Source organism: Dermacentor silvarum, chromosome 7, assembly GCF_013339745.2.
Source record: "Dermacentor silvarum isolate Dsil-2018 chromosome 7, BIME_Dsil_1.4, whole genome shotgun sequence".
NCBI classification, from domain to species: Eukaryota; Metazoa; Arthropoda; class Arachnida; order Ixodida; family Ixodidae; genus Dermacentor; species Dermacentor silvarum.
This window is the reverse complement of record NC_051160.1, coordinates 8,850,540-8,922,628: the sequence shown is the minus strand read 5'-3', so window position 1 is coordinate 8,922,628 and position 72,089 is coordinate 8,850,540. Positions and strand designations below refer to the sequence as shown.

Here is a 72,089-nt window from a genome sequence, read left to right as displayed (position 1 = left end):
GATATTGACAAGGAAGGCTTATCATTTACCAGTCATGTCTGACACTCGGAACGCACACGTGCACGCGGTGCGATAGCGCCAGCCGCAACAAGATTCCATCGCTATATATGGTGGCGCTGACTGAAAGGCGTAGTTTCGCCTAGAGACATCCAAATCATATCGGAGTTGGACACGTTTCCTCACACTAGTGCACCGACGATACGCTGCGCTGACTGTGCCAAAAGCCACGCTTTCCGCTGTTCGCGTTTCTTTTCATCGCCATAGTACAGTTTGCACTGTCGTCATTACTACGCCGTCACATTTTCTCGTATTCAAATAAAATAGAGGCAGAACAGAAACAAAATAAAACCGACAAATCCCATGCCCTGTGGGAATCGATGGTATGTGAAGCGCCTACCTAGTTAACGAAACGACTATGATAACACCAAGACATAGGCGGCACTTTCATAACCTACATGACACACATGTCATGACATTGATGTCCTAAGTCCTCAGGAGTACCTTTAGCTACACCTAAGAGACCTCAAGGCGAAAACCTTACTCATGCCCATGACTATGACTTCGACCATCAACCTTTAGCCTTTTCCTTCACTTAGTACCGCATCCGAACCCATTCCATTGGTTTTTGAATGCTAATCAATTTTAGGCTGAGTCGGTCTCATTTTTGCTGAGTCATGGTCATGACTATGACTTCTACTACAATCCTTTAGTGTTTCCTTCACTTGGTGCTCACGTCAGAAACCATTTCAGTGGTTTTTGAGTATTAATCTTTTTTCCCTCCGTCATTCTCATTTTTGCTGTGTCATGGTCATGACTACGACTTCTACCAAAATTCTTTAGTGTTTCCTTCACTTAGTGTCCACTTCCGAGCCCATTCCAGTGGTTTTAGCATGTTAATCTTTTTTAGCTGAGTCATTGTCATTTGTGCTGAGTCATGCTCATGACTATGGCTTCTACCATCATCCTTTAATGTTTCCTTCACTTAGTCCCCACGTCCTGGACCCATTTCAGTGGTTTTTGAGTGGTAATCTTTTTCGCTGAGTCATTGTCATTTTTGCTCAGTCATGGTCATGACTATATGACTTCTACCATCATCCTTTAGCGATTCCTTCACTTAGTACCTACGTCTGAACCCATTTCAGTGGTTTTTGAGTGTTAATCTTTTTTTCGCTGAGTCATTGTCATTTGTGCTGAGTCATGCTCATGACTATGGCCTCTACCATTACCCTTTAATGTTTCCTCCACTTAGCACCCACATCCGAACCCATTCCAGTGGTTTTTGCGTGTTAATCTTTTTTCGCTGAGTCATTCTCATTTTTGCTGAGTAATGGTCATGACTATAATTTCTGCCACAATCCTTTGTGTTTCCTTCACTTAGTGCCCACGTCCGAACCCATTCCAGTGGTTCTTGAGTGTTAATTTTTTTACGCTGAGTCATTGTCATTTTTGTTGAGTCATGCTCATGACTATGGCTTTACCATCATCCTTTAGCAATTCCTTCACTTAGTACCTACGTCTGAACCCATTTCAGTGGTTTTTGAGTGTTAATCTTTTTTCGCTGAGTCATTGTCATTTGAGCCGAGTCATGCTCATGACTATGGCTTCTACCATTACCCTTTAATGTTTCCTCCACTTAGCACCCACATCCGAACCCATTCCAGTGGTTTTTGCGTGTTAATCTTTTTTCGCTGAGTCATTCTCATTTTTGCTGAGTAATGGTCATGATTATAATTACTGCAACAATTCTTTGTGTTTCCTTCACTTAGTGCCCACGTCCGAACCCATTCCAGTGGTTCTTGAGTGTTAATTTTTTACGCTGAGTCATTGTCATTTTTGTTGAGTCATACTCATGACTATGGCTTCTACCATCATCCTTTAGCAATTCCTTCACTTCGTACCTACGTCTGAACCCATTTCGGTGGTTTTTGAGTGTTAATATTTTTTCGCTGAGACATTGTCATTTTTGCTGAGTAATGGTCATGACTATATGACTTCCTTTAGCGATTCCTTCACTTAGTACCTACGTCTGAACCCATTTCAGTGGTTTTTGAGTGTTAATCTTTTTTCGCTGAGTCATTGTCATTTGTGCTGAGTCATGCTCATGACTATGGCCTCTACCACTACCCTTTAATGTTTCCTCCACTTAGCACCCACATCCGAACCCATTCCCGTGGTTTTTGCGTGTTAATCTTTTTTTGCTGAGTCATTCTCATTTTTGCTGAGTAATGGTCATGACTCTAATTTCTGCCACAATCCTTCGTGTTTCCTTCACTTAGTGCCCACGTCTGAACCCATTTCAGTGGTTTTTGAGTGTTAATCTTTTTTCGCTGAGTCATTGTCATTTGTGCTGAGTCATGCTCATGACTATGGCCTCTACCATTACCCTTTAATGTTTCCTCCACTTAGCACCCACATCCGAACCCATTCCAGTGGTTTTTGAGTGTTAATATTTTTTCGCTGAGTCATTGTCATTTGTGCTGAGTCATGCTCATGACTATGGCTTCTACCATTACCCTTTAATGTTTCCTCCACTTAGCACCTACATCCGAACCCATTTCAGTGGTTTTTGAGTGTTAATATTTTTTCGCTGAGTCATTGTCATTTGTGCTGAGTCATGCTCATGACTATGGCCTTCTACCATTACCCTTTAATGTTTCCTCCACTTAGCACCCACATCCGAACCCATTTCAGTGGTTTTTGAGTGTTAATATTTTTTCGCTGAGTCATTGTCATTTGTGCTGAGTCATGCTCATGACTATGGCCTCTGCCACCCTTTGTGTTTCCTTCACTTAGTGCACCACATCCGAACCCATTTCCAGTGGTTCTTTGAGTGTTAATTTTTTTACGCTGAGTCATTGTCATTTTTGTTGAGTCATGCTCATGACTATGGCTTCTACCATTACCCTTTAATGTTTCCTTCACTTAAGGCTGCAACACAGAACTTTACTTATCTTACCATCAGGTGGTGCTCAAAAAGGCAAATTCTTTGTTAGTTAGGGTTATAGAAGGTTCACTTACGCACATATCAGCACGCTTTTTGATATGGAATGCCTCAGTTATTTCGCGTGTTAGTTTATCTCTATGAGTAAACAAAATCATGGTATCTGAATAGACAGGTTTACAATGACAGCTTTTGCAATGATTGGCTAGGTGTAAGTGGTTATCTTTGTCAAGTGAATTTTGATGCTCTCTTAGACGAGTATTAACACACCGGCCGGTCTGGCCTATGTAAACTTTACCGCAAGTTAGGGGCAACATGTATACTGCACCAACTTTGCATTGTACAAGCTTGGAATTTTCTTTTAAGGCGCAGATGCACTTATTCTTGTTAGTCTGATCAATTTTTTTAGACACCGCTTGACATATTCGTTGCAGCTTGTCAGGGGCGCTGAAAACAACTTCAACACCAAACCTGCTGGCAACGTTTTTTAGTCCGTGGGAAAGGCGATGAACATAGGGCACGACAGCAATGCGTTTTTTCTGCGTGTCTTCTCTGCTTCTAGACGGCCCTGGTTCGACATTTTTAAATGAAAAAAAAATAAAATTTTTAAATAAAAAATGTCGAACCAGGGCCGTCTATCATCCCCAGAGAAAATTGCTGTCGTGCCCATGCATCCCCAGTTTCCCACGGACTAAAAAACGTTGCCCATGGTGTTGAAGTTGTTTTCCGCCAGCTGCAACGAATAAATCTGTTGAGTAAAACTTAAAACCACTTGTCCCTCGTCCCCTAACTTGCGGTAAAGTTTACATAGGTGGCGTCTAAGGCCTTCAACAGCGTCAAAACAAAACCTGTCTATTCACCGATCTCATAGAGATAATAACGACAAGAGAGCGCCGATATTGCGCAAGTGAACCTTCTATAACCCTAACTAACAAAGAATTTGCCTAGCACCACCTGATGGTCATTGATTTTTTTATATTTTTCGCTTTGCTTGCAAGTTCATCTGGACTGATTATCCACAATGCGGATAGCCCTCCGCGACGGCAAAACCTGTCGCTCGTCGCCGTCGCTTGTCGCTGTCGCTCGAAAATCGCGTGCATGCGGTTGGGCCTTTAGTCCCCACGTCTGGACCCATTTCAGTGGTTTTTGAGTGGTAATCTTTTTCGCTGAGTCATTGTCATTTTTGCTCAGTCATGGTCATGACTATATGACTTCTACCATCATCCTTTAGCGATTCCTTCACTTAGTACCTACGTCTGAACCCATTTCAGTGGTTTTTGAGTGTTAATCTTTTTTCGCTGAGTCATTGTCATTTGTGCTGAGTCATGCTCATGACTATGGCCTCTACCATTACCCTTTAATGTTTCCTCCACTTAGCACCCACATCCGAACCCATTCCCGTGGTTTTTGCGTGTTAATCTTTTTTCGCTGAGTCATTGTCATTTGTGCTGAGTCATGCTCATGACTCTAATTTCTGCCACAATCCTTCGTGTTTCCTTCACTTAGTGCCCACGTCCGAACCCATTCCAGTGGTTCTTGAGTTAATATTTTTTCGCTGAGTCATTGTCATTTGTGCTGAGTCATGCTCATGACTATGGCCTCTACCATTACCCTTTAATGTTTCCTCCACGAAGCACCCACATCCGAACCCATTCCCGTGGTTCTTGCGTGTTAATCTTTTTTCGCTGAGTCATTCTCATTTTTGCTGAGTAATGGTCATGACTATAATTTCTGCCACAATCCTTTGTGTTCCTTCACTTAGTGCCCACGTCCGAACCCATTCCAGTGGTTCTTGAGTGTTAATTTTTTACGCTGAGTCATTGTCATTTGTGCTGTGTCATGCTCATGACTATGGCCTCTACCATCATCCTTTAATGTTTCCTCCACTTAGTCCCCACGTCTGGACCCATTTCAGTGGTTTTTGAGTGGTAATCTTTTTCGCTGAGTCATTGTCATTTTTGCTCAGTCATGGTCATGACTATATGACTTCTACCATCATCCTTTAGCGATTCTTTCACTTAGTGCCCACGTCCGAACCCATTCCAATGGTTCTTGAGTGTTAATTTTTTTACGCTGAGTCATTGTCATTTTTGTTGAGTCATGCTCATGACTATGGCCTCTACCATCATCCTTTAATGTTTCCTTCACTTAGTCCCCACGTCTGGACCCATTCCAGTGGTTCTTGAGTGTTAATTTTTTTACGCTGTCATTGTCATTTTTGCTGAGTCATGCTCATGACTATGGCTTCTACCATCATCCTTTAATGTTTCCTTCACTTAGTCCCCACCTCTGGACCCATTTCAGTGGTTTTTGAGTGTTAATCTTTTTATTGCGATAGCAATTATATGGACACTCAAAAGCAGATTTCTGCCGTCGGCGTCGCCGTCGCCGTGAGGTTCCGTATGACGTCATTTGGAGAAGAAATCGTCGCCGCGCGCCGAACGCTGTATGTGCGAGTGAAAGGGCGCGAGGGGCGCGTCTTTCACGAGGAGTGAACGCACGGCGGAGAACAAACGCGCGTTCTGCGCCGTGCTCGCTTAAGGGCTGCAGAAGTAGGCGTCTCTTTTCTCCTTTACAATCACCATATATGTAGAGCAAACGCGCCTTCTTCAGACGCGTGAGAGGCCGTGGGGGAGGGGGAGGGAAGGGAGGCGACGTTTAGCTGCGGCACCAAGTGCCTATTTATATCAGAGGCTCCAGCAACAGTCACCAACGCCGCACGCATTTTGAGCTAACGTGGGCAAAACGCCGATGGCGTCGACAACAGTTCTGCATGTTGTTGCTACCAAAGCCGCTCACCTTACTTCGTATGACATTGCTGTGTTGCTGTCGCATTCATTGCTTCGCCCTTAGGGCGAAACTGTGACATTTTTTTCGCTGACTCATTGTCATTTGTGCTGAGTCATGCTCATGACTATGGCCTCTACCATTACCCTTTAATTTTTCCTCCACTTAGCACCCACATCCGAACCCATTCCCGTGGTTTTTGCGTGTTAATCTTTTTTTGCTGAGTCATTCTCATTTTTGCTGAGCAATGGTCATGACTCTAATTTCTGCCACAATCCTTCGTGTTTCCTTCACTTAGTGCCCACGTCCGAACCCATTCCAGTGGTTCTTGAGTGTTAATTTTTTTACGCTGAGTCATTGTCATTTTTGTTGAGTCATGCTCATGACTATGGCTTCTACCATCATCCTTTAATGTTTCCTTCACTTAGTCCCCGCGTCTGGACCCATTTCAGTGGTTTTTGAGTGGTAATCTTTTTCGCTGAGTCATTGTCATTTTTGCTCAGTCATGGTCATGACTATATGACTTCTACCATCATCCTTTAGCGATTCCTTCACTTAGTACCTACGTCTGAACCCATTTCAGTGGTTTTTGAGTGTTAATCTTTTTTCGCTGAGTCATTGTCATTTGTGCTGAGTCATGCTCATGACTATGGCCTCTACCATTACCCTTTAATGTTTCCTCCACTTAGCACCCACATCCGAACCCATTCCAGGGGTTTTTGCGTGTTAATCTTTTTTCGCTGAGTCATTCTCATTTTTGCTGAGTAATGGTCATGACTATATGACTTCCTTTAGCGATTCCTTCACTTAGTACCTACGTCTGAACCCGTCTACCCGTAGACGTCCACGATAATGTAGACGTCTACGTCTACATTTTTGAGACATTATTGTATTCTACTATCATAAAGGCCCAACCACAAGGAACGGATTTCCGACGGATTTTCGGCGTCGGCGCCCGCCGGCGGCACGCGACGGCGGCCGGCGGCGTGGAGAATAATGCGCCGCCGGTCGGCGCCGCAAGACCGAGCAGGCCAGACTGCAGCGCTGACGGCGGAAGTGGCGGTAGACGCAGGAGACAAACAAAATATAGCCTCCGAGATGGTGCACCGTGCCATGTGAGTGAGCTCGGAGGCCATTTACAAAGCGAGCTTCCGGCGTTGTCGTCTGCGAGTGCTGTGCCTCGTCTGCGTCCCAAACAGCCGATCGCTCGCGCGTGCTCCGGCCATTGCAAGTGGTGCAGCTTTGTACGGTATCATAGATAATGATGTATACTCTTTCCAGACAGGGACATGCAAGGAACGCCGAAGTGCGCACTTAAGGCCCGTCCACGTTACCGGCACGCCAACTCGCCGTTCGCGGGTCGCCGTTTGACGGTGGTTTCGCTCGCCAGCGGCGAGATTTCCTTACCGTAGACAGGATGGGACCGGGACCCATTTGTGCTGCAGCTGTACAGCGAAGTGGCCAATCAGTGACCGAGGGGTGGTCACCCTGGCACCGACGGCAGCCTCACCGCCGCTGATCGTTCGGCGGCGCCGATATTGTCGCTAGGCCTTCTCCGGCTCACTCGAAAGCTTAAGTGACGGCGCTTCTGAATGAATCACCGACGCTCACCAGCCGCGATATTTTCTCACTGTTGTTGTCGCTCTTCGCTATAATTATACACAAAGAAGAAAATGCGCTGATATTAGCGGCGCCGTCGGCTGTGATGCGGGCACAACCAAGCCGGTCGTCTGCCGCCGGTAGCCGTGCACTGTAGCTGAGCTCGACAAGTATCGGAGCTCTCGTTCGTTTTTCACGTTATCAGCGGATATAGTTTTCATACAATGTAGAATTTACGCGTCACGTTATCTAGCGGAAAGTATTTTTGCTAGGAACAGAAGCTGCTGGTGATGCTATCCATGCTATGCGACTGGTGCTACGTTTTTCAGCACAGACAACCAGCGTATATGTTTGCACTAGAGCTACGGACAATTTTTATGAAGTTTTAAAAGTACAAGAAGTCCTTGCTTAGTAAAAACAATTGTTCTGTTAGCGCAACATTTTGCAAAACTGACCGGCTAAATTCGGGGCCAAGGATCTGGCCACATTGCGCCGCGCTTGAAATACGTCGACGCCGAGAGTCTCTTGTGGTTGAGAGCCGTCAATGAGCGTCCACGCCGCGTGCCGCCGGCCGGCGCCGACGCCGAAAATCCGTCGGAAATCCGTTCCTTGTGGTTGGGCCTTAAGTGTTACTATCATAACCATACTTGCACCCATTACCATCATTAATTCTCGATTCGTTGCCCCTTTGGGGGGTTTGGGTTTTCTTTTAACACGAAAGTGTTTTATGCCGGGGTCCACCAAGACTTCACTGACGTATTTCCGTCACGGAAATACGTCATGGAACATAATACAAAGAAAGAAACCAGAAGAAAAAGTTCCACAAACATGCAAAATTTGGAAATCGAACCCACGACCTCTCGGTCCGCGACGATAGATCGCCGAGCGTTTAACCCATTGCGCCACAAACGCATTTGCAGAGAGCTACACAGACGCGCCTTATATATCTAACACTCCTCCGTGTACCCGCGCTCTTGCTCGGGGCGGTGCCGCCGCCTACGAGCAGAAAAGAGAAGTACTGCATTATGACACTAACGCGCACCGACAGTGAACGCTTCGGTGGTCTCAGCACTACGACGCCTCGATGCCAGCATTCGAAGGGACCTGGCATCAAGAAGCACTACCAACGCCACCTAGGTGGCGTTCACCGTACTCAGCACAGCGGAGCGTGGCCTCCGCAATTAGCTCTGAAAATGTTTCTGAAGTTGATCGCGGAGGCTGCAATTACGACGCGCTGTACGCGCTGATTTGACTCGGTGACGATTCAGTTACGTGCTTTGTCTTGCGCGTTGTATTAGTGTGTCAGTTACGTGCTTCGTCTTTCGCGTTGTGCTAGCGTGTGCAGCGTAGTGCAGCTCCCATATGCACGACGGTTGCTCATGGTCATCGACGTTGGTAGTCGTGATGGAGGAGACGTGCCACCAGGCGTCAGCGTGGGTGCATCAACGCCTAAGGGCGCTTTAGCCACAAAACACCAATAGACATTATATATCAATGTGCAATAAACATTACACGTATACTTCTGTGAAGACACCATCATTAATTCTCGATTCTTTGCCCCTTTGGGGGGTTTGGGATTTTTTTTTTTTTTTACCCATGAGATGACCAAGACGTAGGCGAGTTTCATGATCTACATGACACACATGTCATGACATTCATGTGATGACCTATTATTTATGTTTGTCATACTCTCTTGTCATACTATGGCAATTTTGGTACATACCAAGTTAACGAAACAACCACGAGAGCACCAAGACCTAGGCGGCTAGACAGATAGATAGATAGATAGATAGATAGATAGATAGATAGATAGATAGATAGATAGATAGATAGATAGATAGATAGATAGATAGATACTGTCAAAGTGGCAAATGTTCACCAAGAAATGCTTCGCATTTATTATCGCAGTGTAGGTGGTGCATTATCGCACAGCGCGATCAAACCGGACGTGCGCGCCTGTCAATGGTGATGACTGGACGGCGCGCACTGTACCTTCAGTTATGTTTCGGCCACGCGCTCCGCTGTTCGCGTGTCTTTTCATCGCGATAGTACAGGAGGGTTGTTGCGTTTCGCTCCTATCGTTCCCGCGATCTCGAGCTCAGCAGCGCGATGCTGTGGCCAAGAAGCTACCGCGGCGGGTAACAGAAAATGTGTGCCTACGTTGAGCAGCTGCGCAAATTTAGTGTGAGCGCTAGTTTCAGATAGATGGATAGGTGAGTCCAATGATATTTTATTTATTTATTTATTTATTTAGTAACACTGCAGGCCAAGACTTTGGCCCAAGCAGGAGGGACAGCAAGCAAAAAGAAAATACAGACAGGCGTAAATAATGTTGCGTAAGATGAACGTAATGCATATAAAGAAGAGGGGATCACACTTCAACATCACTAAAATTCACAAAAATGCTTTGTCAGTGCAGCCATGAAATAATTTGACTCAAATACACCAATGGGAAGTGAATTCCACTCGCTAACCGTTCGGGGGGAAAAAAACCGCACTTGTAAGCGTTTGTTCTAGCGAAAACTGGCGGAAGCAAATATTCGTGACTGCAGTGTCGTGTTCTTCTCGTAGTAGGCCGACATACAGAAGCGGGTAACGCCATATTATTTTACCAGGAAAAGTATTGTGTAGTAGTAGAAGGCGATACATTTTTCTGCGTGTTTGTAGTGTCTGTATTCTGTTTTGTAACATAAATGTGGACGGGGAATCTTTCCTGGCATATTTTCCGTATATAGATCTCACAGCTTTTCGCTGTACTCGTTCGAGTTCCATAATGTCCTTTTTAGTATGCGGGTGCCAGACTTCAGCAGCATATTCTAATTTAGATCTCACTATTGCATTGTAGGCTAACATTTTTGGTCTTATAGGCGCTTGTTTAAGCTTACTCTTTATGAACCACAGTTTGCCGCTGAGCAGATATCTGAGATATGTGTTGACCATGTGAGTTTATTGGTAAGAGTAACGACAATATATTTATATTTTTCGACTTCAGTGACAGTTCGGTTTTCAAACTGGTAATAAAATTTACTGGGAGATTTTTTTTCTTGTTACGCGTAAACGTACGGTTTTTCCGCATTGAGCTGCATTCCCCAATTCGAACACCAGTCAGAGATGCTACAAGGCATCTCTGCAATACATCATGATCATCATGGGACACAATTTTCTTGAAGATAACACTGTCATCAGCGTATAACCGAATGGGCACATTAGCAGGGATAACATCAATCATATCACTGACATAAATAAAAATAACAAAGGCCCTAACACACTGCCTTGAGGAACTCCTGAGGTGACTTGACGGGCACTAGCTAACTTCGACAAGCTGTCCCCTGTCTTTCAGGTACACATAAATACACTGTATAATAGCAAAAGGAAGTCCAATTTTTTTCTAATTTATATAGTAACTTGCTATGGGGAACCTTATCAAATGCTCTGCTAAAGTCCAGAAAGAGCACATCTATTTGTCCGGATAAATCAAGTGTTTGGGAAAGTTCATGTACGGTTGTTACTAGTTGAGCCACCGTGGAGAGTCATTTTCTGAAACCGTGCTGAAAAGGTGATAGTTTATTATGATCTTTCAAGAACCCTTGTATGAAACCATGCAGCGACAATATGTTCCAATAGCTTGCAACTCGTGCTAGTAATAGATACAGGCCGGTAGTTTGAAACTGTGAGATGGTCTCATTTCTTGTGTACCGGCACAACACGCGATTTGCGCCAGTCTGCCGGTATTTCTCCTAATTTTAAGGATAACTGAAAAAATTAGAAATAAACTCCGATATTTGTTCGGCATAACGCCTCAAGAAAGAATTGGGAATGTTGTCAGGACCAGCAGATTTTTTCATATTTATATTTAGGAGCAGCGCCAGGACACCCTCGCGAGTGATTAAAACGTCATCTACCAACGGGCTATAGGTGCGTGAAATCTCAGTCTGATCTTGCTCCGCAAACACACTTTGAAAATAACATTGAAATGTTCTACAATACTATGCGCATCCTTTATTTCAATTCACTTTAATACACACTTTAAAAATAAACATTGAAATGTTCTACAATGCTGTGCGCATCCTCTATTTCAATTTCATTAACTTAAATGCTCTCTATCTGCTGTTTTCTTTGGCTTAGGTGTAACCAAAACTTTCTCGGATCACTAGAAAGAAATTGATCATTATTCATGCTATAGAATCTATCTCTTGCCAAATTTACCTTTATCAGCAATTCTTGTTTCAGATGCACAATCTGCGAGGTCGTCGTTTTGTTCCTCTTTCTCAGTCCTTTAAGTTTACGTTTGGCTTGGATAATTTCTCGATTTATCCAAGGATTCAGCTGTTGTTTTCGAACAGCTTTTAAAGGGACAAACTGTTCAGTACAGTACTTTACGGTATCCTGAAATAGTTGACATGGGAGCTCAACATTATTATCAATTATTTTAAGATGTGTATCTAGATAATCTATGACTGCTACATCATCGGCCTTAGTGAAGTCTCTAATTGTTTTTACAGTTCTATGACTTTGATGCATTTCCGCGAGAACATCCCTACAAAAAGATACAAGCTTGTGATCCGATATGCCAGGCTCGACCACTGCCGTTCCGCCAAAAAATATTTCGCTCAGGAGCAGAAGATCCAGAATATAATTTCCCCGGGTATCATTAGTAATAACCTGCTGGAGGTTAAGATTGAGCATAATGTCCATCGCCAAATCACCAGAAACCGACGAACCATAATTTAAGTGATTCCAGTTTAAACATGGCAGGTTAAGATCACCTGTTATCAAGTTTTTTTCCTCTCAGTCTTAAAAGATGATCATACACTTTGTGCATATATGAGTCATCGGCGCCCGATATGCAGAACACAAGAAAAACGACAGTCCCCAGACAGACACCTTTAAGAACAAACTTTCATGTCTCATGACTTGATCTGCAACTGTTACATGAACATCGGACTTCGTTACGACTGCAATGCCGCCACCGCGAGAACCTCTATCTTTTCTATACAGGTGATAGTTTGGTGTAACGATTTCATCGTCGCGAATGGCTTCATGCAACCAAGTTTCGGAAATGACGCAAACATGGGGATCATATAACAAAAGCAAATCTTCTAACTTATCTGTTTTATTTACAATACTTCTGGCATTGAACGAAAGAAGCCGGAGCTGATGTACCTGCAAGCGCTAGCTTTCGGTCATTGAGCAGTTCGTTCCAGATTTTTGTTTGCGGCGCCGTGAGCTGTCAGTTGCAGAAATCTTCTTGCGCGAGTTCGAGGCATCATCCCAAGAAAAGTACTGGTCATCAATTCGGAGCTTGTCGTGTATCAGCTGGACCCTCTTTCCGCTATCTTTATCTGCCTTCGCACTATTCCAAAGCAATTTTCGTTTCCGCCGCGTGTCTGCGCAGTAATCACCCTGGATAGAAATATATGTCCCTATTAGCTTGCGTGCGTTCTGCATGACTGAATGTTTCTCCGCCTAGTCCTGAAAATGCACGATAATCGGCTTGCCTTCTGAACTCGATCCCTAGCCTATGTATTCTAGCCACCTGACGTACAGCTCACGCCCATTTTTCCAGAAACACTTTGTTTAGAACTTTGTCGCGTAACAATGATGCGGTTTCGTTGGGAATTTCTGGAATGCCAAAAACTATCAGATTTGACCGCCTCCTGCGATCTTCTAGGTCGATCAGTTTGGCTTGCTGTGATTTGAGTGTCTTCCATTTTGCCTACAGTTGCGACTAAGCTAGCAGCTGCGCTCGTATTTGTTTTTACGTGTTCTTCCAACTGAGTGAAACGCTTCTCAAAACTATCGAGAGCTTTTTCCGTTGTTTTAAAGCGCGTTTTCAAGGCCGATATATCGTTTCTTATTGCCTGTTGTCCATTCATCAATGATTTAAACATTTCTTCAACAGTTGGCCCAGTGTGTTCCTCGACGTCGCCACACATCATCAATTTGCAGGAACAAAAACAATCATAAGCTATACTGATACGAACTTTGGGGCACAGCAAAACCACTAAAACCATTTCATATCATATCGTTTCTTATTGCCTGTTGTCTATTAGCGGAGAAAGTGCTGTATACGCTGAGCCGGCGCTGTCATCTTTACTACATCGTCACATTTTCTCGTATTCAAATTCATTGCGTAAAGCGGCGTCCGCACGGCCATTAGCGGAGAAAGTGCTGTATACGCTGATCCAGCGCTTTTCAGAGAAGTGATTGGACCTGGATGGACTGACGGTTTAATGGGCTATAACCCACTGAACACAAGGCGTTTTGTAACCGTCTCGGACCAGCCAAAATGGACTAGGAAGCCTACAACTATTCAAGATGGCTACAAAACGTCTTTTTCTGTACGTCTTGAGGACGTCCGGCGAAAGACGCCTAGTAGGCGTCATGTTAAGCTGTTTCTAAGTAACATCTAGCTAAGACGGCTAGAAAACGTTTTGTAAAAACGTCTAGAAGATATCCGCGCGGACCGTTATCCAGATGTATGTACGAAATATGCATTTCGGTGCATTCCTCTGCTTTATACGGTTGTTAGATATCTAGCGCCCGTGCTGGCCATACAGCCTGCACTTAAAAACGCGTAAATGCCTTTGCTTTGGTCTGTCGTTTTACCATGCTGTAAGGTGCACATTTCCATTAGCCGCATTTGTGTCGTTGCGCTGTATGTCCAGTCGTAGCGTCTATACGTATTTCACGAAGAAAAAAAAAAACTTGAAGAAAACGTAAAAAATAGCGCTAGATTGAAGTCGGCGTACATACAAGACCTAAGGCATTTAACCATGTTAACTGAGAAAACAGAAAACGTCAAAAATAAATCCAAGGGTTGAACGGGCCAAAACTAAGAAGCAGACCGTAGGTGGAGGCTCCGGAATAATTTTGATCACCGGGGATCTTCAACGCACAGTACTATCACGTTGAAAAGAAACGCGAACAGCGGAGCGCGCGGCCGAAGCATAACAAGGTATAGTGCGTGCCGTTCAGTCATCACCATTGACAGGCGCGCACGTCCGGTTTGATCGCGCTGTGTGATAATGCACCCCCTATACTGCGATATTGACAAGGAAAGCTTATCATCTACCAGTCACGTCTGACACTCGTAACGCACACGCGGTGCGATAGCGTCAGCCGGGACAAGATTCTACCGCTGTGGTGGCGCCGACTGAAAGGCGCAGTTTCGCCTAGAGACATCCAAAGCATATCGGAGTTGGACAGGTTTCCTCACACTAGTGGACCAATGATAGGCTGCGCTGACTGTGCGAAAAGCCACGCTTTCCGCTGTTCGCGTTTCTTTTCATCGCGATAGTACAGTTTGCGCTGTCATCATTACTATGCCGTCAGATTTTCTCGTATTCAAATAAAATAGAAGCAGAACAGAAACAAAATAAAGCCGGCAAATCCCACGCGCTGTGGGAATCGATGGTATGCGAAGCAGTGTTCCGGGAGCAAGTTGACCAATTCAAAATTTTTAACACTTTTCACCGTCGTGTACTCCAAAGTTGTGAGACTGAATCGTTCATTCGATCGCTCTTTCAAATTAAATACATATATACGCTCAAAAGGTACAGCTAAAATTGGCGCTATAAATACTCATGCGCACTTTGGGGGGAGAGCAGCATATCATGCGTTTCACCTAGACGTGTTCATTTTGCCCAATTATTTGCAACAGCACGGCGATTTGAAAAGTGCACCACATAATATAGTGAGCGCTCCCAGAAATTTTCATACTGCAGAGTTTATTTGCGACGTATTTTAAATGTTTTGAATTACCTTGCTTTGTATATTTACTTGGAATATTTTTCACAATAAATAGAAACGCGAACTTAACTCGTAACTCTGCACAAAGACAGATATTGCAGTTACAAGGAAGGATGGAAATAGTGGAGAAGGAAAGGCAGAGAGGTTAACCAGTTCAGCTCAATCGGTTTGCTACCCTACACATAGGAGCGGGATGAGGGGGAATGAAAGATGGGGAGGAGAGAGAGAGAGAGAGCCCATAGCACAGCACACACGTTCTATGCGACTGTCCTGAATATAATGTTCCGAGACAGTCCCTGGCGGCCGTTCGAGCGCACCTTGACAATAGACCAATCTCAATTGAAACTATTCTCACGTGTCGTCGACAGAAGACATCGCAGCTGAAGGCGACGAAGGGACTACTTAGGTTTTTAAAAGAAACGGGCTTGGACAAGCGGCTGGGACAGTGATGTCATGTACCACGCAAGAGTGACGGACTGTGGCAATTACCAGGACTGAGCACGGTTGGTCAGCAGCTCAGTACAGCTACATAGAGCTGATGTATGGAGGGTATTATGCAAGCGTCTACCTAGATTGGAGCACTTAAAGCGGGCAAATCTGCTATGGAAATAAGTTTGCAGTCCACATGAACTTATCACAACGTTTACAAGGGCTTTGCAAAACTAAAAATAAAATATCAGATTCGATAATTAGCGGTATCTTTCAGAGCCAGGTATACTGAATCTATTTTGTCTGCTTTAGATGTATTATTTCGTGCAGTTTACAAAATTGTGGCTGCTGAGAACGAGATCGCGGGACATAACCCCGGCCGCGGCGGCCGCATTTCGATGGAGGCGAAATGCAAAAACGCCCGTGTGCTTGCGTTGTAGTGCACGTTAAAGAACCCCAGCTGGTCAAAATTAATCCGGAGCCGTCCACTACGGCGTGCCTCATAATCAGGACTGGTTTTGGCACGTAAAACCCCAGAAAGAAGAAGAACAAAATTGCGATATCGTTTTATTGCCATGTCGCAAAGTTCTAAACTTGTTACTTTGACATTTTCTGGACTCTATCGAAAGATAGTGGCGGCATTAAATCAACATCTGCTTCCAGCACATACTTGCTTTTGCATTTTATTTTAAAAGCAACAAACGTAATCGAAATCGGTGTAGCGATTGCCGACAATATCGATCTCACTATTCCTATGTATCCCGAGCTAACGCAGCAATCGCGCATTTCATGTTTCCGGAGTTTCCTTGCTTCGTGCTAACGAAAGGCTAACGGCACCGCGACTGGCAGACATGGAAGGAGGATGAGATTGGAATTTTCTACCTTCCCCCATGCCGGACGGCCCTGGCTGCATAGCGCCTCTTCCTCTTCACAACCACTCTCTCTTGCCGAGCACGAGGTCGCGGGATCGAATCCCGGCCACGGCGGCAGCATTTCGATGGGGGCGAAATGCAGAAAACAACCTTGTACTTAGATTTAGGTGCACTTTAAGGAACTCCAGGTGGTCCAAATTAATCCGGAGTCCCCCACTACGACGTGCCTCATAATCATATGGTGGTTTCGGCACGTAAAACCCCATAATTAAATTTTAACATCTCACTCTCTCTCTCTCTCTCGACACTTCCAACTACCACGAGACCGAATGCCTTGAGAGAGGGCGTTGCGTTGGTTGCATGTCTGCTGTTCTCTCTCACAACCCGCCCTTCCTATCTTTCCCCTTTCAGATCTTTCACGGCGGGAAGCGACGCTGGTTGCTCGGGCAAGTCGGTTCGTGCCTTTGTTTTTAATTCGGAACGCTCGCAGAGCATGCTCTCCATTTTGTGTGTTCAATGCGCTAACCAACGACCCTTGTTGACCCTCGGACTACGCGGCGTCGCTTCTTTGACTCGGAAAGCGGATCCTGCCTCGTAGATGCCTGCGTTTCGCCGACAAAAAACTGAGTACCGCATAGAAGTGCCTTATTTCTAAAAATTGTTACCCCGAAATGCCCTTTGTATGGGCATGTAATGTTAGCGAGACGCGCTCGAAAGGTATACTGTGAGCTTGCCATGGTGTCAAATCAAATATTGATACGTGCAGCTTCACAGATAAAATAATGCTTGCTTTTTCCACATAGTGAATGACTATTTCTGGCGTTTTCGTCTTTTTCTTCGTGATCCTGACACGCGTGCGAGATATAGTGCTACACAGCCAAATTTAATTGCTAATTATATTGCAGTCAAGCATGGTCCGTGAAATAAGTTCGGGACAGTTAGATTCCCTGTACAGGGACATTAAGTAAGATGTACATCGACATTAAGGACCCATGTTCGGCGCAAATAGGACTCCTCATGCTAATGCCCGTGATCGCGCCAGTTTACACGATTAATGGATATGCGGAAATTGGCTTTCGAGGAAAAAATGCTTAGCCTATAAACCATTAGATATTGGCCCAGCCAGCTGCATTTTTAAAATTTATTTCAGACATACTGCCAATCCCAACGGGGATTTTAGCAGGAAGGGCATACATATAATAAGTATATTACACAGGTGTAAAAAGGTTGAACATGTCACAAATAAGAATTGGGAGTAATTACAAAAGGGTGTAGTTGCGCGTACAATGATTTAACAAGCACATAGGGTATAACATGTATAATGAATGAAGCATTAATTGGGGAGTTACAAAGTGCGCGCCAAGATAAAAACGCACGTAGTGAATGAATAGGTCATACAGGATTTAATCAACGTCTTTATACAAAGGAAACGCTAAGGTTAGAACGCTACAAGTAGTTTATATTTGGGAAACACGTAGGTAGTTTTCAAGTAGTGATAGGAATTTATCTTGATTATGACAAGTAGTTATATAAGTAGGCAGACATTCCCTTATCGCCTGCGGAAAAAAAGAAAGACTTAAAGCGGTTTGTTTTGAACCGGTATTCCTGAAGAAAATGGGGGTGTTTATGACGTGAGTGTCCAGTTTCTGGGTTAGATAGGTATTTGGTGCTATCAATACGAAGTGCATTGTGAAAAGGTTGAAACATCATTTTCCGGCGTGCGAGTTTGGCGCCATTACGGAGGGTTAGCATTCCGACTTTTTGCATTAGTTCGGTGGGGGAATCAGATGTGCGATATTTGTTAAAAATAAACCTTACCGCTTTTCTTTGCACGCTCTCTAGTTATTATTAAGTTATTTGCAGATGGGAACCAGACGACGTTAGCGTACTCGAGTACTGGTCTAACAAATGTGTTAGCACAAACAACACTCTCCCTGTAAATTCATCTGCTCCCGCAGATTTACACGATGAATATTACATCCAGCGCTTATCGGTTTAGTTATCGCGTAAATCTACGTCAGCACGTGAGCTGGGAGTGATGTCCGCGAAGAACCAGCGCTTTCGAGAGAACTTAGGCGAAAGCCTTATTACAGCGAAGCTGTATGTGGCTAGCCGATTCGTCCGTCTGTCACCTGTAGCCGAAAACTATCATCATCAGCAATGGCTCGAGCGTTGTCTTCTTCCACAACTGGCTCGTTGGCGCCCCTCGGCGCGACCGCGCGAACGCGCTCGTGCCACCGTTCCCGCGTTCGTCTTCTTCCACAGCTGGCTCTGTTGCCGCTCATCATGCCAGCGTAGAACTTCTCTTCTGTCGTCGTAATGGGAGGCCGCCTTTACGATTGTCTTACGTGACGGACAGATTTAATTTTGAAGCAATTTAATTTTGAAGAATGGCTTACCTGAAAAAGGCTTACCTTTTTCCCCGCAAAACCCAATTTCTGCATATTCATTTATTCATCGCGTAAATCGGCGTCAGCAGAAGCATTAGCACGGAAAGTGCTGTGTACGCCGAGCCAGGGCTTTTCAGAGCAGTAATTGGACCTGGTTGGGTCGACAGTGTAATGGGCTATATAGGCTTACCCCCCCCCCCCCCCTTTTTTTTTTTTCTGCAAAAGCCAATTTGTGTATATTCATTTATTCATCGCGTAAATGGTCGTCTGAACGGGCACTAGCAGAGAAAGTGCTGTAAACAGCGGGTCAGCGCTTTTCAGAGAAGTGATTGGACCTGATTGGGTCAACAGTGCAGTGGGCTACGCATAGGTTTATCTCTTTTTCCGCAAAAGCCAGTTTGTGTATATTCATTTATTCATCGCGCAAATGGGCATCTTCACGAGAATTAGCAGAGAAAGTGCTGTAAGCGCTTTTCAGAGAAGTGATTGAACCTGGTTGGTTCGATTTAATGGCCGTGTAGTGCGCGCCGACGGACTGGTGGCGGGCTTAAGTGCAGTCGGGAAAGGAGGCAGCCGTCCTCCGTTGTTTTCTGCGTCGTTGCTCGCGCTTCCTTGTTTGATTAGTGTTTTCGGAGCGATATAAACGACACCCGTCGAATGTGTGTAGTAACCAAAGCTTACAAGCATGTCGAAGGACAATTATTACGCAATGGGTGCCCAAGTACCTGCAAGAACTTGCCGGCGACACGAATCTAATCATTCTCACGAGGCCTCATGAGCGAGAGCAACGGCTGCAATGGCTCACCGCCGTTCGGTGGAAAATTTCTTCCTCTCACACTTTCTTTTGACATCTCAGTAGTTTGTTGCACTCTTATGTTTGCACGGGAGAGTAATGAAGCTGGTCAGGGCCCACCCTTGGTTTAGTTCGCTCTGTACACAGTATTAAAGCCAATTCGGATTAAGTTGATCACGGCCTGCCCATGTTTTAGTTCGGTTTGTACGTTAATTTAGGTTCTGAATGTCGCTTGCCGCGCTTACCATATGCCACTTCGTGTTGCTCTTACTAGGATGCACAACTGTACGAGTACATCATATGTTGTGTTAATTAAGCTGCGGATGCTTGCAAGGACTGATACTGGTTTTATCATAATCAGCCTATATTTATGTCCACTGCAGGACGAAGGCCTCTCCCTGTGATATCCAATTACCCTGGCCTGTCTTGCGCTAGCTGATTCCAACTTGCGCCTGCAAATTTCCTAACTTCATCACCCCACCTAGTTTTCTGCCGTCCTCGATCGACTGAGCTTCCCTTCTCTTCTATAACTCTAATGGTCCACCGGTTATCCATCCTACGCATTACATGGCCTGCCCAGCTCCATTTTTGCCGCTTAATGTCAACTAGAATATCGGCTATCCCCGTTTGTTCTCTGATCCCCACCACTCTCTTCCTCTCTTAACGCTAGGCCTAACATTTTTCGTTCCATCGCTCTTTGTGCGGTCCTTAACTTGTTCTCGAGTTTCTTTGTTAACCTCGAAGTTTCTGCCCCATATGTTAGCACCGGTAGAATGCAATGATTGTACACTTTTCTTTTCAACGACAGTGGTAAGCTCCCCGTCAGGATTTGGCAATGCCTGCCGTATGCACTCCAACCCAATTTTATTCTGTAAATTTCTTTCTCATGATCAGGGTCCCCTGTGAGTAACTGGCCTAGATAAACATACTCCTTTACATACTCTAGAGGTTGACTGGCGATCCTGAATTCTTGTTCCCTTGCCATGTTATTGCACATTATGTTTGTCTTCTGCATATATTAATCTTCAATCCCATTTTAACACTTTCTCGGTTAAGGTCCTCAATCATTTGCCGTAATTCGTCCCCATTGTTGCTGAAAAGGAGAATGTCATCTGCAAACCAAAGGTTGCTGAGATATTCGCCGTTGATCCTCACTCCTAAGCCTTCCCAGTCTAAGAGCTTGAATACTTAATATTCCAAGCATGCAGTCAATAGCATTGGAGAGATTGTCTTCTTGCCTGACCCCTGTCTTGATAGGTATCTTTCTACTTCTGGAGAACCAAGGTTGCTGTGCAATCCTAGTAGATATTTGCCAAGATATTCACGTATGCTTCCTGTACTCCTTGATTACGCAATGCCTCTATGCTGGTATCTCTACTGAATCAAATGCTTTTTCATAATCTATGAAAGCCATATAGAGAGGTTGATTGTACTCCGCAGATTCCTCTATTACCTGATTTATGATACGGATATGATCCATCGTAGATTATCCCTTCCTTAAGCCAGCCTGTACTCTTGGTTGGCTGAAGGCAAGTGTTGCCCTTATTCTATTGGAAATTATCTTGGTGAATATTTATACAATACTGAAAGCAAGCTAATGGGTCGCGTGCCCGCGAACTCACGCTAGTTGGCTTCCAAAACGATTAAGCTTCTTGCCTTTGCTGAAACTATTTTGGCATCCGAAAGCGCAGCAGGTCATGGTGATGAAAAATGCCGTGAAACGACGTCGCACTTGCCGCAAAACTTAGTTCAAGGCGTTCGCAAACCGAAGCAACACGGAAGAGCAACGGCGCCAACATGCTCTCCTTGCCCGCCGGTAGACGCTTCTCTTTAACGTCTCCCTTGCAACATTATGGCTTTAGGGGTACTTTCCTAAAACTTATCACTTCTTACTTTCCTCACCGTCGGCAGCAAGTCACTGTTAACGACTTTGTATCCGAATTCAAGCCAGTTACTGCTGGTGTGCCTCAAGGCAGTATTTTGGGCCCTTTACTCTTCAACTTGTACATCAATGACATCGTAAATACTTGTGCTAACACTAAGTTTATCATTTACGCGGACGACACAAGTATTTTTATTACAGGCCATGACCCTTCAAAACTCGTAGAAAAAGGCAACGCAGTACTAAGAAAAATCCACACATGGAGTGTTGCCAATTCATTGAACTTAAATGCGGCAAAGACAAATGCAGTATTATTTCGCCCTCAGAACAAAAGGCTGAATATCACCGACAACTTAAAATTAGGGTCATCAACTATAGAGCTTTCACGCGTAGCTAGAAGCCTTGGCGTCATTTTTGAAGAACATATGACGTGGACAGATCAATTAAATGCAACCTTAAATAAACTTTCAAAAACTGTAGGCATCTTATGCAAATTTCGCTACATCCTGCCTCAGAACATAAAGTTGTTAATTTACAAATCGCTATTTTTGTCCAACCTATCGTACTGTTACTTAGTTTGGGGCACGACCACCAAAACTAACACTGAAAAACTACACAAACTTCAAAAGAAAGCACTTCGAAATATTGTTAATGCTGCATACGACGCACACACGGAACCAATTTTCAAGGCTCTCAATCTATTACCAGTGAATGAGGTTTACCGTTCAATGTTACAGAAACGCTATACATTGGCTACGAAAAACGACGACACGTTTTTTACAGAATTGTCTGGGTTAAGACAGGCTGAGCATGTGCGCACCCTGAGTGTACGCGAAGTCTGGAGGGTGCCTAGAATACGAACAAATTACGGCACACAAATGTTAAAATACCAGTTACCTGTGCTACTTAATAATTCAGACCTTCACATGTAACATGCTCGCGTGTCTTGTTTGTATTTGTATAAAGATGGCATTATCAGTTCCTTTAGCATTTTCGACCTTACTAGCGCATTTATGACCATTCAGTGAAAAACCTATCTTCCTTATAACATACAGATTGGTTCCTTTGTACTTCTGTATTGTATAATCATGTGCCTTGTTTGCCAAGCCCGGGGGTACAGACCCTGTCAAGCCTGATTAATGGCTTTTTGTCTGTACCCACCAAGTGTCATTGATTTTCATTGATGCTGAAATAAAATGATTGATAGATTGATTCTTATGGATGAGTATAATGTTGGCGTTCTTCCAGCTTTCTCGTACACTTGAAGTCGTGAGGCATTGCGTATAAAGGGTCGCAAGCTTTTCAAGCATATCTCCTCCATCATTGATTAAATCGACTGTTATTCCATCTTCTCCAGCAGCTTTTTCCCTGGTCATGTCTTTCACTAACTTATCGCTAGTTATAGAAGGAGCCTCTGTATCCTGTTCATCACTTCTTGGAATGAAAGTAGCTTGGCTGCTCTGGGCACTGTACAGGTGAGTATAGAATTCTTCCGCTGCTTTTACTGTCATCAAAATTGCTGATGATACTACCCTGCATATCATTCAGAGCATAGACTTTGCCTTGTCCTAAGCGAAGTTTTCATCTCACTGATTTCATGCTGCCATCCATATTTTAGTGCTTCTTCCATCTTTTCAGTTACAATTTCGGATATCCCTTACTTTCTTCTTGTTGATCAGTTTCGACAGTTCTGTGAATTCTATCTGGTCTCTCGAGCTTGACACTTTCATGTTTTGCCGTTTCTTAGGCCGTTTGTTGCTTGGGAGAGATTACCTACTGGTTGCCTTAGTGCCTTACCTCCCACTTCAATTGCTGCTTCTGAGATCTGCCTAGTTACAGTTTCATTAATTGCCTCTGTGTTAACAGTCATCATCCTGTTCTAAAGCTGCTTATTTGTTTGCAAGCACCAGCCTGAATTGGTCTGCTTTTACCCTTACTGCATCTAGGTTGGCCTGTTTCTTCTTGACCAATTTTATTCTATCTTCAAATTGTGAGAAATCCTAGACCTGACTAACCTATGGTCACTGCACTTTACACTTCTACACCCTGCACTATGCTGGGATCGGCAGAGAGTATGAAATTTATTTCATTCCTTGTTTCTCCATTAGAGCTTTTCCGCTCTACACCCTGCACTATGCTGGGATCGGCAGAGAGTATGAAATTTATTTCATTCCTTGTTTCTCCATTAGAGCTTTTCCGGCTCCACTTCCTCTTGATGCACTTCCTGAAAAAGGTATTCATTATTCGGAGCCTATTCCTTTCCGCGAATTCAACGAACATCTCTCCTCTAGTGTTCCTAGAACCGATGCCGTAGTTGCCAATTGCTTGCTCACCAGCCAGATTTTTCCCCACTTTTGCATTGAAGTCGCCGATGACTACAGTTTACCGAGTTTGAATCTTTCTCATTGCTAATTCAACATCTTCATAAAACTGTTCTATTTCTTCATCGTGACTGGAGGGTAGGCTTGTACTACCTTCATTTTATACCTCCAATTCAGCTTTATTACGACTGCTACCCTCTAATTAATAGTGTAGAATTCATCAATGTTGCCCGCTATGAATTATGGACTAGAAATCCTACTCCGAATTCTCTCTTATCTGGCAGACCTCTGGAGCAGAGGACGTAGCCGTTAGTCAACACTGTATAAGCCTCACCAGTTCTAACCTCACTAAGATCAATAATATCCCAGGCAATACCCAATAATTCTTCAAATGGCCCTGCTAAGCTAGCCTCACTCGATAGGGTGCATGTGTTGAATGTTGCCAGGTTCAGATTACAGTGGCAGCCTGTCCAGACCACGGTCCAGACCCAGAGATTTCGTAGCACCCTCTGCAGCGTCACAGGTCTGACCGCCGCCTTGGTCAGGTGCTCTGCAGCCGCTGAGGACTGAGAGCCATGGGTTAATTGTAGGAGTCATGAGGGAGGTAGTGGCCGAATACTGCACCAGGGAGGCCAATTCTTGTTCTGGTGAGGGAGTGACTTTGTTGAAGCTTAGTGGGCCTTCTTAATTTGGTTGCACCTGGACTAGTACAGCCCCACTAGCGATCTTTTTTTGCCAGTGTCAGGCGCCACTCCACGCCTGAAAATGTAGTGGACTGGAGGAGGATTCGAATGTACGACCTTCAGATTAGAAGCCAGCTGTTCTACCTCTGCTCCACGTTGGTTTTATATGGCACGTTAAATCGTCATACCAACTGTCACTCGGCTCACATTTTTGGCTTCTCGCATGTTGAACTGTTGCGTGTTGATTCATGCAGAACTATTGATTTTTTTAATAAGAGGTTTCAGCCTCGTCTTGTTTGTGAGGTGCTTAAATTGCACTTTACTTTATCAGAATGATTAAAGACAAGTACTCACTTAACAGTTCTGTTGGTTTCGCCTGAGGACATCTTCGATATTATGGTTGCATGGGAAATGCGTTAGAAAAGACATAGCTTAGGGAGAAGATTGCCCTGAGCACCGCCTAACGCCAATTTATTACCTCTCGAAACAAAATCATAACACAACGTTCATACATTCATCGCACGCACCAAGAAAGATTTCATTCAGGAATTAACCGGCTCATCTGAATTTTTCTCCGGCGATGGACCCCTGGCAACCTAGCCTCGGGCACCAACAGCCATAACCGTTGGACAAATAAAGTTTATTCCTACCTGAATTTCCTACTTAATTATCAATGTTTTGTTGCTGTATACCTTATGTTTTTGTATAGGAAATTGATATTATTGATAATAATAAGAGTTTGGTCTCTTATGTCAAGATTGATTATACTTGTTCATATTTGTAATTCTGTTCCCATGCTTTCGATTATTTTTCATATTTTTCAATAATTAGCATTGCAATTAACCTATGTATCCAATTACCTGTTATAGATGATCAACTTACCTAATTATCATTATTGCTCACGTGACCATACTTGCTTGCTGTTTTTTGTATAATAACCCTATTTATGTAATCATAGGAGGTCCCCCTGACAGTTTTTTCAAAACTCTGGGACCTCCTGCTGTAATACTGTCACCATGTAACTCCAACATGACTGCTGCAATAAATTTGACTAGACTTGACGAGTGTGGGATGTGTGATCGTCGTGCCCTCTGTCACAATCATTTCCATTTTATTACCGTGTTGTGATTTAGGCAGATCACAAAAAACATTTGCCGTCGTTTTACATAAATGTAGTGGTTGCTGCGATACGTGGACGCAGCAGCGCTTTAGCAATTATTTGTAGCAATGCGGTGATCATTCTGTAATCTTTGCGATACCATGACACATGAACGATGTGGCGTTCATGTGTCATAAGGAAACTCGTAAGGAAAGAAAATCTTAAAGGGACTGACAACTGGCCAGAATGTGTGTGACAATAGGCAAGAATGAGCGCCCGAGCTTCCTCTTAATACTAACCTGTTTGGCTGCAATTTAGCCGCTGTGACTGTCAATACAATGCGAACAGCCATCTATAACTGCTCAGTATTCATGACAATGACAAGGCAATGCTCAGTAAGATGCATTTATTGTGGCACATGATCAGTTGTGCAGTTGCTCTTTTTGTTTATGTATCTTATGTACAAGAGTGACAAATGGACATTGTTTGGTGGCTTACTCATTATTTACATGATTAAAAAGCGCCTATTTACATCAAATAACAGTGGCTCCTCTGCGCTTTATTACCAGGATTTATGCTGGCGAAGATGATGTGTTCAGCTTTGAAATGCCTCTGGTGGTATCGCTCCCCGAACCTGAAGAGAGAGAACATGATGTGAAAAAATTAGTTCAGAAAGGCTTAACTTTTGCACAACTCTGACTGCCCCATTCAACTACATAGAATATGCAGAAATCCTATGATTCAACAACTGCTGAGCTAACTTTAATTAAGCCTGTTCCGTTTCAGAAAATTACACCCTATTAGTGCTAGAAGCAGAACATTAATTAAGGGCCATTATCTTTCTGAAAATTACAGACAATTGGTAAATATATAAAAGTTACGTAGATCTCGTCTCACACAATGTGGGAATCTATGTATTAACATAGATATGAAGTTGTAAACATGATGTAAACATGATGGTAAACATTATATCGATGCAAAGGTGTAACATGATGCTTCCCCATTTTAGTGGCAATTTTTGAAAATCTCTTGCAAGAGAACTGGTGGCCTACTCACAGAAAACGAAATTTAATTCAATAATAAGAAATAGCTAGAACAAAGTTAATTACATAGCGGAACGACACGGAATCAATGAATCTTGCCACAATCAGCTTTTTGTAGGAATCGTAAATGCTACTATGAACAAATTGCATTACGGAGTTAAGCGTATGCCAGGAAAATAATTACCTATGTTAGATCTGATATTTATTATAAGTGCTATCATTTTCTGACTGATATCAGCGAAAGAAAAAAAAAAGCACTTTAGATTTACTTTGTTATTTCTATTATTTCATTATATTGACCACTGACTTATCAAGCAAGCAAGTCTATCATCTGCATCACAGCGACAAACATTGAAACAGAAAAGAGATGTTTGAAAACTCACGCTGAGCTCTGTGAACACCGTGATTGCCTTCTGCAAGTTCCAATCATTCTGCTCCAGACACCTTGGGTGAAAAGAAAAAATTTTTTTTGTGAAAGTTGAACCAAAGCTTACAGGTGTTGCACAAAAATATAGCGGACCATTAGGGCACCCTTTTCAGTCAATTTTAAAGACTAATTTTAGAATGAAAGAAGGTCAGAAGACTTGTGCTTGAGGCATGAAATCTATCGCATCAGAAATGTAAAAAATATGCTTGATCATGACTCGGCATGTTAACAGTTTTGACAATTGCACACAATCCACACGAGAATGCAAGTGTTAAGTGGCACATCCAAATAGCCCTACCACCAGCCATCAAAATCACGAACACGCCATGCTACATTGGTGGCTCTTAAACGACTGTCCAAAGATGCTTTGGAGCTCTCGGAGGCATTTTAAAGGTAGGAAACCGTCACCAGTCACATACGTGAGAATATTAACTGAGGGGCACCATTTCTTTTGTTAGTTACAACTGCACAAAGCCAAGGAACACATAATGAAAATTACCTGCTCTTTCTTAAGTGAATAAGAAAAATGAAAGTACAGCTAAACCACAATATACTGAAGTCAGTAAAACCTGCAATTTGATTTGTTATATTGAAATTTCATAGTATTGAAATTAGATTATTTTGCAGATAAGTTCAGCCGCCGACGGATATTTCTCATGTGGATGGGGCTGTAAAAATTTCAGATTATCGGGCAATTGGAAAAGTGATTTCAATGATTCAAAAGCCGGAGATCAAAGATAGTTTCATGCAATGTCGACTATATCTTCACTTCAGCTTCCAATGTCCGATTCCGGTATTTACCCGATTCTTTTTTTTTTCCAGAGAAAATTGGGCCGTAAATTGTCTGTGCGGTGAAATCAAACGCGAAACTCAAACCGCCCTTGGGGCACTCACATGCTTTCCCACATAGCATAGATGTATTGCGGCAAAGCTACCTTAACAAAGCCGTGTGGCGAAACTGGCATTAGAAAATCGGCCACCATTGCGCAGCAAGACCCTTGCTCATTGTTCATGAAGGAAAAAAAAAAAAACCAGGTATGCTTTAGATTTCTACTTTCTTTAGGTGCTTTAATGTCATTTCTAGGTTATTTTCCGGATTTGGATACATAGAAAGTGGGCATGCATTTGATATGGGGGCATGTTAGAATAGGGCAACTACTGCCAAACGAATCAGTGGTGTGTTTGGACTTTTTTCGACATCTTGTTTAATTAGACCCGCTCAATTGGTCCCGGCGGCAGGAGCGACTGAACTAAACGCCGAAAGCACTGCGCACACGGCAGCGTGGCAGCAGCCGCCGGAGGTGAATGCCCTCCTCTCTCTCTCGCCTCTCCCCAGTGCCTCGCGCGTAAAAGAGACGGCGCGCTTCGGCCCTGCCTTCCTCCCTCGCACGAGCGCGAGATTGAGCCACGATTGTCCGCTGACCCTCGCAAGTCTGTTGTCATCCAGTGTCAACACAGCAAAAGTATGTTTTATACACCCGATTTCTGTTAAAAAATTGCCGCCAGATTCGTCCACTGTAGCCTATAGTCCGTTGTACACCGTCCGTTAAAACGAATTTCGTTGCATTACTAAAATAGGTAGAGCAAACTAAGGTTGAAATATGGTCCGTTACACCCGAAAATCTGTTGTACGCGGGTCCGTTGTAACGAGCGTGGATAATATTCGTGCTTTTTGAAGTGTCGGCAAACGGTCGCGAGTTTGTTTACTGTCTAATAATCAGATCCGCTGGCAGCCATAGCCACCACCACGGCAATGCCTAGCTACTTTGATGTTTGCTACCAAGTTTCTTGCTGTTCGGTGCCGTCTTTTTCATAAAAACAGCTCGCCGCTGTTGGCAAACTAAAATGGCGCCGACTCCGCCTTTATGATTCTCGCCAATGGCTTCGAAGCTCGGTGCGTTGCATAATGCCAGTTCCCGAAAGTCAGCTTCGCCTCAATACAGCAGTGTTACGCGGTGAAGCATACCAAGAGTGAAAAGGGGCAATTGTCACGGGACGCGGTATGTATTCCTTAATTATACACTGCATGCACCCAATGTCTCCTATCTCAGTACGAGCACTGATACCCCTAATAAATGTACACGCAGGCCTTTTAGAGCTATTTCGGATGTGCTTGGGGCGATTTGAGCCATTGGGGGTAGTAGGACTGGCCGATATTTAGGACGTTTTCGTGGCTCCTAGGGAGCCCCAGGGACGTTGACTGTACATTAATTGTAGTCATTTCATCAACTTTGTTTAACAACAAGCAAAAGAAACCAAGCAACGAGCTCCAGATACGCCGGCATCATCTTTGCCAATCTTGGCGCCCTGGTTGCCAGCACTCTTCTCTCACCACCGCCGCATCTAGACACTAAGTTAGAAAAACCAGTTTTGGACCTTTAGAAATTTCTCATAACCTTCATAATTGCTCAGAAAACTTTATTTGCAAGAAAACTGATAAACACTGTTTTAAAATATTTACACTACAGTAAAACCTCGTTAATTCAGATTTCACGGGACTGAAAAAAATGTCCGAATCAACGGAATGTCGAATTTTCGAGGGTAATCAAGAAAACAATAAACAGATGTTTACTAAGTCAACACACTTTTATTTACTGAATGAATAAGAAATCTTGTTTCTATTTTACGCAAAAGCAGTGCGGAAGCTGCAATTCTCGTCATCTTGTGACTTATGGCCTCACGACCTCCTTCGCAGCCCGGCCGAGGCGCATGCCTTCATTTGAGATACGCTTTTCACTACGGCGCGCACATCTGGATTATTTTTTCGCCAGTGAACTGCCAAAACGCTGGAGTGACAAAGCCTCTCGCTTCAACGCGACCTACAAGTGGCAAAAACACGGCGCGCGGTGGACTTTTCCCGTTGCCGATTGCTTTCAAGATCGGGCGAAGGCGATCGTATTGCCGAAGTGGATCGTCGCAGATTACGTCCTGCTTGGGTCCACTGAAACCGTTCCGCAGTGCTACGCGTATCATTGCTTTACTGGCGAAAATCCTCTCCTTCTGTTTGCGCCAGTCCCGCACGCAAGTTTCGGATTCTCCGAACGCCCATGATGCGGCCCGATTTTCTTCCGTCTCCGCACACGATCACTTTCCTTTTAAATGTGGCATCAAGATGAACTTTGTACTTCGTGCTGATAGAGCAGACGCAGAGAACGTGAAGACAGACGGTAGACAGCCTGCCTGAGCACGTGTACTGCAGCACACGGAGGAAGCTACGGTAGCTAGGCTAGAGCAATGGCTAGAGAGTAGCTAGGCTCAACGTGCGTGCGAGGCGGCCATTTTGAAATGCCGACGGCTATGTGGTAATGCAGATGTAGGGTCGTGGTAAAAGTGCGTGTTAGATTGGAGTAAATACAGTATCGTTAGAAAGCGGCACTATAGTGGCATAGCCTGTTTGGTGCCATTACGATAACGCCACGCTGCGCGCCGGTGCTACACCATACCAATACTACCGATACGACACAGGTCAAAATGGCGACGTCCCTCGTGTACTTCAGTTGGCTACTGGCGCGGCTAATAGCAGCTGCGATACTGACTTTTATAGATGGCGCTAACTATGCACCATATTTATCAGTTTCAGCTAAAAACTGGCGCGTTTTTTAAGATCCTTGAATCTTGAATTTAAGCCGACCCTAGAGTTTCGTATATGATTATTTGAAAAAAAAAAAAAACTATCGGCCTAGATTCGAATAAATACGGTATGTTATGAAGGTCGATGGTTTGTTAAGGCATGAAAAATAGAGTTTTAGGGGTTTCGGTGAGCTGCCATTTAAATAATTTTGCTCACGTCTGCTCCGTAAAAACTTTGAAGTGAAAATGTGTCCGTGAAGTAGTTCAGTTTTGAGGGAATTTCAATGCATTATGTTCTATGGGACATCGACGGGGAATGAAAAAAACTTCGTTGTGGTGAAAATTCCGTTGAAGCGGACTTCGTTGTGCCGGAATTCGACTGTAGTACCAAGTTGGTTGTCCTCTTGTCAACTTTCGCAGGCATTTTCGTATGTGCACTAATTATAGCCCTGGGAGTGTTAACAAGGGCCACTTAAGGCCACGGCAGCAAATGTCGGACATCTTTTCAACCACAGCTGTATGTGTCAACTTTTTTTATGTTCAGCACGCACGAAATTCACCATTTGTGTTAGCCTGCATTTGTCAGCACTTCATCTTGTCAAGTGAGTTGCCATTTTATGTCCCACCATCAGCAACCAAAACTGACCTTTCCGCAAAGGCCCTGTTCATCCGCGTCTGCGAACACAGTTGCACGACCAGCCCGTCCCGTTCACTCGTTGCAGCAGCAGGGGCTGGCACAGGTGCAGGCGTCGGCGGTGTGTTTTCTGGTGTAGGGTACGCCTGCAGAGACGAGGCACACAAGGTTCACAGTAAGCAACAGTCCATCAATGATATGGCATTATTTTTTTCTTTGTTTCAGTTAAACAATGTCTCAAAACCCTTTACAGCAGAAAAATGACTGGTGCACATAGAGTGCACTAAATTACTATAACATCTTCTTAAAACACAATTTGCATTCTCACTCCATTCTTGCGATAGCTGCGTGTACCACACTCGCGTGAGTGCAACCAAAAGAAACATGCACAGCAGTTTCATTAGATACAATATTATACAATCTACACCATACCGGCCAACCTGTGAACATTAAAATTCATCAAGATAATCATAATCTTGTGGACACTAAAAAAACAATAGCTGATACAGACCACACCTGCCACCACAGATCCACATACAACATACTTTCGGGTATAAGAGACTATTCTTCTCACTTAGTTTTGTCTGCCTATATTATCAGTGCAACAAATTCCGCTTTTAACGGACCTTGTTAATACAGAACATCGGATAATTCAAACTCGTCCTCTGGTATCAGTAGGCTTATGCATTATTCAAGGCAATCAAAATCTCGTTAATTCGGACATATTTGGCAACACATCGGTTAATTCATAAAAATCTCGGAGCTCAGCGAGCGCCACAAATTTGCAACGCAAAAGAGCAAAAGCGGCATGCAAATGAAATGAAGCAGTAGAGTCCGCTTCGTCAGTCATCAGCGAAAATCGTATGTGAATGACAGCAACGCCGGAATGCTCTGTGCCTATTTGTGTCTTTAAAGCCTTTTTACTGCCGCGCATAACACCAAGTTGGCCACTTGCCTTCATAATGGCATAGTCGCCATCCATGATTGCATCAATAGCAACTGTGGTTTTGTCCGCAGCGTGCCTTCAAAACTGCGAATTCACTGTCTGTAACCGCGTCACCTTTCTCTCAAACATTCTCTTTTTCAACAGAAGCCATGCTCCTCACTCTGTTCTGGACGCTTTATTTATAAATAAGGCGGATTCCCATACGCGGCTGCTATTGGTAGCTGCGGTCAGTACGTAGTGTAGTTACCACTGCCGCCGCCACAAGTTCACTGGCTAAGCGCACTTTGGCTTGCTGAGGACAACTGTGTTTGGCTTACGTTAAGCGCGTCGTAGGCACCGAAATCCGAAGTCGTGGCATTTATGTTAACATTCAAAATGAAATTTGAACTGCATGCCAAGGTAGCATTTAGAAGCCACGCCCCACTCCGCTGTAGCCTTCGCAGTGCAAGGCACTGAAGAAGGAATGGAAGCACAGCGGAGGCTGTGTTTGATTGCCAATAACTCCGCTTCTGCTGAACGCATGGAAATACTTTTTGCAGCAAAGTATTTCTGAAATATCCTAATTTCCCCCCTTCAAATGTCTATCTCCACTTCAATAAAACGTGGTTCATGGCCCCTTTAATATCCACACTCTTAAAGAAAAAGAGTTCTCTCCATCAGAAGCAACTACAATGCGTGGAAGAGCTCTCTCACCCTGATCTGATCCTCAGTCCCTCCCGTGATGAAAAGTGTCTCGTTTATGATGGAAAACCTGCAACAAAAAGAGCACACACTGTAAAGATCTTTTGAAGGCTTGTTGTAAAGCTGAAAACGAAGGTTTAAGTCCACAACAACAACCAGGCACCTCTCCTAACGAAACTGTCAGCTTTGTTGTGGTTTACTGTTGCACTAGCTAATAGAGGTATGCGTATAACTTCTGAGGCCGAATCGAATACGAATTGAATAGTGCCAAAGCAAATCGAAAGTTGAATACTTTTCGTACAGTTTTCCAAAACAGCCATTTTCACTATTAATATAAAACAATGTTCATGCCCTGGTATTCACAAAGTTAGCAAGTTTCTGTCGTAAAATGAAATCTGCAGTTCACACTATATATACACAGATGGTAGCTATTTGTTACCGTGCCCAAGACACTCCCATAAAATATGAACGATCATGGTTTAGAAGGAAAAAAACTTGGCTCCAAGAGCAATGTAGTGTGCTTTTCACTATGCAATTTCTTATGTTTTACGTTTACTATGACCGCTGGAGAGAAGACTTCCAGAGAAACATTCTTCTGAAAGTCAACTTCAATGTCTCACAACTCTCGTTATAAGGTAGACACAACAATAAGGTTGGTATCGATGGATTCCTTGAATTGTGCCGGAGCCACCAATACCCTTTCCTTGTTAGCAAATTTTGAGGTACAAACTTTTTTGCAAACTTTTCCGAAAAGTTGAGCAAGAGAAGTTTTCATAAAATTAGAACCAAATAAAATCAACAAAAATGTACCGGATATTCGAAATTAGGACATAAAATCGCGCACTGTCTACCACTTTTCAGCTCCATACCTAGAAGAATTAAAAAAAGAAAAGCAAAATCTATCAACCTTGCGGGAAGCTTGCCACGAGTGCATTTGCACGCCCCCCTGCTCCCCCCAACTCTCCTTTTAAAAGGTGCCAGCATCTGCCAAATCTGATGCAATAAAATGCATGAAAAAAAAAAAAAAAACTGGAATGATTAAAAGGCAACAAGGCTCATTCTTCACGTTAATGACTTACCCTGCCCCCTGGGGAACGACGAAGAAGGTCCTTGTGAAACTTTTTACTGATGGCACGATGAGACCTTTGCTCACTGAGAAGATAGAAAAAAGAACGCAAACACAATCAGGGATGAGAGAGTTAAGAGCCTATAACAGCAATGACCATTTTAGCGCTTGCCAACACTGGTCGACAGAGATGCAGCAGTGATTTTCTTTGTTTTGAAATCTACGCAAGGCATGGATTTATTACCGCATAGCAACTGACAGCACGCATCGCAGCTCTTTGCAACAAACGCGAAGGCAACAAACATGCAGATAGCTTTGAAATCAAAGAGCCGCACTGACCTATGGACTGCCAGTCAAGAGTTGTCACCATATTACTCACTTAACTGTGGGACACAGTCCTCCTTAAGGAGTCCAATAAATCATCCCTGTCCAGCGCTAACTGAACCCAGTCTACAGCCTAAAATTTCCAAACTTCATAAAATCCTGCACTGCTCCCATCTGCATTTTCCCTGCCTTGGTAACCATTCTGTTACTCTCAAAGGCCATTAGTTACTTGCTCTATGCATTGCAAGACCCGCCCAGCTCTGCTTAATCCTTTTAATCTGAACCAGATTGTAATCTACCTATGTATGATCCCTACTCTACGCTGCTGCACAGAAATTTCCACAAGTGAATGATGCCACATCAACTTACATGAGTGCAATCTGTAGACAATGTCGCTACCTTGCCTCTGATCACTACGTCTCAAATCATCTAGTTAGATGCCATTTCTTGAAATGTTAGTTTTCTTAGCTGCTACACATGTAATAATTTGTAGCTTTCTTTTTTCCCTGTCACCCCTTAACACTGCGAACTTGTGGTGAAAATAAGGCTCTTTGATTGACTGATAATAGCAGGACGTTGGCTTCTCTAACACTATTCCGGGCTCACTAAATGAAAATGACAGAGCTGCAGTTTTGATGGACACCTGCAGTTCAACAAAGAGCAAGTTCTGATAAGACCGGAGTGACAGCAGATAACAAATACTGTTCGTCCCTAGCGGAAACCTATCACATTTACCATTACATGTTAACGAGCGTAAATAAGACGGGGAGACACTCACCGACCCTCAGAATTCCAAACACCGTAAAGCACATCAAGGTTGGCTGCAAAATGAGATACAGTTTGTATAAAACACAAGAAATTAGACAGAATTTCTCGCTGTTGCGCATCAGTAAAATGCTGCAAAAATAAAAGGTGCAATAAAGTTGCAGTTATTAGGTTACAGTCATTACAAGAACCCATGGCCAAATTCAAAATGTAGCCTGACTGAAGTGCTACGCATTACAAGAGCTCCAAAGACAACAATTTCTGGAATATACTGGCAAACATGCTTGAAGGCATGGTACAACCCAATGATGCTCATTCAAGGGTAGACTAAAGGTAAATATTAAGTGAAGGGGTAGTATTAGTAAATCTTTCTTCTACGTCATGCCTTCCATGTAAAATTGGGAAATAGATTGTGACACAAGACTATGAGACTTATTGTTACATGACACATGCCTGTGTCTGTCTTTTACATGTGATGCATATGTTGCAAGTGCAAGCAGTGAGAGAAGCCTCTCTAGCCTTCTAGTGCTGCCTGCCATGTATGAAGCACAATATAGAGGGGTGAGGCAATGTTGGCCCAATATTGGCCTACCTTGGTACAATACTAGGTACTGCTCGTCCTACATCAGGCAAACATACATTGCCGTTTCGATATGTCACAGCCAGAGGCCTGCCAGAAAAGAAAACAATAAAGCTTATAAGCCGGAAGGACATACCGTCACGAGAGGGATGTCGACGGTAAAAGAGCTAGGGTCATGCCGAGTCTCGGGCATCTGGTTGAGAAGCGACACAATGTTGACCCGCCCAGTCTTGAGCTTTTCACGTCTAGACTCTGGAAGAAAAAAAGAGTTAGTTACAGGCGAGAAAATTCAGGAGCCAAATTCAAAAGAGCAACGAAAAAGCCCCGAGCAAGCAACATGGCATTATCAACGTAAGTATATACAATTATCACCAAAGCAGCTGTTTTTACCACTTCTGTCAAGGATTGCAACCCATAGATGATGAAAACATCACTGTTTCCGATTTTCAAGAAACAAGTGAGCAGACACCAGAAATAACAGAACAGCAGAATGTCAATTGATACACTGTTGTGCTCACTGCATATCAGCTTTCGAATGCTGCGATATTATAATTTCCCTTTCAAGGACATCAATAAGCTGCCGTTTTTGACTTGCTGAATGCAAACCATGAGCCCTAGTTTTGTAGTGCATGTAAAACCAGGAGGACATGCAGGAGAAACCCCCACATGTACAGTGCAACCCGTACATGCACATGCCTCTCGTGGCATTATTTTCTCTGCACCCCTCCGTACTTATACTAATCAGCATTTTGTGCAACGTACCAACGTTTGTAACCTTAATGATGTTTCTGCTGTCTCTTGTGAATTCCCTGGCATCAGTCCTGGAAAAGATGAAATCAGAAAACATTTAATAAGCCGATAGAGAGAGACCTACAAATTGTGATGTGCTCGGTTTTAAGCTTTAAGATCTGGCTAAATCACCTTTAGCCTTACTTCTGTACAGTTGCAGACACAAAAATAAAACTATCAAACTGAAGTCAAACTTATGCAGCGTGATACTAGAGCACCAAGAAATGTGCCGGAAGCCATCTTTGTATCTAAGGCGGAGAAAACTGTGGCAGGAAAGAAAGACAAACTTACTTTGTTTGCGGGAGTTTTGTAGAGCTCATGGAGAAGATGGCCTGAAACAACGAGACACAGAATGCGATAAGTGAGAACCAGGGAAACCTGGGGCCCCTCCATTCACAGTAACACTAAGGGTGTGCAAATACAGTGGAACCCGGCTGATACGAAGCTACCGGCACTGAGCGCACTTTGTCCACATCGCAGATCGCTTTCAAGATATGGCGCCCACGCCCAACATAGCAATTGACGATTTCAAATGCAATATATTAGACAAATATTCATATTTACGAATAGTGACTATTAGATTCGAAGACCAAATTGAATAGAGAAATTATCAAATTTGTTGTTCGAAGTCTCACATATTTGTACGCCCAGAGTAACAACCATACAAAGCAAGGGTCATGACTGACAGCATTGATTCCTTGAGGTAGGCTCATAAGGGTTTATCGGCTAGTTGACTGCTCCCAAGTAAGCGTACTGCACGACGCCTGTGGTTGAAACATCTGCCGCCGTGGTTGTGAGTGGCACTGGCTAACATGTCGAGGGCTATGTTTAGTACTCACACACAGAAATACCCAAGAAAGTGGACAGAAGGACAGCCACCATCTAAGCTTAATTGGTAGGGCTTTGCATGTGTCATGGCAAGGTTGTGCATTCGGTTGCCACCGATGGCAAAAGTATCTTCCCTTTTCATTTGCTAAGAATATGATGGTCTTTGCGCATTTGACCCTCCCTTATAACGAGTTCTACAACACAAGGAAAGAAACTTCGATCCCCTATGCCTATATCACCTAAGAAAGCAAATCCAGGCCACAAGAACTTGAAGAAAGAAGAGGGCAATGGAAACTCACATTGTCGTGGTAGGCGTCCAACAAGCCACTCCTGTCCTTTGAGTCGAAGATGGTGAAGTATCTACAGGAGACAAACGAGATACATCTTGCAGTGGATGGAGAAGTTTGGAAAACAAAGCTGTGCATCACAGTTCGTTCATACGATGACTGCTGGGAGCGTGATGCTAGCATTTGAAGGACCTGCCAACATGGTTGATAAACCAGAGCAAGCCCAAGAAAAGAGCACATGGCGTATGATTAAATTTAAATCACACCTGTTATATAATCACCCCGCTTCGCGGCCATTTGGGAACGTTAATGCATTGAACTGGTTGGCAATCCCCTATACCATACAGTTATGGAACAATCTTGCTGATTTTATCACCTCCAAAACTAGGCTAGAAAAATTCCCCCACTTGCGCAAGCCTTCCGTTTTTCCTCCATAGTGACAACAAACGGCAAGATGTTCCTTCACTTTTATGCATTACTATGATTAGTACCCTGTATTGCTGTACTTTCTGGCTTCATGATTTTGCTGCTGTAGTTTTGTATTAGTATCTCCATATGACTGGCGCAGGAGCGACTTTTGTTCCTCCCTGTCTGTCTGCTTCCCCACGAACTTTTATGTTTTCGCTACTATGTCTGTAGCCTTTTTTTTGTTTTGTTTTCAGTATACAAGATACGTGAATATTGCTGTTTCCACTTATTTACTGCTTGATGCCCCCCTTGTTTATTCAATGTCTCATATGAGGCCGGTAAAAATTTATAAGAAAAGAATAAATACATGAATGTCAGTACTGTGTCTTATAATAATGCTCAAGGAAGATGACCTGCCAGCAAAAATTTCTTGTGCCGCAACAATTAGTTGAGCTCTGCCTGAGAATGCAACCACAGAGCCATCTTTGGAGGCTAATATGTACAGTTTTGCGACGCATCAGTGAGGGTAAGAAATAAACTTTGAAGTATTGGCAACCAACTAAACAATGGTGAGTGGTAGTGTCAGAACATTACAAACACTGTTCAATTCTCATAGGTTAGTGCACTGAATGGTATTGACCACTCAGTCCGCAGAAAAATTCTGGATCAAACCGAATTATATGCCAAGGTTTACCATCTGGCCACCACAATGTAAAGATTGCAAAAAGAATGGGCAAGAAAACTGAATTTTAAGAATAAGAATACAGAAAGCCACATGAAAACGTTTAGCCAAGACGAGAAAACTTTGGCTACATGCTTTCAATCCTTGCAACAGTACCAGAGTAGTTTGAAGCATTACAGTACCCTCAAGAAAGGATTGCATAAAACTTTGCCACTGCAATTTATGTTCGGGTATGCACAGACACCCACACACACACTAGCAGACGCATATAGCCCTGCCTGGCTATAATGCACTAAAAAGTTGCCATGCACACGCACACACACACATGCGCACACACACGCGCACACACACACACACACACACACACACACACACACACACACACACACACACACACACACACACACATGGAAGTACAAAAAAACACTCACTGCTCCAGGAACTGCACCACAATCTGCTTTACATCCTCTGAGGGGAAGTAACTTGGCTGTGAGAAAATAAAAGAACACAAAAAGAAAGTTAAATATTACAGGGCCTTTAAGAGGCCAGTGACAAGTTCCCTTGTCCAGACACACTTAAATCCCAAGGATTAGCCAACACTTTGTGACATTGACCCGGGATCACTAGTACGCTGCCCACAATGATCACTACGGCTAAATGTAACACGTTTCTCTGCCCTTGTGAGCAAGTACGTGCAAACAAAATAAACATTCAATGCTGGTGGTTTGTTTTCCTTAATCCAGAAGTAATTGCGGTTGAACTAGTTGAACAGTTGGATTATAAAAAAATCTCAAAGGGCATGAAAATACCTTCATTAAATATGTTATTTGTTATAGGCATATATTTGTTACCCGCTGCCATTGCTGATCAACATTGAACTAGTACTGTGTTATGTTCGACAATATGTTATAACTGTGTTCATTATATTGCGGATTGACTGTATGTGCACAGTAGGCCTGCATTTGACAAACACTAGGTATTCGAATGCTGAAATTTCAAAATCATACTGCGTGTAAATATTAGATGGGGGAAAAAATTGTGTGGTTTTACGTGCAAAAACCACCATCTGATTAAGAGGGGACTCCGAAATAATTAGGACCAACTGGGGTTCTTTAACGTGCACCTAAATTCAAGTACAGGGGTATTTTCGCATTTCACCCCCATCAAAATGCGGCCGCCGTGGCTGGGATTTGATCCCGCGACCTCGTGCTTAGCAGCCAAACACCACAGCCACTAAGATCACGACGGGTAAATATTAGAGGAAAACGACCCTTCGAATATGGAACTGAATACCGATGATGGCTGGCAGTGACGACGGCACTACGACAAGCATTTTCTAATTTCTAAAGATAGTGCAACAGTAACCTTGCATAGAAGCCGGAGTTCTGCTGTTTGGTAAAAAAAAAAAAAAAAGATCTATGAGTTTTATTATACGGTACATGGAATGCCATTCAGGACTGGACGGGTGTTCAACTGAGGAAGATGTAAAAGAGAAACTACTCAAAGGCGATTGTATCTGACACACCACATCTCAATGACAGTAATGAACTACGGGAACAGCCTGTCACCAGGTGCATATGGACTGCCATGTTCACCGAAGGAGCAAAGCGTAATGCTACAGCAGTGCACATCATGTTAAAAGGATGTTAGCATGGCGATAACGCCCAAACAGTAAATTTCTCTGCCTAAATAGAGAGAACAGGCTCGTAACCAGCCTAGGGGCGAGGTATTCTTATCGAATGAGTTGAAGTTATTGAGCGAAAGTCTGCTATTTTACACGTTTGCTCAGCGACTAGGTGCCTCTGTGCAGCATCCCCAACTCCCTACCCTGTAGCAAAATCATTTAGAACAGTCACCAGCCTTCTCTCAACACACTCCATAGAACTACCTACAAAAAGTTACTAGAGGAAAACATGGAGATACTGTCTATGGCAGCTCCAAGGATGGCGGTTCAGCCAGCATTGGAATGACTGTTCGTACATGGATTTGCCTAAACTTCGGCCTTCTGGCTTCAAATGGCTGTGCGACTTCGCAAACTGATCATTTCCAACAAAATATTGCATTATAAACCCAGCAATTAGCACCAATTAATGCATTTGCACAGTCTTACTGGCTTCTCCGTTTCCAAAACAAGGATTGCTTCTAAATTTAGGCCAATAAAGGCAGATAAAGTGTAGTAATTAAGGCCGCAAGGACGTCTCAATCCGTAAGCACGAAGATCGGACAAATCCATGTACAGTTGAATGCCTCTACAACAAAGGAATAATTACGTCTAACTTCTATTGTGAGCTGTGCGCGACCTTCGTTACACTTCGTTAACTTCATTACAAAGGCATTCGACTGTGCTAACCATACTTCCCATGAGGCTGAACAACTGCAGTGCAAGAGTTCCCTTTTGTAACTTTAGTAGGAAACGCTCCAACAATTGCTGCTGTCCCTCATATTTGACAACTTCAAATAGTTCTCGAATCGAGTATAGCTAAGACTATTCAATTCGTATTCGAAATTTTGGACACTCACACAATTCTAGTTATTAGCAAAAATGCTTGCACGGCACTCCTGTACTTGGTGCTTGCTTCAATACAGTACAAAACTAGGCTGGTACTTAGACTGTAAAAGATAGTACACGAAACAAACATGATTTGCTATCGCAATAAAACCTCTAAGTTACCTTTGACGAGGGAATTGTTTCTTCTAAGCCCAGGTCGAACGAGATGGGAGGCGGAAGCTCGTTGTGGTCCTGCAATTAACCAAAAAGGAAAAGCACGGGCTGTAGTACAGATTCTTCCATAGGGGACAGTACCCAAGAAAGTTTATTTCTTTTCAATATTTTACCGATTTGTTAACAGTACTTAGCCTACGATTTAAAGGAACACTGAAAAGGAGTATCATGCTGAGCTGCATTATGAAATGATGCTTCTGCAATAATGAAATTACCAATTCTAGTGCGAGGGGAGACTTTGAAAGCCAAAAAAAGAGAAAAAAAAAAAAGACTGACACTAACAGCAATATTTTTTACAATTGTGTTCTTGTACGTTAAACTAAAAGTTATCAATTGATATGTATTGTCGCATCTTGCAAGATTCTTGCCTTTAACCTATGCAAAGCGAGGGAGGCTATTCCGAAGCTGTCTATAAAAATATCAGACAATGTTACGCTTATCTACAAGAAGCCTAAAAATTTAATTCTGGGGTTTAACGTTTTACAAGAAGCCTGCCCATATCTTGCAAAGGTGATGCACTATTTTTTTGGCTGCAAATGAAAGAAGCAAGAAGACGAAGTCATTCTAGCCTTCATAGTGTAGACTGCTACGTGCGAAACGTACGAAGTACAGAACCAAGCAAGCAAACAAGGCAACATTCACGGCGAACAGAGGGAGGGGCACGTACCAACAGGATGACCTTGGGGAAGCGCTGCCGCACCGCGCTGCAAAGAGAAGACAAGAGAGAGACAGGGCGGAGCAGGGCCCCGCCACCGCGCACACGCGCCGCAGCACAGTCAGCCACAAGTCCTCCCAACCCGGCCTGCCACCGCAGCGGCCGGAGACGTGCCTGCCAAGACAAGAGACTCGCGGCACACAAGAGCCCCTCGACGAGCAGAGACTCGGCGGTGGTCAATACAGGAAGGGCCAAACACAAGCGAGCTTTTACGGAACACGAGAGGGGTCTGCCCTCTAATACGTGATGCGCTGCATGTAGCTTCCATCTATCTGAGATTTGGAGCTTTTGTTATCGTTTTTTTGCTGTTTTCTACAACTGCTTTTAACACATCTGTTCACTGCCTCCCTGAAATAAGCGATTATCTATAGACCCATCCCACAACTCCAAAATGACTTCCTAGGTGCTTAATAATAACGATGAAACCTCATTATACATGAAAATACGTTCATCAAATCCGACATTCATTACAAGTGTGCACACTGATAGCGGTAGAGGAAAGAAATTCTGCCAGAAAACTTGTGCCTAGAGCTGTCTGCCAACTACCTCTCACTGCGTGTGAGCCAGAAGGTGCGCTTATTTTCTTGACAATTTAAAAATTAATAAGGTACAGAGTTTAATGAGCTGAAACAACACATTTCATTGAGGGACACCGTAGTAAGGGGGCTTCTTTATGGTTCACCTAAATTTTGGTACGAAAGCGTTGTTGCGCATTTCGCCCCCATTGGAACTTGGCCGCGGCAGCCAGACATCAAATTCACCGACGTCCTGCTCAGCAGAAGAACTCAACTGCAGAGCCGCTGCGTGGTGCGTACTGACAATTTTGATTCACCATCATTAACATGACCCACTAAAACCACCCCGAATGTGCACCTGATTCTGGCATGCAAAAATCAGTGACCGATTGCCAGCTATAAAATCACGACGATCCACCGTTATAAGTCCAAACTCCCCACAAAACCTTTCACTCTCTTATATGTTGCACATGGCCACTGCCATTAAATGCGACGGGTCTCCGTCGTAGCAGAACTGAGCCGTCAAAAGCAAGCATAAAGAACCTAGAAGCAAGCTTTCCAGGATTGCTTGGTGGTAGCTCCGAACAAGAGTTCTCAGAGCATGTTTAGCTGCAGCAATTTTGGCAGTCCTTGCCGAGCATGCAACCGCGGGCAGCAATTGCACGGAAACGCAGGGGCCGGCCGGGGCTCTGATCACGGTAGTAGCGCGGTGCAAGTCACTGCGCACAAGTCAACAGGCAAAGGTTTATTGCAGAGTTTTGGTAGAGTAGGCTCACTCAAGCATTCTAAAAATTTTGCTCTACACGCACCATCGAGGACCCGTAAACCTCGGCAGAGTGCACCGACCAAGCCCAGTCGACCACCTTCTCCAGTTCCTTCATCCACCAAACTGCTCTGTGTTTGTTTTTCAGCTGCGCTTGCACGCAACCTGCTTCTCCGACAGCCGTAAGCCACGGTGATTGTGGCTTAGAGTGCTAGCTGCAGAATGCAGTAGGGAGAGTCCTTGCAAGCCGCTCCTTGGATCTGCTCGGTAACTTTGGGAGGGAGAATCTTCTTCTCTAAGCAGCAAGAGGTGCAACCTCCAGACTGCCGGCCTGTGCAAGGCCTGGTGGAGAGGCCATTGCCGAATCGAAGATTCACGACATGGGCGATATAGGGGACTGAAAGGGGAGGGAGAATCTTGAGGCGGCTCTAACCAAGCGTATTATACAGTCATGACGGGATCTGAGCTAGCTATATTAACTTTCGTTCCAGCGGCATTGGCGTCACGGGGGATGAGACAGCCAAACATCCGAACCAGGCGGGTCGGTCCCTGGTGGCTGGCGCCCTCGGGGAGCAGAGAGACCTCAACAGCCGTCATTGGGAACCGCAGACTCTGATTTTTGTCTTCTTCTACAAGCCGGTGCCCTGACATTTCCTAAAACGCCGAGTGGGAGATGGGGAGAGATAAGGACAAGAAAATTTGCAATCTCAGAGTCTTTCCCCGCCGCGGATGAGTCTCGAGACCTTTCCGTGCCCGTTGAAAAAAAAGGGGGGGAGGGGGACTCTTGACGAAGTTCTTGTATTATGGCGATACTAAAGAACAAACAAAAAGAAATGAGTAAAAATTGCCGTGATGCGGTTTCTTCGAAGCTGGGAAGGCAAGGCCTCTCCATTTTATTTCTCCGCACAGTTGGTGGAACCAAGGCTGGAGCAGCTTGCTTTTTGGCTGGACTTCCTCGGAGCATGTCAACACAAGCAGTAGGGACGGATGGAGTAAACAGCAGATGCGGAACAGCGGTGCTGTCTTACGACGAGGCATTACGGGTGTCCTCCGAAAGGTACGCTCCTACTCGGTTTGCTGCTAATGGCAGAGAGGTTTGACAAAACGTCATTTCTGCCAAAATTCACAGCAAATTTAGCGTTTGTCGGGAAGAGGTAACATTAGGATTGGGCACACACAATTCAGAGCCTGCAACTCGCATCAGGGCCGCAGCCCGGATCTTGCAATTCTGTGCACTTGAATGCCGCGCTCCCTGCTCGGCTAATGGTGCTGGATAAAGTCAAACGCACCAAACTAACAAGATCAATCCCCGGTCCTTCCCAAATTTTCCTTGCAGCAATGTCATATGCATATCCTGTCGAGCAGTGCTCAAGGATGCTAGCTTTCAAAGCAGCACGTCTACTACAGCATTCAATGAACGTTAATATGCTAGAACAGTGGCACTTCAAAGTATCTATCATCAAAATTTAGACAGTGATGCGAGTACACCCTTATAGATGAACCTGTTACTTGTGTCGCATCTACTGAAGACAGAACAAAAATTTCAAAGCTATGACTGGCTCACGCACATTAAAGACGTTGGCAGCCATCCAAAGGCGATTCCAGGAATTAAAAAAACATATTAATAGAAAAATTAGAAACAGTGCAGTCCAACTGGCCACACAGTAATGGCAAGGCTTAGACGCGTTTTAAGTGAACCAATAAAGTTGACAAATCTAACCTTTCCTTGTCCGCTTCACTGAATGTTTTTGCACTTGCATGAATGCAGGAATATGTTTTTGGGAAATTACTGGCACGAGAAAGCAGCTTCACAAATGCGGCACATAGTCAAGAAATTCCTGTGCAGTTGCACTAATTGCCTATTGAACATTTTCAATATTTCGTGCGAAGCACTTTCAGCACGAGCACTACCAGCGTCAGTTTATTTTTTTGTTTCCAAAAGTAAGCATCTCTCATTAACTTAAAGGTTGAATTTTAACAGGCATATAGCTGTTAAGGGCATATTAGTTATATGTCTTTATATTAAAAAGTCGATGTTAAAGGAATATAAGCCAAAAAATACTAATTCAGTGAAAAATATACTAAAGAGTACTTGTTTATGCAAATGTTGACTGCTTATTAAAGATTCACAGATTTTGTTCATATGCAGTGAACAGCCCCCCATCTGTTATATATAGTCGCAGCAACACTAACCTGCACACACATAAATGTTTTATGAAGTTTATTAATGAAATATTCACGTAATGGTTGTCGAAGATTTGGCTGCCATTATACATTGGTTCTATCAGTTTATGTCACTGCTGCATCGGTAGATGCGGCAGTGGGCCCAAAAACTACTGTATTCCTTTTCTGGAACTGATCTCACCTTAAACTTTACGCAAATACAAAATAGTAAAATATTTGTGTCAATACAACAATCGCAAAAGTTGGCAGCTATGCAAAATGCAATTAACGCAGTCAGGGATGCTCTTCAACACAGGCCGACAAATTTAATACTGTAGAGAGCACGCATCTGTGCAGAGGGTGAGACAAAAGGTTCAAATCAAAATGGGCGCATAGATAAGACTGAGCACTGTAGCTGTGATGGAGAAGGATGCTCCAGAGGAAATGTGTTTGTGCAAAAGTTTAAAAAGAACCATTCAAATAAGAATAGGTGCACAGGACTGCACATTACAGCTTCACAGTGAAGGATGTTCCAAAGCTGAAGGAGCCCTCCACAGTTCCTTTGTCAGGTAAATTACAGAGGGGACAGTGATGGCAAGGGCCCTGCTGGTTTCATACCAGCTTGTAGAAAGTGACGCGTAATTTAATGCCCGAGCACATTACCTGATGTATTCGCTCTTCTCGTTGTATGCTGTGCAGACGGGGTTTCCCTCCAGGATCAGCTCTTGGACAGACGACATACCCTTCATGCTGTCCAACTCGGCCATTTTCATAATCTATTGTGCATTAATCGAAAAAGAGGGGGACACCAACATTTTATACTTTGTTGTAGTCATGTACAGTATTCTAGAAGTACAGTGGACTCTCTTTAAATGAAAACTCAAGGGACCACCAGGGAAATTCAGTTCCGTTTATCAGGAGTTCCATTTACTGAGAGATGAAGCTGAAGGGTTGTATGGATACAAAACCAACCAACCATGAGGATGGTGTTCCATTTAAGTGGCAGTTCCATTTAAGCGAGTTCCGTTTATCCAGATTCCACTGTATAAGGATACAAAAGTGGAGGAACCCCTTTTCGATGGAAGGTTACCGACACTAAAAGTGCAGGTGCCGCTAGGGTGTTTCTTTTATCAGCTGTCGTCTGCTAGTATTCAGAGTTCTGACATTGCACACTCCCTAAATACCCACAAGCAAACAACGGTTTAGCACTTTTAAGCACCCATGAATGGCAACAAAGGATGTTTCTAAACAACCACCCAACCAACCAAACAAACTGATGGTTGACCTTACTGGAATGCACACACACACACGTACGCACAAAAAAAGGAAACTAAAAAATAATCCATTGGGATCCAGCTTCATCATTAGCTGTTTACACTAAATCCTTATTATAACAAAATCGCTTTATTTGAAGTTCTACGAGGTCCCAACTGCAGTGCATACATTTTATACAGTCAACGACAGATTATTCGGACATGCTTGATTATTCAGACAGCCCCGCGGCCTTGCCACTAGCTCGACAGACTTAATGTATAGGAACTAACGGACACCACACAGTGCCTCCTGCGATAATTCTGACTCCAAGTGCATGACCTAGTGCTAATAGGCAGTTTTAACAAAGCGTTGCTTTACGCTCCGCTCCGCTTACATTTCACCTGCACCAGTGGCTGCATGAACTGCATTGATTTCGCTTATTTAACAAACGCATCTGCCACTGACGCCAGCAACGCGCTATTAGTTTGGCTGTAAAACAACAAAGAAACTAAGTAGACGCATCCTCACACTTCGCTCAATTGCTTTCGTAGCAGCACGTGGGCAGCGTTTTATGTTTCGCTGCAGGTATGAGCATTGTGCACATGTGCATTAGTGTTCCTGCTAGTGTTCCATTGAGCAGCTGTCTGCAATTTGTTAGAATACACCGTTCTGAGTGGAGTGGACTGCTAACGCGCTACTAAAACTGTCTATTCATGTGCCCCCCCCCACCGAGTCAAACAAAACAAAGCAATATTTTTGCTTTGAGACGTTGCCTGCATGGTCGTCGGTCATGCTGCTAACGCTCCACGAAACAAACTAGCTAAGCCTAGCTGACCTAGTAGTCAATGATGAGAATACAGTGCATGCGTTGACTGTGCTTTCATCTAACTGTTGCTACAGAATCACAATGGTTGAGATAGTTGAGATACGGTGCGCGATTTTGTAGCGACGTTTCTTGCGCAATTCTATGCCACTCTTATCCACTGTTCATGGCCTACAGACCCCGTTGATAACGCACGCAGAGCGTCGCTCTGAACACTGATGAAGCACAAAAAGCATGAAAAGAAATGGCATAATAGGCATTGCTGGAAAATCATGGCCAGGGAATGATGTCTAGGCCAAAGGCAAGCGTATTTGCATGCAACACCACCCATAGGCAAACTTGGGCCATATTCATGAAGGATCACTTTTGAAAGATACTTTCATTTTTGCAATATTTCGCATGATTAGCACCGGACGCATCACAGGTGGCTGCTAGCGTTTCCACACCGCGATAAGATAGCGTGCTTGGCACTGTGCCAAGAATGGCACTGCTCGCAGACAACCTTCAATATCAGATAGTGACGATCTGACAAAAAAGCACACCTTCCTCTGCTACTTGTGGAATGAAGTTACTTATCTTGGGCAGAATCCGGTATTTTGGACTTCCAATTACAGTAGCCTCTCTGACGAACTTGAAGGGACCATGAAAATATGCCCCCCTTGACTTACTTCTTACTTACTTCAAACAGTAAATGAAGTAGACTTACAATGGCGGGGAAAATGACATAAAAAGCATTTATTTAGCTGAACTGTCATTTATTCAGAAAACTGTCTTGCAAGTGGTATTCTTGCTTGGTCTCATCCAGTCCGTGATGGATGTTTGTCGCTTCTGTGCAAATTGGCAAGTAGCCACAAAATACGTCATCTCACCTTCTCACCTAATGACCTTAAATATCCTTCTGTGAGAGCAGCTGATAAAAAAGGCTGGTCTCGTCGACGTAGATTTCGCTGGAGTTGTATTCCTGCAAAAGCTCCTTGACCTTCATCAACCTCCAATCGTTGCAAGTTGCTTCGTCAATGGCGGCGGCCTCACCAACAATAGACCGACAACAGACCGGTGGCCAACACCGAAGGCGCGGTCGTGGTGGAGAGCCTATAGGACCCGTATGATGACGTGAGGTCACTTGCTCCCGCTGAGAAACAGCATTGGCCAGAAGAGTTCCTCCGTTATTTTTTTACTTTTTTTTTGTTTCCTCCTCTTGTTTTTGCCTCTGTCACGGGCGATGTGCAGCGCAGGCCTCCAGTAGCGTGCTTCCAGGATCGGTAGCGGTGGTAGTCACTATGAATGTTCGTCTTAACCGAAAAGTAGGTCTGAGGCAGTTCGTCTAAAGCAAATCTTTTTTGCGTTGAGTCTATGGAAAACCAAACAAATGTTCCCATGTTGTTTGCTGCAGTAAAAGCTAGTTAATTCTGGTTTCTAGGGACCGCAAGAAATGTCCGAATTAACCGAATGGATAAAATAGAAACAAACGCACGAGTTTCGTCAACATACCTTTACTGCACAAAGTAATCGCGTATGCTCGTCTGCTTACGCGCAGAAATCCGTGCAGACACTACTTTACTATTTTTCTGAGTCCTTCCAAGCGCTCAGCAGCAGTGTCGCAACAAAATTCTTCCAAGAGATCGAGGGCCTCCGCAGCTTCCTTCACATTGCGAAGGGGGCCAGGGCTGCTCCTTCCGTGGCCCCTCTTCCTCCTCAGAATATTTGCCGTGCAGCACGTCCCTGCCAATTTCCTCATCAGTAAGAGAGCAGACTGTAGCAACGCCGTCATCAATGGCGACGTAATCGGCGAGCGTTACTGCATCAGGCAGAACGCCTCCAAAATCCTGGCTGTCATCTGCATTGTCGTCTGGCGACACTTCGGCCACTGTAGTATCGCTGGGCTCAGGCACAATGAGACCACTGTGTCTAAAACAGTTAGCAATGATGTGTGCAGGCGTGTTTTTCAACGCATGTGCAAGAATGCTAACTGCACTCAAAAGACTCTCGTCGTACTGTCTGGCGACTTTATGACAACATACGTTCCAGCACGTGCCTACGGTGCTCAGTCTTCGCGCGCTGAATTATGCTCTGGTCCATCGGTTGGAGGGCGGACATTGTGTTCTGCGGCAGAAAAACAACTTCAACATTGTTCAGTCTGGTGGCACTGTTATGTGCACTACAGTTGTCCAGCACAATTAACACCTTGCGGTTATTCGTGGAAAACTTTTGGTCCAGCTTTTGGATTCAACATCGAAAAATTTCTGACGTCATCCACGCCTTTCTGTTGGCGTGGTATTCCACCGGAAGGTCAGAAATGTTCTTATAGCACTGTGGCTCAAATTTTGAGCCTTTCCAACAACAAGAAGCGGCAAGCGCTCTGTCCCTGTCATGTTGGCAGCTAAAAGCATGGTCACACTTTCCTTACTTCGTTCCCCCCGATGCACGGATCTCCTTTCATAGTCACAGTTTTGTCTGGCAATGCCTTAAAGAACAGTGCCGTTTCATCGCCATTAAATATATCATTGGGATCGTAGGCGGCAATGTGCTCAGCAGCTGAGCGTTTTTCCAGTTTTCGGCGACGTCTTCATTCACGGCACCTCTTTCACTGCACACGGTCTTGAAAATGAGGCCATGTCTCTCCTTGAAGTGCGCACCACCCTTCTAATGCCTTGAACGAATCGATGTCCATCATCAGTGCAAACCTTTCGACTTGCGCCATGATCAGGGATCCACTCAACAGCCAGTGTGCATTACGCGAGTTAATCACCCACTGAAGCAGGGCCTCTTCCAACTCTGGATGAAACGCTCTTCGGAGCTGCTTTCTTGACGCATGGAAGTTCTCACTTTCAAACGCCTGAAAAATTTGCTCTTCATTTTTCACGTACGTACTCAGAGCACTTCTTTTTACGTTATACTTCTTCGTGGCCTTTTGTCGGGAGAGTCCATTCTTCAGGGCCCGCGAAATTTCCACCTTGGTGGCCAAGTCCTTGGCCTCATACTTGGGCAGCTTCGCCGGTGTTGCCATCGGGGGAGAGTGCGGTGACACGGGCGCACAACAAAAAAGCACCGACAAAAATCAAGTTAGATAAATGAGCCTGCACGAAATCCAACGCTCCTCGATAAAACGGCGTGCAGCAATGCAGCGCACGGACAGTAACAAAGCAAGAAAATGGCACTGCCGCCAACACGCGAAAACAAAACGAGGGAAAGCACCCATCCAGCCAAAAGTCGAGCCAAGTTGATAATTGATGTCCATGGCGATGCTGCATTTGGGTTTCACTTGTGCGCCGAGTTAGTATTTTTTTTTTTTCGCTTTTGAACTTTGGCAGCGGCCCCAATTGTCCATTTATTTGATTTGCAGTCAAATTCGTCCGAAATAGCGAGCATCCAGTCTCAGAGTGATGCATTATTTACAGGGACCAGACGACGAGTCCGAATTAACCGATTTTCTGAATTAACAAGAGTCGAATTACCGAGCTTTCACTGTATATGCGAGGATTCGGCTTAACTGAGTTCGTCTTAACGACAGTTCACTGTATTTGGACGTTTTGGCGGTTCCTGTCGAGTCCGAATTATTGGTCGGAAACTGTACCAGATTACTGGAAGTGGAATGGCTACAGACGTCACTTAGTACAAAGAGCCAAGCGGGAAAGCCACACAAACAGCTCGGCGCAGCATACGAGGTGACACCATCGCTTCTGTGTCAACCTAGGGTGGGAATGAGCACCGTACTCCGCCAAGTGGCGGCAGACTTTCTAGAGCGTGTCCGCATCACGAGATCGTAACTGACAAACGAGGCGGCTACTGACGGGCATCATCAGAAGCTCTCTGCTTATCGTGCCACTCCTATCAAGCCCAGCTGTTTTAACATACTATGCTTTATGAGCCTCTGGATTGCTGGAATGAGCTCTGTGCATTAGAATGCTTCTTTCATGGCCTCTTAGCTTTTAAAGAGACATAAAATGAAAATATGAAGTACAGCTAGACTGAAACATCCGGCTTCTATAGTAAGTAGCGAATCCATCATTCGCAGCAAGAACACATCTTCTGCAACGATAAAATGATGAAAACGAAAAATTGCAGTGGTGCCACCAATTGGTCACATGTCAGCTCATTGATTATGGCGTGCGCGACTGAAATTGAGGAGCAGCAACATGGCCGCATATTGCCACACAGGAAAACGATGACAGACTTCTAGACAAATAATCTATCGATCTAACTCGGGTTAGTATTTTCCTTTGTAGTCCCTGTAACAAAATATCACACAAAACAAAGCCACAAGAACGGCATGCTCACGTACCCGGTTGTTGGCGAGGTTGAGGGAGCGCAGCTGTTTACATGCGCCGTGAATTGGACTGAGAGGGTAGAGTGTGGCCAACTTGTTGTTTGACAGGTCTAATGTCTGAACCTGCACCAAAGCACACAATTGTCACGACGTTCATTAGTTAAAGAAAGAAGAAACCCACTATGCGCATGGCAGTTGCAAATGGAAATGGTAACTGCAGTTGTCACAAAGCCAGTAGAAGCTGCCCAGGATAATAAGCAATGACTGCAGCTCATGTACTGGTGTCACATCTGCCAGCTATACATCCCAATGGACTATCAGTTGCTGCCCAGCTCACTGGTGGCACAATTATTGGGAGCGCGTAGTATTTAAAAAAAAAGTGTGTTTACATGGATAAAGTAGCTCATCTCAAGCTGCTGCCACACTGCAAAGAATGCTGGGAGCCCTTTGTCGCTGCGAATGTTTATCAGTGACAAGATGACTAGAATTGCAGCTTCCACAGTTTTATGCAACATAGATATGAGGGTTGCAGACTTCTTTAGTAAATAAACATATACGTCAATGTATTAAGCATTTGTTTATGTTGTCTTGAGACATTCAATAATAACAATTTTTTCCCTGTCCCTGTGAAGTACAAATTAGCGAAGTCTTACGGTACTGGTAGCCTTTTCTGGACAAACTGAGGGCTGTAGAGGCAGTGTACAGGTCTGTCGAAGACGAGCCAACATTTATAGCAAGCGCGCCCTCCAAGTTTATGCATCTACTGGACAGAACGGCTTAAGTACGCATGTAGGCAGGGTGGACCAAGATGATTTGAATTTGCACAACAAAGCCTAACCTGCCGGCGTTGTGCAGTCAAGGTCACATTTCGCAGCACTGAGATGACACGTGGCACATATTGGGCCGCACACCAAGCGAACGGGAAATGCTCCTGCAGTCTCGACAATCGCCAAATTTCAAATAGGCTGAACAAAAGTCTGTAAACAAATACTCTGTACTGCTGATGTAAAAAATGTTCAACTTGCATTTTTTGCATAATGCTATTTAAATAACACACCATTAAGAAAAAAAAAAAAAAAAAAGAAATCAATTTCAGAGATGAACTCTTAATTATATGCACAGAATAATTTTTTTAAAGGTAAATTTCTAACTGTTATATCGGGGTTCTACAGTCGAATGCATTGGCCACGACAGTACCTTCGTTAACCCATTTTCATTACAAGCATACGCGTACACATCGGTGCGAACAACAACAAAAATGAAAAACACGATTACGTTTACGCAAAATAAGCACAGGCAGGTTGCTCTCACGGCCCGGGAAAAGGTCTCCCGCAGATTCCGACGGCATCTCGCCTTGCGGATACGAGGCGCAGCAGCAACAATAAATATCTTTTTTTTTGCGTATAACCTATGCCCTCATATGACCCACACCGCCAATTACAACACCCAGAATTAAAGAATAAATACAATCCATGTGTATCGCTTGCAGAAATAACTGCGTATAACGCTCAAATCTTTAAAAAATAGTCTCTCGGATGCACGCTGTCTCTTGCCTTCCACGATGAACAGGGCCAGCGGTTCTTTTCCCCACCTCTTCAGTGACGCTGATAATCTGCTATACTATAATGAACTGCCGTCAAGCACAGCTGTCATTATCCGAGTTATGGTTCGCTGACACCGTGTGCACTATTCACCAACTGCTAACTCAGCAAAAACACAAAATGGAGCGTGAGCATGAAAGGGCGGAAGGGGGGGAGCTTCAGCGGAGGTGGGGTTTCTTAAGAGATAAAACTTTACATGGTGGAGAACACTGACTCGAGGTGTGGCTTCAAGTAGGCACCACACATGATGCGTCAAGCTGCACCCCAAGGCAAAATTTGCATATACAATAAAACCTTATCCATACGACCTGAAAAAAAAAAAAAAAATGTGAATGTTACCTCGGGAACGTTCTCCACGATGATCTTGACTGCAACAGACAAGATGCTAGGCCGGGTAAAGGCGATGTAGAGGTTGAGCTCCTTGAGGGACTCGTCCTTTTGAAAGTTCGCCAAGTCGAGGTGGCCGCGAGTGGCATCATAGCGCTTGCTCATCACCAGCTGGAAAACCACCAATCGAGACAATGATTACTGTTGTTTATCATCAGCCCCCAAAAATGTTCGCGTGTATCAAGACATTGTTACTCGAGTTTATGAATACCCTTCAAAACTATTCAGGTGTTTGCTTCGCGTTGTCACAACTTGAAACTGAGCTCCTAGTCCAGCATCAAAAAAGGGCAATAGTTGGCCAGCTACTTGCTCTCAAGTTCACATACTACACGTCGCCGGCAGTTGAAAGGATGGCCATGAGTGGTAGCAACCAACACCCCCAGGGCTAGTCTATACACATACACGAATATCATATTTTCTCAAATCTAACGCACACTGTTTTTCCGGTAAAACAGGTCTAAAAATTGCTTGCACATCAGAATCGAGTACGACCCTAAATCTGCGTTACCATATCGCCATCGGCATTTCAAGATGGCCGCCTCGTACGCGATTCGAGAAAAAATGCCGTAGCGTCCTCCATGTGCTGTAGTACATGTGCTTAGGTTAGTCTACCATCTGTCTTCCCGTTTCCTGCGTTTGCTCTATCAGCGCGGAAGTGCCGAGTACGAACTCACCCCGAGTCCATCATAATGCTGAATTTAAAAAGATAGTGATTTTGTGTGCGGAGACTGCCGGAAATCGGTCCACATCACCGGTGTTCCAAAACTTGCATGTGGGACTGGTACAAACAGAACGAGAGGATTTTTGGCAGCAAAGCAACACAGAAGGGTTTCGGTGGCCCGAAGGAGGGCGGCCGGTTCGCCAAAATAGAAGAGCTGCTCGTGACGACCGACCTGCTCTAAGTCCGGGTGATGCAGTTAGCCTTACAAAAAGGGCTAACGTAAGCAGGTGCGCGCTATCAAATTTTATGAAAAGAAAAGGCTTTTGTCTTCGAAGGCGGAAAGGGATATGCCAGAAATTGTCAGAAGAATATGAAGAAAAATTGCCCAGTTTTTAGTGGTATGTTGTGAGCTTGCCTCACACTAACACGTGTGGTGCACGATCCCACCCGCCATGGTCAGTAAGGCCTTCAAAAAGCATGGGATTTCGGATGCCATGGACGGCACCGAGGATGAAATGCTTTGGTACGTTGATAGCGCTAAGGAGTTGTCTGACAACAATGACGAGTGATGCCTATTGCCCACGCGACTCGTACCAGCATAGTGAAGACAATCTTGGCGGCAAGGTACGTCGTTTCCCTTTGTGTGCTTTTCTTTTCATTGCAAGTTCAGTGTAATGCCCACTCTAAAAAAGAAGTTATCTGCTCTCAATGCTGCGACAGATGCAGTTTACAGAACTGCAATATCTGTTTGTGGTGTGGAATTACAGATTAAAACTTCGCGCTTCAATTTTTTCAAGCTTACCAATGTTTGGCAAATTTTGTAGAACAACGTCCCGAGGCAGTCAAGCCAACAAATCCTGCTTGCTACCGTTTCTAGAATTTAAATTTCTCTCTCAAACACAAAATATTTTATTCAAATCGGTCCACTGGCTGTCTTGAGAAATAATTTTTGCATTTTACACACACTTCAATAATAAAAAAAAATTGTTGGCGCAGAGCTAAAGTTTCCTCTTAAGGATAAATAAATTCTGCCGGTTTCAGCTATTCCTGACTAAATTCGGAGGCATGCTACTTTGTTTTCTCGTCATAAACTGGTGCATGTGTTAGACTTCCAGTACACATTGTTGTCGTACTCCAAAGCCATAAATAAGGTGAGAGCATGTTAGAATCTGCTAAATACGATACTTGTGCTGTCCACAGCTCCCACAAGCAAATCGGACACCGTCAATGCAACAAAACAAGCCTTACCTTGAGACTGCTTAATGTGTCATCATCAATAGTCACGATCGGCAGATCAGAGCCCTTGGTTATGATGGTCATCTGCAGACAATGCATGAACACGTGACAAAAGTGTAAGTGATGGACACAACACACGACTACGAGAACGGCTACCTGCTCAATTTAAACATTAGAGTATCGTAGAAATCTGAGCCGCAATTTCCTAGTGATGCCTATTCTACTGCTATCTCTTTTCGCGCTTTATCAGTGGTCAGAATAACGCTGCGCCCGCATTTCAATGGGATCAGCCAGCCATGAGTGGTGATAATAAATGTGGTAGAGCAGGGGTTTTCAAGCATGTTGGTCCCAGGGAACCCTGCTAAGCTTCATTAAGTGCCAAGGAACCCCACCCCCCTTTCAGTAAGGATGCTAGGCGTAGCATGCAACGTTTGGGGCAAACGCTGGGAGTGGACAGGCTATTTTGATGGCGACGTGCAACCCACGTGGTGCTAACTGGGTGCAGTCGTCATGACCCAAGACAAGACAGCATCGCAAGAAAAGGCATGCCAATAAAGAATGAGTTTTCAGTGCATATCACACAGGGAGACTTATAACCTTTCATCACAAGAGGTCTTAGAAATTAGTGCCGGCTCTGCTTTGCATACCTGTAAAACCTCGTTAATTCGGATTTCAAGGGGCCGCAAAAATGGCCGAATTAACCGAATGTCGAATTATCACGGGTATAAAAAAAATAACAACCAAATGCCTACTACGTCCACCCGCTTTTATTTACTCAATGAATCGGTAAACCCTGTTTCTATTTAGCACAAAAGCAGCGCGGAAACTGCAATCCTCGTCATCTCGCATCTGATTAAGGCTCGCAGCAGGGAAGGCTTCACGACTTCCTTCGCAGCGGGGCTGTGACGCGCGTCTTCATCTCAGGCACGCTTTTCACTACCCACGCTCACATACAATACTTTTAAATGGGTAAGCATTTCTATGCTTACCCAACGAGAAAATTGTCCGTGCGTCAGTCCTTCCGTCCCTCGCGTTAGACGATCGCTTTCAAGATAGAGCCCACAGCAGCGAGCGACCTTACCTTCATGCCACCTGGCGCTCCAAAGCAAACGAAGCGGCGAAAACACAACGCGCGAAGTTAGCAGCAGTCGGCAAAGTCTGTCCGCTTCGCAGATCGCTTTCAAGATACGGTCTGCGCAGCCGTGCCAGAGTACATTTGATCGGTCCACGCCGCCACCGGAGTCCTTTGATCACAGTTGATAATGGTTCGGCAAGGATGGACGAGCTAAAGAGCGATAACGGCTTATGATGATCGGAACGTCATCAAAGCACATGGCGCCGCCACCTGCAGTACTTTGCTTACGTTATCAATGCACCTTGCGCCTCCGTCCGCACCAGTTCGTGTCGCCGTAGCGCTGTCGTTTGTACTGATCGGAGCAAGTGTCTTAACACTGATGACACCAGGCTGTGTGGAGATGTGCAAGTGGCACAAAGCTTACGCTTACTTAGACAACTCCCGGAGAAGTTTCTGCTTGACCTTTTTTAGCCATTGAGCTGGTCGCCAACAAATTGGCCGTCCATTGTGTTGTAGACAGTGCGCTTCATCCTCGACATCTTTGCACTGAGTCAAAGCGAAACTACTGTTTACCGCAACCGCTGCGGACGAAGCCGCAGTCGCTATTGCTGCGATCAGGTATGGCGACCAGGGAAGGCATGCGGCCGACGCGTGAACAGAGTCAAAACAAAACTACTGTTTGCCGCAACCGCTGCAGACGAAACCGTGGATGGTGACTGCGCAGTTATGAAGGCACGTGGCCAGTCGCCAACGCAGTGTTATGCGTGGCTTTAAACACAAGAATAAAGGCTTTAAAGGCATAATTAGGCACGAAGCGTTCCGACTTTGCTGCCACGTACAATTTCCGCTGATGACTATGGCGATGCGGACTTGGCGATGCGGAACCAGGGAATATTCATCAGTGGCTCGCGGAACTCCAAGGAGGGGCCCGTGGAACCCCTGAACTCACTTTGAGAACCCATGTGGTAGAGAATCAAGTGGAAGGCCCCGAGTGGTGTCAAGCAGTTAAGACAAAGAAATATCTTTATAATATTTTCGAGTTACTGTACTAAGAACTTGTAGATATACAAACACCTGTGGACTGATCTCTAATATAAATTATTTCACTTGTATCTGAAATACTGAATAGGAGCATGTCCTTGGATCAATCGAATACAGTCAATGACCGATTTTTCCAACACGCCTGATAATTCGGACGCCTTTGTGGCACTGTCGCAAGCCCCATAGACAATGTACAAGGATGTCCAATTTCGGACGATGAAGCCGTTCCCTTCAAATTTTTAAAACTTTATGCCGTGAACTCTGGTCCGAAACATTACTAGTCAAAGCCACCACCGCCACCTTTTCGATTACCTTGCAGCGTTGAACCAGCAATCTCGCAAGCCTTTCCGTTGGCTGGCATAGCCACGGTGGCAGCGCTAGACCTAGTTGTTTTGACGAACATGCTTGGGGTGATTTGAGCCCTTGGGTGAAGTAAAGGGCATGCATTCATTTTTCCGGAGAGCACGATTTTTGGACGTTGATCCCACTCAAAAGGAATGAATATGAAATTCTCTAACTAAATAAAAATTTACAGCAAGAGCCATTTGTTGCTCATTCGCATGCCCCTACTCATGTGATCAATCAACAAAACAGCTACAATTGAGCAGCAACAACAGGGCACCATATTTGTACAATGTTGCTTGTAGAGTGACCGACGAGCAATGTGGCCTCGCGAACAATAAAAATATCTTGGTCAACAAAGTGAAGCTTTCAAAGCCCGACGCAAGGCAGAGGCTAACCTTGAAACCAGACGACGTGTCAATGACTTTGTTGAGGTTGCGCACCGCTGCAGCAGTTGCCACATCGTTGACGTAGAAAACAGCATTGTGGCCATCAAACTGGAACTGGAAGGACAAAGGAAGAAAATGACACAGCGGATGAAAAATTTGCACAGTCCGTTTCAGCAAGTGAGATGCGAACAGCAGCGCAACTGTAGGCCATGTTGAACTACTAAGATGGCAGACGTTGACTCACGTTGTAAGGAATGAGCGGAATGCTCATCCTCGCCTTGATTTCTCTGAGGATGAAGTCCTTGCCAAGCTTCTTGCCATGAGGAACCTGAAAAACAGAAAAAAGGTGAAAGAAAACCAAAGCCACTTGTAATGCGCTTTTCTGTCAGATGCTCTAACTGGCATACACACTTTCTGTGGGTCTCATCAGTGCGACAGTTTTCATGCGATGAGTACTACAGCTGAATCTTGACATAATGCAAACAAATGCAACGAAGCAAATCTAAAATGTTTAATAGCTGTTATCCGTATGTAATTAACACAGTTGAACCTCAATATAATGAAGTTGCATCCAACACGAATATACCATTTGTTAATATTATATACAGTTAAACCTGCTTATAACGAACCTCCATATAACAAATTCCTGGACATAACAAAGTTTTTGTATTACCCGCCGTGACTCCATAGAAGCACATGCATTTGAGACCTCTACGTAACGAAGTGGCAGTGGGAGACCCCCTCGAAATAACGAATTTTCCCCGCCGACAACCTAGAGATTTCTCCCCAAATTTCCAGTATCTGTACCCAGTATCTGTACTCTACTGCCACCAAAGCTTTTCCATACTTCTCAATAAACAACAGAGCTTGTGTGTCAGATAACCCACATTTAATGACAAAGGGAGCCTCACATTTTCACGTTATGTTTTAGGGCTCTCATGTGCTACAATTTGGGGCAGGGGAAGCTCTATGGCAGAGAATTTCCAGGCCAGTGCTATTAGCAATTATCTAAAGTAGGTCAGCACCATCAGTGGACAGGACAGAACTACAATTACGACAGGATTAAAGAGAAAGACGAGCCCAGGTTATATATACCATTTCAGGGTTGCCGCAATGCCAACTCATTAACAAAACCATGGCGTAGTTAAGAGTAGCACACTAGGAATACACGAACACACAAAATGAGGTCACACTGGGGCTGTGTTTTCCGAGTGCACTGTTTTCAACTACGTTATGAATAGCCAACTAGCCCATCAGCACCTGTTAAGAACAAAGAAACCACCAGCGTGCACTGGTTTCTGTTTGAATCTGCAGGCTAAGCTATTCGTAGCAGCAGGATGTCGGAAAGCACCATGGCATGCATGCGCGCTTCCGTGTGCTCTATTTTCGTTGGCGTTTCTGGCGGCACCTTTCGGTAACATTTTACACTACTGATATAATTGCACCTTGCAGCACTTCGTGCGAGAAAGCAGTACATTTCTAACAGCACACCATAAGGAATTCGGCGAGCTTTTTATGCTGCGAAGCACCGAGATGATGGTGGTAGTTTTCGAAGCGTGCATTTTACGGGAAAGTAGACGCGTGAGTTTAGTGTGTCTGAAGATAATTTTAGTGTTAAGGAAGAATATAGTCTGCCTCCAGATGACCAACAATGATCCTCGGATGAGAGGGCTGAAAAAGAATGCGACACTGAAGAGCCTTGAAAAAATGGCTGTCGTGGCGACTACCGTAAGCGCGATGCTGGGTGGAGACTACAGACCATACAAGAGCCTCAGGAATAAAGAACACTTCCTGACATAAATTACGACGCGTTCCCACGAGTGGCCCTTTCCGTGTGGCATCCAAAATGCACGGAACAGTTCCCGACCAGAACAATGCAAAGTGAGCTAGTGCCTGCAAAAAGTCCGATTTCTAGACTGTGCAATCTAGCTCCCGGTACTCACCACAACTTTGTACCACGTGCCTTCACTGCTCTTGTTCTGTAGGTGCGGCGGAATGTAGACGTCCCTGCCTGCAAAAAAGAAAAATATGCGGCAAGATGCGTCTTCATCATTCTCATACACCATATTTTGCTTACAAACAGCCCAGACAGAACACAGCGAGAACAGCCTGAAAAGCAGTAATACTAACAATAAAGACAATAAAGACCAACAAATTTTTGAACACGCTAAATCAACCATTGGTGTTCCCTTGACACTGCCCCATTGCCCTAACATACCAACATATCACATCTTGGCATTACTGTGAAATGCAGGCTTTAATGCAGCGAAGCCGACTGAAGAGAACCAGCAATTGTGCAACACCTATAAGACGCTTACCAGCCCAAAAATAAATCTAGCCCTGCACTAGGCTACCGTTTACTAGCTCGGTGGATCTGGCCCAGTGAACATGGTACCCGGTATGTTTTAAATGATGCACATTTCTTCGGTGCTTTGCTAACTGTTCTGTGCACATTTTTTCCTGATAAGCTTGTGCCAGTGCATGGCTTGTGTAACTTCAAGTTGCTTATTACAAGCTTTGGTCGCTTGTTGCAGCGTACTTGCTGGCTGCACTGCTGAATTATACTTTATAACCGCGTTCAAACGCAACGTGAGATGCGAGAACATTACAGAAAGGCGACATATCAAAGGGGAACACAATACATGGGAGTCGATGGGACTTAGGTCGGGACCACGAAAACGCGACATCGCAGCCGGCAGAATGCAACAGCAAGGAACGTATAAATGGGGTTCTACTGCCTATGAAGTAAATCTTGATGTTTAATTCCAATATCAGCATGCGATGAACATGTGCCTATAACAAACATCAGATATAACAAAGTATTTTCATGCCGAAAGCGAATTGGTTAAATGAGGTGCACTGTACCATACATACTAAATTCTAACAACATGCGCTAAGTTTTGTGGCTTCATAATGATTTTCTTATTTAAAGCCACAAAAACTGGGTGCATGTTAGAATTTAAAAAGTATGGTACAGCAAACCTCTTTTAACGGATGCGCACAGAAATTTAGCACACACTCGATTTAGTGGGGAAAAAGAAGTGCCCGTTAGGATAGAGTAAATATGGTAATTTAAGACTTCATTATGTGCTGTGGTAGAAGAAAAAAAGCCATGCTCTCACCTCCTCTCCTGTCAGGCATGCCCCTCCTTTTCCTGTTGCGGTTGTACGAGTTGTACGGTTTGCTGGAAGTCAGAAAATGAAAATTACTGCCACGATTTCGCGCGTGCCATCACACAAGGTCACAAACAAACTTGCCTGCAGAGTGAAAGTTCCACTCTCGCGCTTCTATGATGACAAGCATGTCATGGATGCCATACATGTCATTCATGTCACACCATGCCATGCATATCCTGATTTATATCCAACTAAAGAAATGAACACGATAGTGTAATAGGCTTGACAGGTAGATGCCGTATTTTTGCGCATAAAACCCACCCTTGCCCCCCCCATTTAACCCTTCTTTCTTTTTCCTTCTGGGGTTTTACGTGCCAAAACCAGTTCTGATTAGGAGGCACGCCGTAGTGGAGAACTCCGGATTAATTCTGATCACCTGGGGTTCTTTAACATGCCCTACAATGCAAGCACACGAGCGTTTTTGCATTTCACCTCACTCAAAATGCGGCCGCCGCGGCCAGGATTCAATCCCGCGACCTCGTGCTCAGCAGCGCAACGCCTTAGCTGACTGAGCCACTGTGGCGGGTCTTGCATATAACCCGCATACAACTTTGAACTCTACAAAAAAATATAAAAAATATCCTCGCGCACAACCCACACGCTTACCCAACAAAATGCTCATTGCCGATTTCTTCAGCAGCGGCTACGATCTTCAGTTTCTCTTTAGCTGTGAAAGATTGCCGCCAAGACACACTCACGATGCGCAAGGCTGGCGAACTATGCAAACCACGCGTACTAGAAACAGCACCGGACTAGAAAAGCGTCTAACCAGACTATGGATGGGGATCTGGCTTTTACCTGTGTTGGCCTCTTATTGGCTTAACACACGTCGATGTCGTTGGAGATGCGGACTCTGCATGGCAGGCCGCACGTTGCTGTGAAGCAACCCCCCCCTCTCGCATATTCACACGTAACCCGCACCCCCCGCTTTTTTAAACACATTTTTTTCTCCCATTTTCTGTGTGGGTTATATGCGAGAAAATATGGTATACCTAAAGTGCCCAAAGCAGGCAAGGAATGCTAATCACATAAAAAACTAAATAAATAGAGAATGCTACATCAGAAATCCTTTACAGCCGAGCAACACAGGGCCAGTGACAGAAACCATGCCTAGCAAATATACTCACAAACGGTTGCGCATGTGGTCGGGTAGGTTGCCCCCCTGCATCTCGATGTCCCCATCTTCATCTGCAAACCTCGCCCTGTTGCCCCCTTCTCGACGACCTGAATAAATAAAGGATGAAGAAGCTATTAGTTGCCCACATAATCGACAGACACAAACACCTGTAATTGTGAGCTAAGGAAGAACCGATACAGATGTGCAATGCCACTGCCACAGGGGCACTCTTTTAGTCGCAATCGTACCCGACCGGGATCAAATTTCTCTATCGCGATTAGTTCCTTTGTGCAAGCTGCGGAGGGTAGTTAATCATGATCAAGGAATTTGAACTCGCTCAGGCATGATCGTGATCATGCCTGATCATGATCATGACATGATCATGACTGTTCACATTCTGAAGCAAATCAATGACTTCACACACAGTGGCAACAACTTGGCGAGACTTATCCAATCAATCGTTACTGAAATAAGTAACACTCCCATTCAATTCAAGAAGGATAAAAAGCTTGCAAATGCAGCGAGGTTTTAATTTGAAAAACCTAAATTCACGAGAAGAGAGAGAAAGTTAGGGTATCATACAAGGACACCGCTACTACTTTTGTGGTGCAAGACAAATTCTGGAGGAAAAAAAAAAAAGCATTCAATAATAGCTGCTTGTGTGACTCAAAGCTGCAAAAGGGGGCACCACAGAAGCACACACCAGATAAATTTTGACCCCCTGGAGCTCATGTTAACAGGCACCTAAAAACAGAAGTACAGTACACAATCTTTTTATTTTTATTTTACCTGTCACACAGCAAGCTACTCCAGGTGGAATTCAATCCTGCAAGCTTGCATTTTGCTTCAAAAAGACGGCATGTTGGTATTTCATACTGAAACCATTCACAGCGCGAAATGACAACTACGCAGAAAAGATACACGGACAAGCGCTATCAATTGCATTGCAGTTGCATTGATTATTGCATTTTGCAACATAATGCTGCAAGCAATAGGCTTGGTAACAGAAAATTTCGCATTTACTTTATTTCCTTGGAGCCCCCTCTTTTGGGGTATTACGTATTACATAAATTTGCACTCTGACTGGAAGCATCTAGAACTGATGACCCGCCTTCCCTACTAGGGAAACATTAAGAGCACTCAAAGAGGGCCTCATTACAGGTTCTGGTTAATTATTGAGCTGCAGACACGTGCATTCTTTACAGCTTACCTTCCCACAGCTTCCCAATGGTTCAATGAAACAACAAATGCTAAGCCAAAGGCCCAAATGGCAATCAAACGAACAGGTGCAGCTCTGAGAGACTCCAATGATATAAATGAAAACCATTGCAACCAGTTTCACTGAGAGCAGCACCTGTGTCAGGGCAACTTGTGCCAATTCGTGATGCTGCAGCTCAGAAACGGAACATAATCGACTGACATGTGTTTTCTTTTTCTTCTACGCTTTCAAAGTTGTCACAGTTGGGAGACTGATGCTGACATCTTGGTGAGAGCTAGTTGGTTCACGTTCAGAACTATACTCAAAATTTGTGTTCCTGTGTGTCGTTGCATCAGTCGCGCTGCACTGATTGAGTATAGTTCTGATGCTAACACAGACATGACCAAAGGAAGAATTTTAACGGCTACGCTCCCAACCAACTTTATTCACAGACGTACCTGTGTCAGCGAAAGTGGTCAACCTGTGTTGCAACAGCTCAGAAACAAAACAAAATTGACTGACATGCGGTATTTTGCTTCTCAATCTGCACTTGCAAAGCCGTCAGACATCAGGACAGCAATATTGGCACAGGAACAAATAAAGGAATTTGACAGCTGCTGCTTCAACCAGCTTCACTCATAGCCGTACTTGTTTATGCAAAAATTGTCAATCGACGATGTGAAAGCTCAGAAACAAAAATCAATCGACTCGTTATCTCCTTTCTAACTTACACTTGCAAAGCCGTCCTTACTGTCAGGATTGCATTACTGACACAGATACGACTATAGAAAAAGGTTTGGACAGTAACGCACTCAGCAAAACAACGTAGCTGTGTACTGAACAAAATTTGGCTGTTGCTTCATCTTGCAGCGGTCGACCGTGCCTGGCACGGACGGAGTTTCATGAGCCGTGGCGTGCGAGTCGCCATGGCAACATTTCAGGCGCCGTCCAAAGAACCATCGGCATGTCAATATAAACGTGGGGGAGTCGAAAAAATGGAGTAAAACCGCGCTTGAACGCTTACCGTAGCCAGGTTGTCCACCTGATCCGCCACCGAACTTTTGGCGATTGTAACGCTTGAGGATGGGCGCACCAAATCCGCCTCTGTTCCCCATCCTACCGCCGCCACGCTGACCACCACGTCCACGGTTTCCTCCACGGTCTCCAACACGGTCATCATGTCCTGCGAAGGACGGCCGTTCGCTCTCAATATGGTCGAGGCCAAACGAACAAAAACACAACGCACCCGAAAAGGCCAGCTAGCAAACGGCTAAATGTGCATTGGTCTAGAACACGGCTGCAAAACAAATGCTGTTTTATACACGCTGATTCGGAGTACCATGTGGTCAGACTATCCAGCGTTACAACAACGCCGTTTCTTGTTACATGCCGACTTTGAGGTAATCGTAAACAGATCTGTGATTTATTCACTAAGTAGTGCATTGTCGAAGGCAGCGCTAGCGCTCCACTATGCCAATTTAAGGCAACTTGAGGGTCACCAGCAACGTTTTCTTCGACCTCATCCACAGCGTGCGCAATGCGAGATAACGTGGTCATAAGCATGCATGATTTCCTCCAGCACGCAGCAACAGTCACCTTCGACAACCACTCGAAAGCACGGCAACATCATTCAGGCGAATCATACTGCCTGATTTCCTCCACGAGCATCAGAAATGTTAAAAGCTAGTGCTTGGCAAAAAGTTCACTGAATGCAGCGCGCCAAGAACTGCGGGTAGCACCTCCGTGCGGAGTGTAAGCCTAATTATGATCTTACCGTAAAAACCTTGGTTGCGGGGACCTCTCGACGACATAGTAGAGCACGGATACCCACAAATCAATATTGGATTCAACGCGAAGTTTTGCACAGATTGATGAAATAAATAAAAAGAAAATGCGCAATGTTTTCACGGACAATCCACTCGCGTGACCGCCAATACCTAGGATTGAGTCAGCGGTGCGCAGGCGTAGAAAAACGAAAGCAATAAAAAGAAGGAAACGAGAAACGACTTGTGGATTGTCTTTCAAATTGGCTTCTGACTTTCTGTGAAAATGAAACCACAGCGAAACCGAAACAGTTCATGTTTAAAAGATGATCAATTGAGATGAGCATAGTTTGCTTACAATTTGTTGCTTATAATCGTAGACAAAGAAAAAAGATTACATTTACCACTAGTTTATTATTGCCCAGATTTTGCATAAAGATTTTATTTTATGGTTCAGATCACGGTTAGAGTGTACTAGAAGCTTTTGAGTGGCGCGAGCGCCTGCCTGAGCGCGGCCGTTTCAGCGTGGAATGATGCGGTGGCGCTGGCGTCGACCAATCTACCAGCGCGGATGGCTGGCAGGCGTTCCGCGTACGTGTTCGTACCTCTCCGTCGAGCCTAGGATGATCTTTTTCATTCTTTGTTATACCCCCTTTTCCAAAAATGTTAATGCAAATAAATATTATTTGACATTATTGTTACTGAAGTTGCCGCCGACTGTGTTGCAGCTTGAAGTAGCGTAGCACATCGTACCGCATAACGAGCGCTTCCCCCCCCCCCCCTTTTTTTTTTTTACAGTGTACAGTTACACGAGATACCAGCTAGCCGGCACACATCGGAAGCCTCCCTCATCCCCCCCCCCCCCCTCCCCTCGAAAAAAAGAAAAAAGCAATGTGTTGCATATAAGACGAAGAACTCCGCCAGTTCCACGTAAAACACCAATGTTGGAATCAAATAAAGGGCGCGTTGCTTGTGGTTGCGTTCACTCACAACAAAAGCAAGCTTTATTGACAATGTCACTGTCTGAAGAACAGCAGAGTTTTTCCAGAGCACCCTATCATTTTAAAATATGGGAATGCGTTTATTGTTGTAGGACCCACAAAAATGCACATACGTAATGCTGCAGAAAAACGCCTTCAGTGAAACATAGCAGTGCAAGATTTCGAGAGTTTAAAGGCAACACCACTGCAAAGTCCTATTAACAATCGCATACTTATACAAACAATACATTTGCAATTAAAAATGATGTAATGAAGAAGAGTGACCTGTGCCTCAGCAGCATCGCCACCGGCATGAGCTCGTGGTTGCTGTCCTTGGCCGAACGCTTGTGACTGCTACCCGTTCGCCTGCATCCGTTGCTATTAAACCTCTTAGCAATGACGAAAAGAATAAAATTATAGAGCCAGGATACACAATATAACATAAAACAAAACAGAATAGCAGAGCTTAGGTTGTCTTTGTAAAATGCATTTAAATAAATAAAAATGTTATTATGGTTGCAAAATTGTTTAAACCGACTCTAAAGTGGAACAATGAATCAGCTTAGTTCCGAGTAATTGTGCTCCGAGAACCCTAAAGCTGCTAAATTAACCATCACAGGTTTAATAATACAAAAAGATTCAAGATGAAATTTTATTTTCAGATTTTGCGTCAGAGTTTGCACGTTCTCTTGCTTACAAACCTCTTCTCAGAAAATCATCTCTCTTCTTGGTGACCCTTAAAAAAATTAAGAGTAATAAAATATGCTCAAAAACTGACATCCTTTTTATGCCAATGCAGCAATTTATAGCCTACTCAATTTCAGGTGCTGCTGTGCGCTTCTTCGTTTTTCATCCCGCGACTTGTTCAGACCCTTTATGTAGAAATGCATGTAGACCGTGGGTAAGGTCCGATGGTGGCAAAATTGAAGTTTCTGCTGCTCCACAACAGAGTGGGACGCTTGCAACAAGCTGCAGGGCATCTGAGGCCTCTTGAACCATTACTAAACTAGACTTGCTGATTAGTTTGTCTTGCACGAACGCTTCACATTCCACGCTTCCGTTGTTTGCACTGCTGAAGAATACGGCTCGTTCAATGGAAAGTTCACGCGTGCTAGAATTCAGTGAGCACGCTACGTATGACACGCCGTCAAACCCGGGAAACTCGTTCAACGCCCATGATTTTGACGGTAGGTCAAGCCCACGAAGGTCGTCGAGAGTGACAACCGCTTCAGACGAGGGACTTGAGCTTGCCTTGTCAGCTTCGTCGCTACCTGCAGAAGTTGCACAGTTAGTGTCCACAAGCACCTGCGCAGGAGTGCTAATGCGGCGCCGCTTCCTGTTGTCGTTCTCAGCCGGCACACCCTGATGCCGCCGCTTTGTTTGGGTCCGTGGAGCCGGAGTTTTCAGCGTCAGATATGCAGGCAGGTTGGGCAAGATCGTCGGGACTGCATCAGGGGCAAGCATCGGCGTTCCCCTAGGAATACGGACTTCAACACCATCGATCACATGCACGTAGTCTCTCACAATGAAATGCGGTTCGAAGTGTAACTCGCACACGGCACAATCGGCGTCAAGCGGTTTGTCAAGCCGATGGAGGTTCCGCTCCCAAAGAAGTCGTCGTTCTTCGTCTTTCGGGGCCTTAAAAAGGGATAACTTTCGACTTTGTTGCACACGCGGATATCCAGTTGTGCAACCTGGCGCGTAACAATGGTTTAAACGCTGTTTTTTTGCCATTACGCGACCAAAACAGAGATGCCGACTACAGAGGCTACCATGCCGCCGAGCAAACCTGGGTAGATTGGGCGATGGCAGCGCCGCCGCTACTTTCGCCACAAGTTGGGCAAGGGGCAAGCAAGGGAACAGCGCTCCGGTCGCGCCACTCAAAAGCTTCTAGTACACTCTATCACGGTGTAAGAAGGCAGGTGATCCCAACGTTGACAATGGTCGAGTGGGCCGAACGGCGCTGTCCCGCTGAGGCGCCGTGTGTGGAAAAATTGTGCGAGGGCGCTGCGAGCGAACTGGATTGGGTCGGGGACGCGCTCCGCGGCATATTCAACGTACTTTCGCTGCGGGCACCGAGGCCGATTGCGCATAGTACGCTCTTAAAATAGTGCTTTATTTCAACTGCAAATTTATGTTTACACCATCTTGCCAAACATATATATTTGAGGCTTGGATTATACAACGCGTCATCTTCAGTTTTGCTGTCGTTGTCAAGCGCGTCGTCTGCTAGCCAGCGTGCGTTCGCTACGCGGACGCTGGCGGCGCCGTTTTTCTCGCAGAACGTCTGTGTAGTACTTTTTTTTATGTTTTAGTTGCTTTGGTGCGCCCATGACTCTTGACTGCGGGTACAAAAGGTAGTTTTAGCCAAGTGAACCACTGTTTTTAACACTGTCTTCTAAAAGCAACTGGCATCTCTGCAACATGAACCTACGTACGAAAATGTTATTATTGATAGCCTGTCATTTTACGCGCGCTTCTTGTCGGTGGATATTGATCAGGGACAATGATCGAAGAAAACAATATTACAGTGAAATAAACCAGGTTTATTAGCTGCGTGGCGCGAAGAATGGCCAATGTATTTCTACGTAATTAAATCAAAAGGGTACAGTGAGAACTCCCGACCGTGCACGTGTGCATACGAAACACACGTATTAGTGAATACTGCCCATAAAACTCTCATTCGCAGAAATAATATTCATAGCAGGCAATTAAAACTATATATATGCAAGTGTTATTGATATGCTGTACGACGCCGAACAGTCGTTTCCGTACGAATGTAACACATAACAGCACTATTGCAGTCTCTCAAAGGTGAGTGACCGCTGCAAGTGCGGACTGTTATTCCGAATGATTGTGCTGCCGGCGAGTTGTGGCTGTTGCGCAGAGGCGCAGTTCCTGAGAGAATTAACGCAGGGGTGTTAATAAGTCCGACTAATAAGCTGCTAATAATTAAGCCCTGTTAATAAGTGTCTTTCAATATAAATGTCCCGTTTTGGGGCAGCCTGTAAATCTGCTAACTTGATTCAGGCAAGGAAAACTTTTTTTTTTAGTCTCACCATGTTTGCAACCCATTAAAACTGGGTGCCCCATGTGGTACCGCACTTATCTTCTTGAACGAACGCAGCAGATCTACACATACCCGTACGCGTGTATGTGAGGTATGCCGTTTCTCTAATTGCTTCATTATTGTCGTTATGATAGTGCGCCGAATAACTGAAAGCAGCCGTTTATAATATACAAGCTGCCTAGTTGAGCGGACAGACATTTGGGAATGGCATTACATTTATGTATGAAATATAGGATAAGCGTAACATCTTTTTCTCGGAAATCAGACTCGAGAATAATTTATTTTGTTTACACTCCTAGAAAAAAGACGAAGAACGCAGCCACCTGTCTTTTTTTTTTTTTTTTTTGTTCAAACAATTTGTGGGTTTTACGTGGCCAAACCCCGATTTGAGTATGAGGCACCCGGTTTAGATTTCCCCACCTGGGGCTTTTTAACGTCCACCTAAATAGAAGTACACGAGTGTTTTCCATTTGTTCCCATTGAATTCCTCGACGGATTGAACCCGCGAGCTCCAGTTTAGCAGCGCAACGCCGCATCCACTATACCGGGTGTTCAAAATTAAGCTTTAGGGAATTTTTAAAAATCTCCTGTGGCAATTAGCACAATTCTTATTGATGAGCTGGGTTATTCGAAGAGGCGGACATTAGTAGCACGAGAAATCGAAACACCTATTCAACTTATTAACAAAATTGATTAATGAACTTCTTAGTTAATTATACTTTACGACACAAGGCAATTTACGAATTGTAGCCGGTGAGGTTGCAAAACACAACCACTTGAAATGAATTTCCAGAATGACACCAGAATGACACCGACCGCGATAAATGACCCCGTATCAATTACTCCACATTCTGTTACGCGAGGAAGGCGGAAACTTGAAAAGAATGTTTCGCTGCAGTTTTTTTTTTTTTTTTTCAATAACAATGCTTCCCGTAAATCTGAGTACCCGCCGCGGGGGCTCAGTTAGCTAAGGCGTTGCGCTGCTGAGGACGAGTTCGCGGAATCGAATCCCGGCCGCGGCGGCCGCATTTCGATGGAGGCGAAATGCAAGAAGCCCGTGTGCTTGCGTTGTAGTGGACGTTAATGAACCCCAGGTGGTCAAAATTAATCCAGAGCCCTCCACTACGGCGTGCCTCATAATCAGAACTGGTTTTGGCACGTAAAAAACTCCAAAAGAAGAAAGAAATCTGAGTACAAGGTGCCGGATGGGGCAGATATGCTTTACTTGTTTGAAGCGGCAAGCAGGAAGGTTACATATTTTAATTTATTTATTTATTTAAAAATACCTTACAAGCCTCAATTGAGGCATTGAGTAAGGGGGGCAGTACACAGAAAACACACAGAAATACATAGAATATTTGACATAGATAAAACAGTAGCAATTGACATAACACGACCGGACCCTCAACCGGAGTACAACGCGACGTAGTGATATAGCAGTAAACACAGCGACATAACGGCGCCATCGCTACAATAAGATGCATGAACGTAGTGTAAATACAAGAATGCGTGGTGCGACAATCATAAAATTTCACATTTTATTAGGACATATAATCTGTCAAGGCGTCACGGAATGAATCATGGTTGGACAGGCATGCGATGGTATCCGGGAGAGAATTCCAAAACCTGATGGCACGAGGAAGGGCAGACTCGGCAGAGTATTGGAAGGTTTGAGTAGAACCGTAAATGCGGGCATAGCTGAAATGATTATGAAGCCTGTGTGACGTGGAGTAGGGTCGTTTCAAGCATGCCGGTGCTCGAGTGAAATGATTATGTGTGTCGAATGTGATTATGACCAACAAATATGTTTCTCCGTTTGCGTTTCGCCAGACGTACTGATGGAAAACTATATGTGGAAGAATACACACGAGAGATACATGCCGCTTGAAGAACGAGAAAAATATTTGTTCTCCAAAGGGAACCGTACAATAACATAGTAGAATGAAAGCCGACACTGCGGCCGCAATGCACGCGCAATCACCGAGCGGAATTAAAAAATAAAATGAAGACAAAGAAATGCATTTATTCTTAAGACATATATACATGTCATATTCAATTATCAACACCATTTGAGAGGTCTGAACGCAAATACCAGCGCGCGAAGTAGTGGGAACGACCCTGCCGAGCAGTATCGCCAGCAGTTTCCAACGGCGCGACCTTGATGCGGCCCAATCCACTTCGATTGCAGCGCCGCCACAGTATTTTTCCACGTCGGGCGCCTCACTGCAAAGCATGCGCCGCCCCAGCCACTCG

General features: G+C 44.4%; 1 protein-coding gene across 1 annotated transcript; it reads right to left on the bottom strand.

Moving 5' to 3' along the window:
• Positions 1 to 25,937: 25,937 nt before the first annotated feature.
• Positions 25,938 to 65,995, bottom strand: LOC119457509 (nuclear RNA export factor 1-like). Its single transcript, XM_037719098.2, has 24 exons — positions 65,798 to 65,995; positions 65,048 to 65,206; positions 62,836 to 62,932; positions 61,655 to 61,716; positions 60,476 to 60,543; positions 58,777 to 58,860; positions 58,542 to 58,646; positions 55,698 to 55,769; positions 53,741 to 53,899; positions 51,816 to 51,923; positions 46,120 to 46,232; positions 41,968 to 42,004; positions 41,250 to 41,318; positions 39,010 to 39,065; positions 37,501 to 37,561; positions 36,665 to 36,705; positions 36,347 to 36,405; positions 35,721 to 35,836; positions 35,018 to 35,060; positions 33,929 to 34,001; positions 32,862 to 32,919; positions 31,235 to 31,368; positions 26,975 to 27,035; positions 25,938 to 26,182 (listed from the first exon to the last, which is right to left on the bottom strand). Exons 1-24 carry the CDS (start codon positions 65,832 to 65,834, stop codon positions 26,144 to 26,146), a joined length of 1,911 nt encoding a protein of 636 aa, XP_037575026.1. The 5' UTR covers positions 65,835 to 65,995; the 3' UTR covers positions 25,938 to 26,143.
• Positions 65,996 to 72,089: the final 6,094 nt, after the last annotated feature.

Excerpts from the sequence above, each read along its gene's own strand:
- LOC119457509 (XM_037719098.2), bottom strand. The coding sequence starts at position 65,834 with ATGTCGTCGAGAGGTCCCCGCAACCAAGGTTTTTACG. Across the intron at positions 55,770-58,541 it reads ACACGTCGTCTGGTTTCAAG|ATGACCATCATAACCAAGGG; the intron begins GTTAGCCTCTGC and ends CATTGTCTGCAG. Across the intron at positions 27,036-31,234 it reads AACAGGGCCTTTGCGGAAAG|GTGTCTGGAGCAGAATGATT; the intron begins GTCAGTTTTGGT and ends TTTTCACCCAAG.